We start from the raw sequence: 72,089 nt of genomic DNA on the forward strand, positions 1-72,089 counted from the left end.
AAAGGGGGGGTGCGGAGGGAATCTGGGTAGGGGGTAAGGGTGAGGAAGACCTTTATCAGTGACAGGGAAGGGATTCCCTGTCACTGTTAGTGCCTACCGCCACAAAAACCATGGCAGTAGCCGGGATCATTATTCCGCAGGTAGTACAGTGACGGCGCCTGGCTGGAGATTGATATCTCCAGCCAGGCGGCTGTTATCGCCGTGGTGGTCAGTGTGGTACATTTGCGGTTTGGTTTCAGCCAAACCGCCAATGTCATAATATGGTGGAAAGTACCACCAGCCTGTTTGCAGTACTTTCCACCATATTACCTCCGACCACCAGGGTCATAATTAGGGCCATAGTGTTTTGGGTCAAAACGTCGACAAGTTTTAATGTGGACCATTGATCATTGTTGTGCCTTTCAACATTGTCATTTCAGGTGTTACATTTAAGATCATGAGATCCGGTTCAACCACATTTGTATATGTTGGCAGTCAGTTTCCACTCTGCCCAAGCAGGGACCCTCACTCTAGTCAAGGCAAAGGAGACACACATTTAAGATAACTCCTGCTCACCCCCTTGGTAGCTTGGCACGAGCAGTCAGGCTTATCTCAAAGGAAATGTGTAAAGTATTTGTCCCAAAACACACAGTAATACAGTGAAAAAACTACAAAATGGACACCACACCAGTTTAGAAAAATAGGCAATATTAATCTAAATAAAACAAGACCAGATGACCAAAATCGAACATACACATATCAAGATGTGAATTTTCAAAAGAATAAGAGTCTTACTCTATAGCAAGCAATGCAAATGTGTTTTTACACAAAGTACCTGGTTTGTTTAAAAAATAAAGCCGCCTGGGCGAGTGTGCATCTGAAAAGTCAGTGATAGTTAAATTCCTCACTCGCAAGTGAGGTTGTGTGTCATTTCTTCTCCAGCCGGGTCAGCGATGTGTCATTTGTCTCTACCACAAGAGAGCACAGTGTCAATTTATGGACGGGCACCTCGGATCCGCGCAGGCTTGCATTGATTTCTCACACCCAGTGATGATGTGTGAGAAATCTGGCCGAACGGTGTTGAAAAACCATGCTGTGTAGGGCTTGTGTTCTTATCAGCAGCTGCAAGTGGGTGTTGCATCATTTCTCTAGCTGCGATGCATCAATATCCCTGTCATGATGCAGGTGGAGCATCGATATTACCCCCGACATGAGTGGTGCATCGTTTTTCAGCAGCGTTGCAGGTGATGCATCAAAAAGTTCCCCGCACAGTGTTCTGTGCGTGGATTTCAGTCCTTGTTCTGCCAACTTTACCTCTCAAGGGCCCAGGGACTGCATGGGGCACCACTTGGCAGGGCAGGAGCATCAGCATAGAGCCCAGGTGCTGGCAGAGGAAGTATTTAATGGCCCTGTGACTTCAAACCAGGAGAGAAGCTCAATCCAAGCCCTTGGATTCTTCACAAGCAGGAATATATCACAAAGTCCAGTCTTTGTCCTCTCTCAGGCAGAAGCAGTAACTGCAGGCCAACCCAGCAAATCACAGTCACAGGCAAAGGAGCAGTACTCCTCTTCCAGCTCTTCAGCTTTTCTCCTTGGCAGAGGTTCCTCTTGAATCCAGAAGTAATCTAAAATATTTGGGGCTTTAGGTCCATTACTTATACCCTTTTCTGCCTTTGGAGTAGGCAAATTTAAAAGGAAAGTCTATGTTGTTCACAAGATCTGCTTTGCCCAGGCCTGGCTTCAGACTCACACCAGGAGGTTGGTGGCTGCATTGTGTGAGGGCAGGCACAGCCCTTTCATCTGTAAGTTACCACTCCTCCCTCCACTCTTGCTCAGATGGCTCATCAGGATATCCAGGCTACACAGCTCACTTTGTGCCACTGTCGAGAGGGGATTCACAAATAGCCCAACTGTCAGTCTGACCCAGACAGGGAATACACAAGCAGGCAGAGTCACAGAATGGTTTAAGCAAGAAAATGCCCACTTTCTAATAGTTTCATTTTCAAACTGACATTTTAAAAACCAACCTTACCAACAAAAAAAAATGTTTAAATTGTAAGTTCAGAGACACCAAACTCCACATTTCCATTGGCTCCCACAGGGAAACTGCACTTAGTTATTTAAAGACAACCCCCATGTTAACCTAGGAGAGGGATAGGCCTTGCAACAGTGAAAACCGAATTTAGCAGTATTTCACATGTAAAACACATTAGTAGATGTTCCATCTTTAAGATACACTGCACCCTGCCTATGGGGCTACCTAGGGCCTATCTTACGGGTGCCTTACACGTATAAAAAGGGAAGGTTTGGGCCTGGCAAGTGGGTACACTTGCCAGGTCTAATTGGCAGGTGAAAACTGCACACCGAGACACTACAGTGGCAGGCCTGAGTGTCATGATTATCAGCCCAGCCTGTGGTGGTAACTGGAGAATCTGGGTTATTTAACTTATAAATGTTGGGATACAAAACAAGAGAGAGCAAGGATTCCAGAAATGACAGAGGCCCTCTGTTAGAAATGGGGTTTTTGGTTGGCAGTCAGGTTACCTCCTGTCCAAGCAAAAGCCCTCACTCTAGTCAGGGTAAGTCACACACTATCCAAGATTATCCTGTGCCCACCCTCTGGTAGCTTGGCACGAGCAGTCAGGCTTAACTTAGAAGGCAATGTGTAAAGTATTTGTGCAATAAATCTTACAATACCACCATATAGCACCACAAAAATACACCACACAGTGTTTAGAAAAATATATAATATTTATCAGGATAATTGTAGGTCAAAAAGAATAAAGTTGCAATGGAAAATTGTAGAAATATCACAGGGAAGTGATATAGAGTGTCTTAAGTCTTTAGAATGCAATACAGGGTCTTTCAAGCACAAAGTACCTGGTTTCTGGTGGAAAATCTCCTCAGAGGGCCACAGGAGAAGACATGCGTGGAAAAAGGGGTGTGTGCGTCGATTTCTCCTCAGCACACACAGACTTGCGTCGGTCTTTTCCACGCGGGGAAGTCGGGCGTCGTTTTCCGGCGCGCAGACAGTCTCTTTTTGTGGATCGCGGGGATTACCAGATGTCCCGGGTCTGTGCGTGGATTCTCCTGCTTGTTTTCCGGCTGCGCGTCGTTCTGCGGGGCTGCGCGTCGAAGTTTCGATCCCACGGTAGGCGTTGCGTCGATTTCTCCTTGGAAGTCGGGCGGCGTTGTCCTTGCGAGGCCGTGCGTCGAAAGTTTGGTCTCACGGCAGGCGTCGGGTCGATTTCTCCTTGGAAGTCGGGCGGCGTTGTCCTTGCGAGGCCGTGCGTCAAAGTTTCGCACTCACGGTGGGCGTCGCGTCGATTTCTCCTGGAAAGTCGAGCGGCTTTGTCCTTGCGAGGTTGTGCGTCGAAGTCTCGATCGCCCCGAGGGCGTCGCGTCGATCAGCGTCGGTGTGCGGAGTTTTTCTCGCCGCGAAACAAGCTGTGCGTCGAAAGTTTCGGCGCACGGTGCGTCCAAGTGAAAGGAAGAAGTCTTTTTGGTCCTGAGACTTCAAGGAACAGGAGGCAAGCTCTATCCAAGCCCTTGGAGAGCACTTTCACAGCCAGACAAGAGTTCAGCAAGGCAGCAGGGCAACAGCAAGACAGCAGTCCTTTGTAGAAAGCAGACAGGTGAGTCCTTTGAGCAGCCAGGCAGTTCTTCTTGGCAGGATGTAGTTTCTGGTTCCGGTTTCTTCTCCAGCAAGTGTCTGATGAGGTAGGGCAGAGGCCCTGTTTTATACCCAAATGTGCCTTTGAAGTGGGGGAGACTTCAAAGAGTGGCTAAGAAGTGCACCAGGTCCCCTTTCAGTTCAATCCTGTCTGCCAGGGTCCCAGTAGGGGGTGTGGCAGTCCTTTGTGTGAGGGCAGGCCCTCCACCCTCCCAGCCCAGGAAGACCCATTCAAAATGCAGATGTATGCAAGTGAGGCTGAGTACCCTGTGTTTGGGGTGTGTCTGAGTGAATGCACAAGGAGCTGTCAACTAAACCTAGCCAGACGTGGATTGTAAGGCACAGAAGGATTTAAGTGCAAAGAAATGCTCACTTTCTAAAAGTGGCATTTCTAGAATAGTAATATTAAATCCGACTTCACCAGTCAGTAGGATTTTGTATTACCATTCTGGCCATACTAAATATGACCTCCCTGCTCCTTTCAGATCAGCAGCTGCCACTTCAACAGTGTATGAGGGCAGCCCCAATGTTAGCCTATGAAGGGAGCAGGTCTCCCAGTAGTGCAAAAACGAATTTAGGAGTTTTACACTACCAGGACATATAATTACACAGGTACATGTCCTGTCTTTTACCTACACAGCACCCTGCTCTAGGGGATACCCAGGGCACACATTAAGGGTGACTTATATGCAGAAAAAGGGGAGTTCTAGGCTTGGCAAGTACTTTTAAATGCCAAGTCGAGGTGGCAGTGAAACTGCACACACAGGCCTAGCAATGGTAGGCCTGAGACAAGGAAAAGGGGCTACTTAAGTGGGTGGCACAATCTGTGCTGCAGGTCCACTAGTAGCATTTAATCTATATGCCCTAGGCACCTGGAGTGCACATGACTGGGGACTTATAAGTAGATTAAATAGTTCAATCAGGTATGATCCAAAGTTACCATGTTTACAGAGAGAGAGCATATACACTTTATCACTGGTTAGCAGTGGTAAAGTGCGCAGAGTCTAAAAACCAGCAAGAACAGTATCCAAAACGAGGAGGGAGGCAGGCAAAAAGTTAGGGGTGACTACCCTAAGGCTGTCAGGTCTAACATGTGTCCCCCCCAGCTGAAAGTGGGGAGAGCTACCCGACCTCCTGGGAGCTCTCATCGCTAAGGCGGAAGTACCTGGAGAGACCATCAGCATTGGCGTGGTCAACCCCTGGGCGATGTTCCACCGTAAAGTCCATCCCCTGTAGGGAAATGGACCACCTCAGAAGTTTTGGATTCTCACCCCTCATCTGCATGAGCCATCTGAGGGGCCTGTGGTCTGTCTGAACTAGGAAGTGAGTCCCAAACAGGTAGGGCCTCAGCTTCTTCAGTGCCCAGACCACAGCAAAAGCTTCTCTTTCAATAGCACTCCACCTCTGTTCCCGTGGTAATAGCCTTCTGCTAATAAAGACTACCGGTTGATCTTGGCCCTCCTCATTTAGCTGTGCTAGGACTGCCCCTATGCCATGCTCTGAAGCGTCTGTCTGCACGATAAATTCCTGGGAGTAGTCAGGGGCCTTGAGCACGGGGGCCGTGCACATGGATTCCTTTAGGGCGTCAAAGGCTTTCTGACAAGCCTCTGTCCAATTCACCAACCTAGGTTGCTTCTTGGACGTGAGTTCTGTCAAGGGGGACACAATGGTACCATAGCCCTTGACAAACCTGCGGTAGTATCCGGTGAGGCCTAAAAAGGCTCTCACCTCAGTCTGGGTTCGAGGTGGTTGCCAGGCCTTGATAGTTTCGATCTTGGCCTGGAGTGGCTGCACCTTGCCACCACCTACTAGGTGTCCCAAGTACACCACGGAACCCTGCCCAATCTGGCACTTACTAGCCTTGATGGTCAGGCCTGCCTGTTGCAGGGCCTGAAGCACCTCCTCGAGGTGGAGCAGGTGTTCCTCCCAGCTGGAACTGTAGACAGCTATGTCATCCAGGTAGGCTGCACAGAAGGCATCCTTGCCAGCCAGGACCCCGTTAACCAACCGTTGGAAGGTAGCGGGGGCATTTTTCAATCCAAACGGCATCACCCGGAACTGGTAATGGCCGTCAGGGGTGGAAAAGGCGGACCTTTCCTTAGCCCCCTCAGTCAGGGCGATCTGCCAGTACCCTGAAGTAAGATCAAACGTACTCAGGAACTTGGCAGCGCCTAGCCTGTCCACGAGCTCATCAGCTCGGGGGATGGGGTGAGCATCAGTCCGTGTGACGGAGTTGAGACCCCGGTAGTCCACGCAGAACCGGAGTTCTGGCTTCGCGCCTGGGGCAGTAGCCTTGGGGACCAACACCACTGGGCTGGCCCAGGGACTACTGGACTTCTCAATAACCCCTAGCGTCAACATCTTGGAGACCTCCTCCTTGATGCTGGCCTTCACCTTATCTGACAACCTGTAAATTTTGTTCTTCACAGGGAGACTGTCACCGGTGTCAATATCATGAACACAGAGGTGGGTCAGTCCCGGAGTAAGGGAGAAGAGGGGGGAGAACTGCTCCAACAGCTCATAGCAGTCTCCTTTCTGGTTTAGAGTCAGGGAGTCAGACAGAATGACCCCGCTTACGGACCCATCACCTTCTTGGGCAGAGAGGAGGTCAGGGAGAGGTTCACTCTCCTCTTCCATTCCTTCATCTGTGACCAGAAGCATGTTGATCTCCGACCTCTCAAAATGAGCTTTTAGTCGGTTCACGTGGAGCACCCTTAGGGGGTTCCTAGGGGTTTGGAGGTCCACTAGGTAAGTGGCCTCCCCTTTCCGCTCCTTTATTTCAAATGGGCCAGACCAGCGGTCCTGGAGAGCTCTGGGCTCTACTGGCTCCATTACCCACACTTTGTCTCCAGGTTGAAACTCTACCAGAGTGGCCTTCTGGTCATACCATTGTTTCATCACCTCTTGACTGGCCTCCAGGTTACTTTGGGCCTCTTTCCAGAAGCGGGTCATCTGATTGCGGAGGGCCAACATGTAGCTGACCACGTCCTGAGGGGGTGTCTTTGGAGCGTTCTCCAATCCCTCCTTGACAATGCTTAAGGGTCCCCTGACGGGGTACCCATAGAGAAGCTCAAAGGGACTGAACCCTACCCCCCTCTGGGGGACCTCTCTGTAAGCAAAGAGAAGGCATGGTAAGAGGACGTCCCATTTACGCCTCATGGCCTCAGGGAGGCCACCAATCATGCCTTTCAGGGTCTTGTTGAATCTCTCCACAAGCCCATTAGACTGGGGGTGATAGGGTGTGGTGAACTTGTAGGTTACACCACACGCATCCCACAGATGCTTCATGTACGCGGACATGAAGTTAGTGCCTCTGTCAGACACTATCTCCTTGGGGAATCCCACACGGGTAAATATCCCCATCAGGGTTCTGGCTACCACCGATGCAGTTACGGTCCTCAGAGGGATTGCCTCTGGGTACCGGGTGGCATGGTCCACCAAAACCAGGATAAACCTGTTGCCTAAGGCAGTTTTGGGGTCCAAGGGGCCAACAATGTCGACGCCCACCCTTTCAAAGGGGGTGCCAACGACAGGAAGTGGAATCAGGGGGGTTTTAACCCTCTTTCCTGCTTTACCACTAGCCTGGCAGGTAGGACAAGCCCTGCAGAATTTGTCTGAGTGTGTCCTCATTTTGGGCCAGTGAAAGTGGGTGACAAGCCTGTTGAAGGTCTTGTCTTGTCCCAAATGTCCTGCCAGGGGAATGTCGTGAGCCAGACCCAGTAGGAAGGCTCGGTAACATTGGGGGACCACCAGCACACGTGCTGCCCCAAAGACCGGAACCCTAAGCTCACTGTAGAGGAGATCATTCTCCCAATATAGGTGGTGAGTGCCAGAGACGTCACCTGCTGCCTGGTTTAAGGCTTGTTTCCTCAACCCTTCTAGAGTGGGACACTCTTTCTGCGCCTTGCAGAATTCCTCCCTGGTGGGTCCACCCTCAACTTGCCAGCCAGCAAGCTCCGGTAAGTCACCTAGGGTGGCAATGTCTTCCCCAGTTGGCTCGGGAGTCTCCTCCTCAGGAGCCCCGTCAGCCACTGTGGGAACTTCTGGGGCCGGTTTCCGGCTCCCCTCGTCCCTCCTCTTGGCAGCTCCCTGGGCCATCGTTCCAGGCTCCAGATGCCCTTGACTTCCCTCTCGGTCAGCCATGGACCGGGTGGTCATGCAGACCCACTCAGGTAACCCTAACATCTCCAGGTGAGATCTGAGCTCTACTTCTTTCCAAGCAGTATGCTCTAGATCATTGCCTAACAGACAATCTACAGGCATGGCAGGACTCACAGCTACTTTCAGAGTACCAGAGACCCCCCCCCACTCAAAGGGAACCCGAGCCACCGGTAGGTGACTCTCGCGATTGTCAGCGACTATGACCTGGTGGAATGTATTAGGGATTATCTGCTCTGTGGACACCAGCTGACTCTTGATAGTAGTCATACTGGCTCCTGTGTCACGCAGAGCCTCCACCTTCTGCCCATCAATGAGGACCCACTGCCGGTACTTGGAAGTATTTTTAGGCATGTGGACCTTGGACATCATTTCTCCTTCTCCCAGGGACACTAGGGAAATCTCTACCTGCTCCCCAAAGCTAGTGGGGTCCATCTCCCCCCCGAGTGCTACACTAGTCAACCCAGGTGCCTGTCCGGTAGTGGACGGTGCCCTCTTGGGGCACTGTGGATCTCCTTTGTAGTGACCATATTGGTAACACTCCATGCATTTGGGGCTAGATTTTCCTGACCTGTCAAATGTCCCTGGTTTCTTCCCAAATTTGGAAAAGGAAGGGTTGCCACCCCCTCCCTGGGAATTCTTTTGGGGGCCTTTAGAGAGTTCCTTATCTGTAAGTTTATCTCCCCCCTCTTTCTTCTGTTGGGAACCCTGACCACCTTTGTGGGAGTCCCCCCCAGGTACCTTTTTGGACACTCTGGTGCTAACCCAGAGGTCCGCCTCCTCAGCAAGCTTCCTGGGATCAGTCAGCTTACTATCCACTAGGTGCTGGCGCAAATCGGTATAAGTAACATTAAGCATATGCTCTCTCAGGATCAAGTCATATAAACCTTTATAATCTGCTACTTTGTTGCCCCGCACCCATCCATTCAGTGCCTTACTAGAGAAATCAAAGAAATCTACCCATGTTTGTGTGGTTTGTTTGGTGCTGTCCCTGAACCTCTGACGGTATCCCTCAGGGGTCAGCCCAAACTTGGCAAGTAAAGTGGCTTTCTGGAGTGGGTATGTGTTTTGATCCGGTGGATCCAATGTGAGAAGTGTGTCCCTCCCCAATGGCGGCACATAACCCCACATAGCTACCCCCCATTGCCCTTCAGGAACCTCATGAGCCCTTAGTGCAACTTCATAAGCAGCTAACCATTTATCTATGTCATCTCCCACCACAAAACTGGGCACCACATTTTTGGGTATACGAACCTTCTTTTCTCCAGCAGGTCCTGTCTGTATGCTGCCACCATTATTGCTGGATTCAGACTGTCTTGCCTTGATCTCCAGCTCCTTGAGACTCAGTTCATGAGCCAACAATAGTTTCTTTTCAGCCAACGCTCTTTCAGCTTCCACTTGTTTGGCTGTTCTTTCAGCTTCAATCTGTTTGGCTGCTCTTTCAGCCTCAGCTTGTTTGGCTTCTCTTTCTGCCCTCTTCTCCTCCTGTTGTGCCTCAATTTTCAGTTTTGCCATTTGCAATTGGAACTCCCTTTCTTCTCTCCTTTCCTCTGCGGTCAGGCTTTGCATGGAGACACTGCTCCCTGGTCTGGAAGGGTGCACAATTGCAGTGGTAACACCATCCATAGATAGTGGAAATCCTTCTGAGGGGCCATTTTCTGGCTCCTCTTCCTCATCATCCTCTAAATGGGCTTCTGCCCAGGCCCTCAGCGCCACTTGAAAGTCCTCCTTTCTGGAGGCCCCTTGGGTGGGTACCCTTAATGCCCTGCAGAATCCTCTTAGTTGTTTGACCGTGTATGTATCCAACTGGACTAGGTCAAAGTCCCCTGTCTGAGACCCAGTCAGAGACATGTTGAGTGAGGATTTAGTCTTTGAAAATTGTCAGGAAAAAACGGATTTTCAAAAAGAGATAAAAAACAAGTTGACCTTCAACTGTGGGTATGTAGTGAAATACTTAGCTACTGTATGTCACTGCACAAATACAAGTCCTATCCTCACCGCTGATCACCAATGTTAGAAATGGGGTTTTTGGTTGGCAGTCAGGTTACCTCCTGTCCAAGCAAAAGCCCTCACTCTAGTCAGGGTAAGTCACACACTATCCAAGATTATCCTGTGCCCACCCTCTGGTAGCTTGGCACGAGCAGTCAGGCTTAACTTAGAAGGCAATGTGTAAAGTATTTGTGCAATAAATCATACAATACCACCATATAGCACCACAAAAATACACCACACAGTGTTTAGAAAAATATATAATATTTATCAGGATAATTGTAGGTCAAAAAGAATAAAGTTGCAATGGAAAATTGTAGAAATATCACAGGGAAGTGATATAGAGTGTCTTAAGTCTTTAGAATGCAATACAGGGTCTTTCAAGCACAAAGTACCTGGTTTCTGGTGGAAAATCTCCTCAGAGGGCCACAGGAGAAGAGATGCGTGGAAAAAGGGGTGTGTGCGTCGATTTCTCCTCAGCACACACAGACTTGCGTCGGTCTTTTCCACGCGGGGAAGTCGGGCGTCGTTTTCCGGCGCGCAGACAGTCTCTTTTTGTGGATCGCGGGGATTACCAGATGTCCCGGGTCTGTGCGTGGATTCTCCTGCTTGTTTTCCGGCTGCGTGTCGTTCTGCGGGGCTGCGCGTCGAAGTTTCGATCCCACGGTAGGCGTCGCGTCGATTTCTCCTTGGAAGTCGGGCGGCGTTGTCCTTGCGAGGCCGTGCGTCGAAAGTTTGGTCTCACGGCAGGCGTTGCGTCGATTTCTCCTTGGAAGTCGGGCGGCGTTGTCCTTGCGAGGCCGTGCGTCAAAGTTTCGCACTCACGGTGGGCGTCGCGTCGATTTCTCCTGGAAAGTCGAGCGGCTTTGTCCTTGCGAGGTTGTGCGTCGAAGTCTCGATCGCCCCGAGGGCGTCGCATCGATCAGCGTCGGTGTGCGGCGTTTTTCTCGCCGCGAAACAAGCTGTGCGTCGAAAGTTTCGGCGCACGGAGCGTCCAAGTGAAAGGAAGAAGTCTTTTTGGTCCTGAGACTTCAAGGAACAGGAGGCAAGCTCTATCCAAGCCCTTGGAGAGCACTTTCACAGCCAGACAAGAGTTCAGCAAGGCAGCAGGGCAACAGCAAGACAGCAGTCCTTTGTAGAAAGCAGACAGGTGAGTCCTTTGAGCAGCCAGGCAGTTCTTCTTGGCAGGATGTAGTTTCTGGTTCCGGTTTCTTCTCCAGCAAGTGTCTGATGAGGTAGGGCAGAGGCCCTGTTTTATACCCAAATGTGCCTTTGAAGTGGGGGAGACTTCAAAGAGTGGCTAAGAAGTGCACCAGGTCCCCTTTCAGTTCAATCCTGTCTGCCAGGGTCCCAGTAGGGGGTGTGGCAGTCCTTTGTGTGAGGGCAGGCCCTCCACCCTCCCAGCCCAGGAAGACCCATTCAAAATGCAGATGTATGCAAGTGAGGCTGAGTACCCTGTGTTTGGGGTGTGTCTGAGTGAATGCACAAGGAGCTGTCAACTAAACCTAGCCAGACGTGGATTGTAAGGCACAGAAGGATTTAAGTGCAAAGAAATGCTCACTTTCTAAAAGTGGCATTTCTAGAATAGTAATATTAAATCCGACTTCACCAGTCAGTAGGATTTTGTATTACCATTCTGGCCATACTAAATATGACCTCCCTGCTCCTTTCAGATCAGCAGCTGCCACTTCAACAGTGTATGAGGGCAGCCCCAATGTTAGCCTATGAAGGGAGCAGGTCTCCCAGTAGTGCAAAAACGAATTTAGGAGTTTTACACTACCAGGACATATAATTACACAGGTACATGTCCTGTCTTTTACCTACACAGCACCCTGCTCTAGGGGATACCCAGGGCACACATTAAGGGTGACTTATATGCAGAAAAAGGGGAGTTCTAGGCTTGGCAAGTACTTTTAAATGCCAAGTCGAGGTGGCAGTGAAACTGCACACACAGGCCTAGCAATGGAAGGCCTGAGACAAGGAAAAGGGGCTACTTAAGTGGGTGGCACAATCTGTGCTGCAGGTCCACTAGTAGCATTTAATCTATATGCCCTAGGCACCTGGAGTGCACATGACTGGGGACTTATAAGTAGATTAAATAGTTCAATCAGGTATGATCCAAAGTTACCATGTTTACAGAGAGAGAGCATATACACTTTATCACTGGTTAGCAGTGGTAAAGTGCGCAGAGTCTAAAAACCAGCAAGAACAGTATCCAAAACGAGGAGGGAGGCAGGCAAAAAGTTAGGGGTGACTACCCTAAGGCTGTCAGGTCTAACACCCTCATTATGAATATGGCGGTAAACACTGTACCGCCAGCAGAGGCGGTAAAAACTGCCAACTGAGGAGAGGTCCGGACCGCCAAATAATGAAGCAACTGAAACACAGGCATCCTGAAAACCACCCACCGCCAGCAGAGGAGGGCCAACAACGACGGCAGAGCCCGCCCACAGGCCGACGGAAAGGCCCAACCCACCCATCAAATAATGAACCACTAGACTGCTGTCAGTTCCAGGGCGGGAACCACCGCCACGCAAAGCCAGGCGGAAACGAACCAAATATAAGGAAACACTCACCGGAGGCTAACACAACACGCCGAAGCAGACATGGATAGAGAGCTGCAGATCATGTCAGCCCTGCTCCTTGCTATATACCTCCACGACCCAGATCGCAGACGAAGACGACAACGGGAAGTACTGCAACCTACGAAACAAAGCAAGAAAGGGCACAGTTACATACCCACCCACTCCACCCACCGCGCAATACTCCCCCAATCCTTCACAGCAGCACAAGCCATACACGCCACAGCAAGAGGTACTTACCCGACACAAGGCAAATCCAACCTGACCATAGTACATACATGTGCCCCACACACACAAACAATGAAACGAGAGACCAGGGATCCAGAGTGTGCCGCCAAAACACAGGCCACACATAAACTTTTAATTCAGCTCTCTGAGCAAACGATTTGTAAGTAAGGCCAATGGCCAGTTCATAGTGTCATGAGTCCCATGGGCTACAATGGCCCCAACCTGACTCCCACAAGTGCTATGGTACTCCATAGGGGCAACAATGGGGCATCCAGGCACCTCAGGGAACAGGGGTAGAGAGTGGTGGGGGTGGGGATTTACGTCAGGGTGGGCATTGGATTTGCATTCGGAAGGTGGAGGGGGTTTGGGTTTGGGCTTGGAAGATGGGGGAGTGTGCTTGGACTGGGTGGAGCCAGATGGAATTGGCTCAACATGAGGCTTCTTCCTCTCTGGGGAAGGGGCATGGGAATGTGAAGGGTAGACAGGGGCGGGCTGTGAAGTGGAAGGAGTGGAAAGGGCAAGGAGGTGTGCACGTTTAGGGACAAGACGGGGTGGGCCAGTGGGTTGGAATTGGTCAGCATGGGAGAATGGTGTGATGGGTGGGTGTTTTGGCGCATTTGTGTGTTTTTGGAGGAGGTGGGGTGGACACAGTGGGAGAAGACAGGCTACCAGTGTGAATGTTTGTTGTTTGGGTGTCTGCAAATCGGGTGAGTGTGCTGCATGTGTCAACTAAAGTAGTTGTGAGTGCAGGTGTGGTGTCTGGGGTACATGTATGGATGTCTGGTATTGTGGTGACTGCAGGAATAGGCTCAGCAACAGTGAATGAAGGTGCAGTGCCTGGGGGTGTGCATGTCGAGGGGACAGATAGGGAGGCGGAAGAGGTGGGCATACTGGGGGAAGTGGATGTTGCTGTGTGTGCATGTGTATGTTGGCTGTGTGAATGCTTGTGGTGGGAGGTGTGGTGCTTGTGTTTAGAAGTGTGCTTCTTGTGTGTTGAGGTGTGTGCCTGCGTGTCAGAATGTGTGCTTTGGACGGGTGAAGGGAGTGGGGTGCTGGAAGGGGTAGAGAAGGTTGGAGGGGGGACGGAATGACCAGGGACACTGGCTGCCGTCAAAGAGAAGGCCAGAGCTTGAAAAGATCTCTGCAGGCCAGACACAGCACTGTGAATGCCATCCAGATAGGAGTTGGTCTGTTGCATCTCTGATGCTAGCCCCTGGATGGCTTTGACGATGGTTGTCTGCCCTACAGAGATGGTTCTCAGGAGGTCAATAGCCTCCTCCGTGAGGGCAGCAGGGCTGACTGGGGCAGGGGAGAGGTGTCTGGGGTGAAGGAGACTCCCACCCTTCTGGGTGAGCGGGCACAGGCAACTCGGTGGGGAGAAGATGACACAGTAGGTGTGGGCCCACTAGGGTCTGCCACCACCAGGGAGCCCCCATCTGAGGAGGTATCGGAGTCACTACCTTCAGTGGTAGTTGCCTCCCCCATGGCACTCCCCTCGCCCTCCAACCCACTGGTCCCCTTGGCGTCAGACGACTCTGCCTCCAAGGATCCGTAGGCTGCTGCATCCCCACTCGCCGGTGCCTCAGCTCCCTCACCAGATGATGCTGATGTACACAGACAACACAAGCAAACAGAGATGGGGAGACAAAACAGGAGAGACACTTGTAAATAGCTGAATGGAGTAAACATGGTGGTTCATACATACACCCACCCAGAAGACCCTCCTACAGGCAGCACCTTCCACTATACCCATGGCTATTCCCCTGACTAGTGCCCAGAACCCTGCTCTACAGCCATTCCCTAAACAACTTAAGGACCCGACATGTAGGAGACCTGACCAAAACACCCTGACTCCCCATAGGGGCCATCATGTAGATGGACATCAGTCAGAGTCCCTGCAACTAAGCAGCATAAACCCAAATGCACACACAGACACCCATCAAGGGTAAAATATATGGTATGTGTACTCATCCCCTTGTGACTGCTGTGCAGCCTTCAAGCGGCCATCCAGGTCTGGGTACGCCACCGCCAGGATGCGTAGCATGAGGGGGGTCAGTGCCCGACAGGCATCCCTTCCCCATTGGGAGGACTTCCCCAGCTGGGCCTCGCAGATTTTTCACACCCAGCGCCACAGGTCCTGCTACCTCTTCCTGCAGTGGGTGCTCTGCCTGTTGTAGACCTCCAGGGTCCACACCTCCTTGGCGATGGCATGCCAAAGTGCCCTCTTCTGTTTGGTGCTTACCTAAATGGGACACACAGAAATAACACAGAGGTCAGGTGTTTGGCAAACATATACAGCTGGCTATACGTCCACTATGGGAGGAACAGTACAAATGGACTAACAGCACATACACACGCAGCATGTCAGGAACCATGGCCCATCCAGGGTCAGAGGTGCACACATATATGCTGCCAGCACCAACACCATCCATTACACACAACCATGGCCCACAATCCCCCTACTCACCTGTACCTCTGGCCGTCCGTAGAGCTTGGCGTACAGGGGAAGGATCCCATCCACGAGCCTCTTGGGTGAAGGCCGTGGCCCTTTCCCCTGCAACACGAGCCACTTCCATGAACAGAGGCAGGACAAAGCAGTACACTCAATGGAGTACCTGTTTGCACAAGATCAGGGAGTCAAGTGAAGTTGGGGTGACGACTTTGCGTACGCACAACGGCAGGGTGCACTGTCACCGCTGGCAGAGATCATGATACGCTAGGATTCCCCGTTGACAGCCATGTTAATCAATGATTTTGTGCACTGCGGTACACACCGCCTTACGCTGTTACGTCAACCGCTAACGGTATGAGGTCACTTCCACAATGACAGTTCTGGATTACAGGGGGCAGACATTTTGGCAATAACTACTCATTTATAAAACTGCAATCTGCACAATGCAAGCCCTAATGTTCCCCAAACACAAATAGGCATGTGACTATTAACATTACTTCACCTGACAAGCCATGATCTATAATTGTGGTCAATTTTATGTTATGTCAAACACATTACGCATTTGTGTCGCTACAATCAAGTCAGCAGTGCTCAATGACTGACAATGTGTGCCCATGTATGTGTGTTCCTCACATGTGTTTCCAACTCCTCCTAGGTACCGACCCTTGTGGTGAGGAAGGGCCTCAACAGTGTACAGACCACTTGTGGATTGGCGGACCAGGGTGGAGCGTCACATCATTATCAATGACCGACTCACCCGTGCAACTATTCTTGAACTTTGTGCATTACTGGATCCTGCACTGACTCTGGCAAATTGGAATCAGCATGCCATCCCTACTGAAGTGCAGGTGCTCTCTGCACCCTATTTTCTGGCCACAAGCTCATTTCAAGTGACATTGGGTATGAGTGCTGGTTTTTCACAGCAAATGTTTAGCATAATACTGACAAGATTCCTGAATGCATTTGTACGACACCTGCAGTCCTATGTGAGGGTTCCCCAAAGTACTGACCTCCCTGCCATCAAGTCGGACTTCTATACCTTTGCCAACATACCCCATGTGATAGGTGCCATTGATGGCACCCACATACCTATAATCTCCCCAAGATGCAGTGAGCAGGTGTACAGAAACTGGAAAAACTTTCACTCCATGAACATTCAATAGGTGTGTACTGCAGACGAGTACATCACACATGTGAATGCCATGTTCCCTGGTTCAGTCCATGATTTATTTGTGCTGAGGAACAGTAGTGTGCCACTGTGAGAAAACAGGGCTGATTGCAGAGGCCCCCTAACTTTTTGCCCCCATTTTCCACTTTATGCTGGTGTTTTCCTGACTCTGATGGTGCCCTGGGTACTGCTAACCAGTCCCAGGGCCTGTGCTCTGTGTAAAATCAATATGCAAATTAGGCTAATTATAATTGGCTAAGTTAACCTACCTATAAGTCCCTAGTATATGGTAGGGCATGTAGGTTTAGGGACCACAGCATAGGTGGTGCACACCTAGCTCCACTGCTGAGGTGCCCAGTGTCATTTTAAAAGCAGGCCTGCCTTGCTGGCTGCTTTTAAATTAAAGTTATATGCAAATTCTACTTTGGAATTAAAAGTACTTCCAAAGTCTTAAACTACCTTATTTTTACATATAAGTCACCCCTAAGGTGTGCCCTATGTGCCCCTGGGGCTGGGTGCCATGTAACTATAAGCAGGGACTTTATAAAAATAGATTTATAAGCCCTGGTGAGGTAAAAACAGCCAAATTCGTTTTTCCCTCATTGAAGTAAATGGCCTTCATAGGCTAGAATGGGGAGACTTTATTTTAAATTTTAAAGTCTCCTTAAATGTTGCATACCAAGAATTTGGTATCAAATTAATTGTTGTAATAAATCCCACAACTTCCAGTTGTTGGATTTAATATAACTTGTTCAGGTAAAAAGTTTAGACTTTACCTAAAAAGTTGCCAATTTCAGCTCTGCATTGTTTTTGCTGCTGTGCTCTGATTGGCCAGCCTGCAGCAGCTTTTGCCAAGCTGCCTTGATGAGGTGTGAAGTGGCCTGGCTTCACACAAAGGAATGTGCTTGGGGGAGAGAATCTCCCCTCAGCAGATGGTGAGGCAGGAAGGGGGAGGGCTGCCAAACTGGTTTTCAAAGGCAGAGAAGGACATCTGGAGCACCCAGCAACACCCCCACATCCTGCAACCCCAGACAACTAGGTGCCCCCTTGATTAGATTAGGAGAGGGCAGGAGAGGGGTGTGTTTATGATTTTTAGCCACACCAGTGGGTGGGCTCAGCCAGATGTAACCTCCAAAAATCAGATTCAGCCATGTTGGATTTTTAGAGACTGTTGCCTTTTGGGATGGATTTTTGCCACACTTCCCAGGAAGTGGTCATCACAGGGGGACGACCCTGTACCTGATTGGAGGACCAGGACCCCCCTGCTTTTCACCCAGGAGCAAGAATAAAACTGGCAGACCTGCCCCCACACCTCAGATCCCTGCCAGATTTCAAGAAGAAAAGAACTAAAGGAGAAGAAGGACTGCCCTGCTGGACCCCTGGCCTGCACCTGGAACCTGCACTCAGAAGGACTGCACCAGCTGCACACTTGGGCTTCACCACAAGAAGGACTTTGCCTGGCTTCAACTGGTTCAAGGAGGGACTCCCTGTTTGCTACAGGTGAAAAATTGCTATCCAGAGTCCCTTGCACCAACTCCTGAAAAAAGAGACCAGTTGACCACTGCCCAGTGGCCAAAAAGGAGTTTGTGCCAGGTGCATTCTGGGAGTTGAAGTCCGCACCCCCCAAGGACCATCACAGAACTTCTGGACCCTTGGGGTGAGCTGTGGACCCCAAAAGAACCTTAAAAGAACATCTGGGTGAAGCCCCAGAAGTTTGGAAAAGATTTGAGAATTTTTGAAAAAAAGCTCCAGAGAGGGACCGACCCGCCGCGGAAATTCTAGCCGGCTTGCCTCAACCGCGACCCGGCCTGATTTGGTGGTTCGTCCCGGTAAAGAAAAATCTCCGAAAAAGAGACTAAGTCCGAAGGTAAAAAGTTGACCGGGACCTCCCAGCCATCGTATCCGAGAAGGGCTCCACGGACGTCGGATCAAGATCCAGGTTTACCCCGGTCGAAGGATTTTCATCTCGAAAAAACGACTAAGTCCGAAGGTAAAAGTCTCCACTGAGGAAACCCACATCGCGTATCCGGACAAGGGCTCCAGGAGGTCGGATTCAACTGGCAGGTTCGTCCCAGTGAAGAAAAACTTCAAAATAAAGACTAAGTCAGAAGGTAACTTTTTAACCGAGGCCTCCCGCGACTTGTAGCCGAGCAGGGCTCCATCGCGGTCGGCCTGAAACTTTGACTTTGCCCCGGCCCTGGTGCAACCAGATGACCCGATTGGCGCTTTTTGTTTCTAAGCGCTAGAAAAATAATAATTCTTTAAAAATTCATATCTCCGGTTCCCCTGAACCGATTTTAATCGTTTTTGTGTCATTTTAAAGATAAAAATATAAACTATTTTTATAAATTAGTTTTGGATTTTTAAACTGTTTCCTGTGTTTTATTTAATTACTGTTTTGTGATATTTGAATGCTTTACACTCTGTCTCCTAAGTTAAGCCTTGACGCTCGTTGCCAAGCTACCAAGGGTTGAGCTGGGATTAATTTACTGAGACCTAACTGTACCTAGGTGGAGGTTAGTGGCTTGTTGCTAGGTGTAGGTACCTACCTGCCCTTACCAATAACCCATTTTCCAACAGCCACACAAGATGGAACAACTACAAGACGACAGAGGGTGGATCATAGGTATGTGTTTCTGTCATTTATTGCCACCTAGCAGACAGCCAGGCTGTCTGCCTCAGAGGCTTGTCAATGAAAGTTCTGTTTTGCACCTTTTTCTAGTTGATTCTGGCTATCCCAACTTGCGTTGGCACCTGACACCAGTGAGGAATCATGGAACAGATGCAGAGAGGAATTATAATGAGGCCCATGGGCGTACTAGGAGGGTGATAGAGCGCACAATAGGTCTCCTGGAGGCTAGATTTTGTTGTCTACATATCTCTGGCAGTTCCCTGGCCTATGGGCCTGAAATGATGTGTAGAATAGTGGTGGCCTGCTGCATGCTGCACAACATGGCTGTGAGAAATGCTATCCCCCTCTTGGAGGTAGAGGGTGCTGTATATCCAGACCAGCTTCCTCAGAGAGGGGACGAGAGTGATGGTGATGATGAGGAAGGGGAAGGTGTAAATTCCAGGACCCAACTTAAACAACTCTACTTTCAGCAACTATGTGGGACTAAGGGTTGAGATTGGTGTCTGTGCATCATACTGTCAGTGTACCTTGTCATCTGGGGGGGGGGATGTACTAATTGCCACTGTGTTGCCACTGTGTTTTCTAAACATATTTAGGCACAACAACATGTAAGGCGAGTGGTTCATTTCATGCTACGCAGGTACAAATGAAGTAGTTATCAACCAGTTGCATCCATACTTCACTTTGTTCACACATTATGACAGGGGACATTGTTACAGGTGTGATATGTGTTTTATTTGGTGCAGGGATTAAATTGTGCAAATTACAGTGATGGCAGTTGGTCAATGGTGGTCATCCTAAATGGCAACATAGTGTCAGCATTGTTGTCAGTAATGGTAGGTCCATTGATGCTTACATGAGTTCTTAATTATTGTTAGCACTGTTTGGTGGTTGTTTGAGTAAGATAGTTGGTGGGGAGATTTGTGCAGAGTCACTTCTTTGAGGGGGCATTGTTCTTGGCAGGTGTTCCAAGCCCGTATCTTGGCCTGGGGGTCCGTATGGGTGCCTGTTGTTGGGCTGTAGGCGATGAGATGGAGGTCCCCTGTGTTTCCTCAGAGGGTAGTTCGTGTGAAGTTGCTGCTGATGCTCTTATTGTCTGGTCTGTCTACCGTGCTGTAGTGGGGGCTTCCTCTACTTTGTGGGCCTCAGGCTGGGTTTGGACAAGCTGCTGCAGCGCACATGCTATGCTGGCCATTGTGGCATTGTGCAGTTTCCACTGCTCCATGGCCTCTTGGTGGTGTGCTTGCTGCATCCTCTGACTCTGATCCAGGGTGGATACTATCTGGGCCAATCTGTCATTGGTATGGTGGTAGGCCCCCAGGACTTCAGAGATCACGTCCTGGGCTGCAGCATCCATCTTGTGGCCTCCCCCATGGGCCAGTGATGCCCTCCCACTGGGCCTAGCCCCCTGTGCCTGTGTCCCCTGCACAGGTCTGGCAGTGCCACTTGTACTGGGGCCATCGTCTTCCTGCCTGTTGGTAGGGGGTGACTGTGGCCTCTGTACCTGTGTTCCACCGGTCTGTGTCCTGGATACACAGGTGTGTGGACAGTTGCCTGGAGCTGATGTTATTGCCTGGGTGGTTGGGGTGTCAGTGGTATCCTGGGTGGGGCTGCTGGATGGTGACAATTCAGGACTGTGTGAGGGGACTGTGTCAGAGTCCATGGTTCCATCACCAGTGTCCTGTGAGGTGCCTCTGTCTCACTGGGGGACACTGCCACTCCTTGTCCTGTCTGTCAGGGTGGCATGAGTGGTGGTGCCTGTTGGGGGAAATTGACTTGTCTGTTACATTAGCATGGTCAGATAGGGTGCAGAGGCCTGGGCGGGTTTGTGCAGCTTATATACTTTGGGGCCATGCAGGATGCTTTAGTGGGGCTAGAATTGCTTTTAGCCTTGTATGTGGAGGTGCATTGTGGGTGTTATAGGCCATTTTGTTTCCTTGCAGGGGTGGGTGACTGTACACAGGGGGAGGGATGTGGGCCTGTTAGTGGGTTTGAGAGCATGCAGGGGTGGTGGACTCAGTGCCGTGGGTGTTGGTGGGGTGGGGTGTTGCATGCATTACAGGTGTGATGGATATCGGGTAAATGTAGATGACTTACCCGAGTCCATTGTTCCAATGAGTCCAGTGAGGCCCTCAGGGTGCAGGATGGCCAGTACCTTTTCCTCCCAGTCAGTGTAGTCGGGTGGTGTAGGTGGAGGTCCTCCCCCAGTCTTCTGGACTGCAATGTGGTGCCTGGATGCCATGGCCCTGACCTTCCCCCACAGGTCGTTCCATCTCTTGCGGATGTCGTCCCTGGTGTGTGGATGGTGTCCCATTGCATTGACCCTGCTGACAATGGTCTGCCACAGCTCCTTCTTCCTGGCGATGGGTGTATGCTGCACCTGAGCCCCGATTTGTTGTGGCTCGATCTTCAGGATCTTGTAGACCATGGTCCTTAGCTCCCTTTCTGTGAAGCGTGGGTGTTTGGGGGGTGCCATGGTGAGTGTGGTGAATGGTGTCTGGGGTGGAATCTCGGTGAGGGTGCTCGTCTGTGGTTGGGTGTAAGTCTCGTGGATTGTGGCATTTGATGTCTGCTTCTGGTGATCTCTGTCTTCGTTGGCCTATTTTCATTGCACAGGATTGTGTGGTGTGTCTGTGAGTGTTTTATGGTGTTGTGGATGTGTGTCAGGTGTGTGGGTTTCTAACTTATCCAATGTGTGCACTTCTTACTGTTGGGTCCACTTGCCGCCTGTGGCGGTCTGCACCGCCAATGGTCGTTCAGCTTCCACTGACCGCTAAGGTGATTTGTGCATCATTATTTGGAGTGTGGGATGTGGGTGTGCTTGGCGGCGGTGGGGTGGGAGGTCCAGCATTTCCACCGACAGGGACCTGGCGGAGACTGGTGGACTGGTGATTTTTGTCAGAATCAGATTTTTGGTTCATTATATGGCGAGTTTCTGTTCACCGCCAATGGTGGTCTTCAGTTCACCGCCGCCACGGCGGTCAGCGGTGTTTACCACCGTGTTTAGAATGACCGTCAGAGTCATTTTAAAAATATCCTTTATTTACATCCTGCAAAGCACACACATTGACCTACAAGTAATTGACTGTATTTCCTCTCTTGGGCAGAAGTGCCATGTGCTGACTTAACATGTGGTGATTGCCTAAGTAGGTGAGGCCCAGTTTTGAATACCAGCATAACTGCCTGACTTGTGCTCATGATTCAGGTTCTCTCCTGGCAGCTAATGATGACTGATAAGCTTGTGAATCAGTTAAGCCTCCTTTGGGATTTGTCAATGAAAGCTATGTGATTTATGTGAGAGGCATCAGAGAGTTAGAACTCTGTACTTACTTATAGACAGAGATTGTTTTGTGAAAAACAAAGAAACAATTTACTCAATTTATTTTGTGAATCAAGTTAATTTATAGAACAGATTGATTCTGAGATGTGATAACAGAGCTCTTTGAAAGGATGTTAAGTGGAAGTTAATTTACGGAAACTGAATATTTCTGAGATGTCATAAAAGTATTTTCTTTTTAAGAAGATCAAGTCAAAGTTAATTAATAGAAACAGGCTATTTCTGAGATGTGATACAAGAGCCTTTTTGAAATAATATCAAGCTGAAGTTAATTTATAGAAACAGAATATTTCTGAAATAGGGCATTTTTTAAAGAATGTCACGTCAAAGTTAATTTACAGACACAGACTATTTTTGAGGTGTGATAAAACAGCATTTTGAAAGACTTTAATCAGAGAATCACAGAACATTCATGTAATTTGGAGAAAGAGAACACAAGTAAATTTACAAGGTGTGGCCAAGCTTGAAAGCAACTGGTACTTTCATTTTTGGTGAATATTCTTTTGGTGATTTTTGTCTTCTGGTATTTTAATACAGACTAAGGTGGTCATTCTGACCTCGGCGGTCTTTTTTGTAGACCGCCGAGGGACCGCCGTACGGAAGACCGCCAGTGCTGGCGGTCTTCCGCACGGGCCATTACGACCGTTGGCAGCGCTCCGCCCGTTTCCGGACGAAGAGCCACCAACAGCCATACTGGCGGCAGGCGGGGAAGTGGAGGTAGCTCCACCTCCACCGCCACGCCAACAGAACACCGCCCAGCGAATCACGACTTGTGATTCGCTGTGGCGGTGTTCTGTTGGCGTGGCGGTGTCGGCGGAGCTGCCCCCATGGGTCCCGTTCCCTCCTGGAGGATCAACGGAACAGGTAAGGTGATCGTCCGTTAGGGAAAGAGGGTGGGGGGGCGTTGTGAGTTGTGTGCGTGCATGGGGGTGTGCATGTGTGTATGTTGAGAGTGCGTGCATGAATGCGGGGGGGTGTGTATGTGCATGAATGCGTGCATGTATGCGTGCGTGTATGTGTGGATGTGGAATCAGGGTGGGGAGGGGGGTCCTGCAACCTTTTGGGGGTGGCAGGGGTGGTGGGGGGGTAGGGGAGGGAGTTGGGGTAGGGGGTGGGGGAGACCCCTATCTGTGCCAGGGAAGGGATTCCCTGGCACTGAGAGTGCTTACCGCCATGGATTTCATGGCGGTCCCAAACCGCATGAAATCCATGGCGGTAAGCCGGGTTCAGGCGGGTCGGAATATCGCCGGCGGTATGTGACGACCGCCGGGCTGGAGACCCAGGTCTCCAGCCCGGCGGTCGTTACCACCGTGGCGGTCGGAACGGTGAAGCGGCGGCTGGCCATGGCGGTAACCGCCATGGTCAGAATGTCAGAAAAAAGACCGCCAGCCTGTTGGCGGTCTTACCGCCGCTTCACGGTCGGAATGACCGCCTAAGTGCTATTTTAAGGAATGCTGCATAATTTGTTTAAAGGTTAATACAATTTCCTAACTTTTAAGTTACATGAATATAAGACTGTATATTCTTGGGAAGATAAGAATAGAATCCAAATTCCCTCAACAATCTTAAATTACCCGATATTGGAAAGTAATCCAACAAACTACAGATCTGGTTCATTCATCATAAATACAACAGGTAAAAGTAGGGTCACACAATCATATCTGTTGAAAGTATATCAATCCATTTAACATATGACATCTGATATCATAGTCTTTATTATTGTCACAGGTCTCCCTCTCTGCAGTACCCTCCACAAAATTCCTTCCCATCATCCGGCCACTCCAAACTTCTGACAACTAATATAGTCACAGAGTTGGTGCTGCCAGAAGGTGGGCATTGGAGGGTACTGCTCCTGAGGAAAGTGCTCCTGACACTGAGCCATGTTTACAGGGCTACTCATGTGGGCGGCAAAACCAGTGCTGCAGGCCCACTAGTAACATTTGATTTACAGGCACCTGGGCACCTCTAGGGCACTTTACTAGTGCACTTTACTAGGAACTTACTGGTAAATCAAATGTGCCAATCATGGAAAAGCCAATTACACATACATTTTACACAGGGAGCATTTGCACTTTAGCACTGGTCAGCAGTGGTAAAGTGCACTGAGTACCAACAACAGCAAAAACAGAGTCCAGAACACAGTTAAAACATGGGAAGTAAAGGCAGAAAAAGACAGGGGAGACCACGTCAAGGATGCCAGGTCTAACACTATATACATGTACATAACACTGGTGCACTGGTGCACTTTATATTCACCTTATTCACATTCACAGTGCAGTCACTATACAGAAGCACCTATGTATAAGCAACTTTTTTCCTTGAAAAATTCTGTATTGAAAAAAAAAAAAAATTCTTAAGAATACCCATTTAAGAACTTCTTCATAAGAATGAATGATTTTGTTTAAGGTTGAATAAAGGTTATCAATGACTGAACAAAAAGATTACCTATGAGGAGGGTTTCTATTACATTACTTGATGCAGAAGGTAAGGGCTACACTTCCCCCGCAAGGACCTTTTGTTTGATGATAGTTCTCTTTACCCAGGTCCAGGGGTTATGCGGTTGCCCCTTTTGGGTTTTAGATTGGGGGGAGTGTGTGGCAGCTGTCATCCCAAACGAGTTGGTGGCTGAAGTACCCGGACACGACAGTGCAGCACTGGAGGAACAGACACAGGGTACGTATTAACAAGGGGTAATGTGGGCAAAAAGGTCATGTTGTGCAGTGCAGCTAACTATGTCCCAGTGCTCCACTCTGCTGTCTGCAGGGCAAAGGACAGAAACCTGGATCATGTCCCATTTAATGGGTCAGAAATGTCAGTCACACTGGCCAGTTACATGTTGCCTAGCTCACTCCATCATGTTTCTATATTACATATGGGAAGTGCAGCACCAGTCAAGATTCCCTTTTCTATAAGCATTCCTGTCACCGGGATACACTCACACACACTTCCACATACCTGCACGCATGCACTCACTCACTTCTACACACAAACACCCCCATTCACTCACGCAAATGCAACATACACACCCATTCACACTGACATACATACACAAAAACCACTGACACGCACGCATTGATGCCCTCTTCCCACTCCCCCTGCAGCACATACCCACATTCATGCCCCCTCACCCGCATGCATCCATTCACTCCCCCCTTCAGCACCCCACACACGCACTAACCCCATCCATCCACATTCACCAACAGACATACACCCACCTCCCCCGCATTCATGACTGTCACACATGCACTCACACACCCCTCTCCTGTCAGGCGATCACTTACCTCATCTGTTGAGGAGGTTGTCTGGGAGGGGACGGGTCCCGGCATTTCCACAGCCAACAGTGCCCTGCCATCAGGACACTGCCATGTCGTATTACGGGTGGTAATATGGGTTGCGGCAACCTTTTGGCGTGGCGGTGCCATCAGTGCCGGCGGTGGAACCGCCTCTTCCCTGCCGACCACCAGCAAGACTGCTGTCGGATTTCCACCTGATTTTGGGAGGTAATCTGACGGCAGTAGTAATGCGACAGTTTTAAGACCACCAGCACTGGCAGTCTTTCGGCTCCCCTGGCTCTGGTTCTCTTGTAAAAAGACAGCCAAAGTAATAATGAGGGCCTAAATGTCTGAGTGAATCAACTGCACCTGTAAAAGAAATACATGCTGTATTACTTGCCCTTCAGAGAGCTGATCCCACATTGTGTCAGATTCAGCCTTTTGTGTATAAGGCTACAATGGAGATTTACAACACTGCTGCTGAACCTCAGAGATTTGAAGAGGAAGTCAATAAAAAACTAAACAACTTTGGGGAAAGATAGCTGTTCGAAAGGACAAACTTCCTTTGGTCCATGCATAGGACATTAATACCCATAAAAGTGAAAAATATCATGCAAAAGAGAACTGTGCAGCAGACATGACTTCTAAGACAGCAGTGCAGACTTTTAATCTAGCTGCTATAACTTGATCTTGAACTAAGATTGATGATGACATTTTAGTGTCAAACAACTTGAAAGGAGAAAATCCTCTTGAGGGTTTCCCCCTCTAATTATTTTTACACTCCCACTAAAGATAATGTTCCCATGTTCTACCTGAGGTTGAGATAACTATATTCCTAATGATCTAACTAGATTAGTCCGAGCAAGCCCATGTAGGGATAGCTTCTGCTGGTATCAGTGCTATGGAATCAATGCTTTAGTAGCAATAGTTATAGCATACTGATCAAAGCTTACTCATATGTGCAGTATTGTAATATTTGTCAACAAATACCACATTGAATTGTTGTAAGTCCATAATTTCCTTCCCTCACTATCTTAACAAACTGTTTTGAGTAATCTTCCTCAATTATATTGGTCTATTACTTTTTGTCAGTCATTATAAGAACATACTGGTTGTGGTAGATTTAAGCTCTAGAATTGTTTTGGGTTTGGCCACAAAACATGGTCACTGCTTGATTGGTCATAAGACTGCTGTGACAATGCATTGGGAGTAGTTCGTAGCTTTCATTGAGACATTGACCCTGCATTGGTAACTAAGGCATAAATAGATGCTATGTCTGCTCTGAAAGTACAGCTGCTACATTTCCACCCATTCCATCCAGAATCTCATTGTTTCTCGCCAATGGCATGCTTAAACAAGCCTAGACCGCTTTTGTTTTTAATACAGGATTGATATGGCTACACATTGTGTATAGAGTTCAGAAACCACTAAATAATTTGCCTAAAGGAGTGTCTGGTGTCTGGTGGTCGCACTGCACACAAGCTACTTTGGTGCTACAAATGGTTTCTTACTTGCATTTGACTCCAGATATCTTTTACCATCATGTTTATATGTCTGCATTGTTCTGGAGTTCTGGCCATTCTGTTGCAGATTATGATTTGGATTATAATTTTGCTACTGGTACATGGGAACAACATTCCTGATAAAATAGTGCTGTTTCCTGCTGTTCAGGAATTGTAGTCACAGTATTCATCCCACCAATCACAACAGGATTGTGATGCTGTAAACATCACTGCAGAGCCTGTGGTGGATGATGTTGTATAGAACAAAATTTATTATCAAATTAGGGGTCCAACAGAAATGATTAAAATCCTCTATGTTTGGAAAATCTCTCTGGATGACGACATTAATTCCTGGCTCTATGGCAAGTTCATAGGACACAATGCTGTTAAACAAATAATTAATCATTTGAGTTAATTTGCCTCATTGGACAACGAGGAATCCAATGTGAATGCAGAAAATCATTAGGAGCTTTTTTCTTTTCATTATTATGAAAACCACTATAGTCATCATCCAGCAGAGACATTTATAATTAGGCACAGTGGGATCAATGTTTTACCCCACCATATTTAAATTATGATGACAGGTCGGGTCCATCTTCTTTTTATTTTTCCCAAGACCAGGAAAACATTTATAAGATCACAAATCACAGGGTTATTTATTCCACAATGTATTGATTTATTTACAGAACACGTTATGCAGATTGGAAAGAAATTATAAATACAAGTGTATGGGGTTTAGATTTCCGCACATTCAGGGCACTGATATCCTGTTTAAGGCAAGTATAATTCCTGGAGAAGTCATATTACTAAACAAGATGGAGCAGCAACATCATGCATGAGCTCTGTGTCTTTTGAAGATCTATAGACACCAGCAATTACGAAGATTAATCTGACACATTTTATAGGCTGGGAATCGTAAGAAACCATTACTGATAATGATTTAGCTGGAATGATACAGAATGGAACATAACATTTACTTATCCTTAGTTCAATGGAATATTCTTGTGGCCATTAGACTCTGCTACATGCATGCAGAGGTATCTGTCAAAACCTACTCGCACATTAGCTACTATACCAAATTCCAATATAACTTATATTTCCCTGACTGTGACCATGCAAAGTGTTGACAAATTATGCTAAGTATGACTGTCTCATATTAGTTTAAATGCTGTGAAAGAACAGTTGCCACAGCTTAGTGAAGACATGGATTTACCTGATTTTCTTTTGGAGGCACATTCCATAACAATAAACAATTTATATACACCCTGATATATGCTGTTGCAAAAAAAAAAGAACGCTTTTAATGAAGGAGAAGCAGTAGAGAGAATTATCGAAGCTGACATAGAAATAATGCAGAGGTTATTTCAAATTATAGATGATAGTTTTCAAACACGGTTACACACACATTTTCAACTGCTATTGCTTTCTTTCTATCGTCCTGATTTGAAATTTGAAGGAGGGGAATACTCAGTAACAAAAGTGACAGATATCCTGTCTGCCGTATTACGATCACTTTTCATCCTATGGGGTTCGCAATATGGTTGATGGGATATCTATCACATTTGTGACAGAGTATTCAACCCACCAACTTCTAAATCAGGCAGTTTATCTGATCTGATCTGACTCTTTTACAACAAAGACAGGCTCAGAAGTGGGCAATAGAAAGAAACTAAGGGTTTTCTTAAAAATGTAATTGAACCTGATAAAGGTTGTAACAGTATTAAATTGCGAGGTCTCACAGCCACTCCACATAATAATCCACTTTCCTACAAACATTAGTACTGTATCTCAGGAATGGGATCAGCAGAATTATGGTAGCCATGCCCCACCTGTTGAAACCACAGTGTCAATTTTCCTGGTTTAGTTTGGGTACTAGCCCTACTTCAATATTGATTTTTGTCTTAGATATGTGTGCACAGTACTAATTTCCATTGTCAACTCCTTTGCACACCCCCAGGCTTCAGAGCCTATTTTTAGATTAATAGAAGACCTTGGCCATCTTAGATTTGCCCATTACTTTGGGCCTGTTTGCAATAAGGCAACTAATAAAAAAGAACATAGACTAGGAGTTGGGTACATTTACAAAATACAAGAACAGAGGGCCTGTGCTGCATACAATAAAGGGTGTGGTACCAGGGAAAAATCATCTGTTAAAAAGTTTAACAAAAATCAATAAACCTACTAATTTTTCAATGCAAGAGTCAAAATCAATACCATACAGGAAGGCGTTTGACCGAGAGTGGGGTCTATGGGCCTGATTTAGATCTTGACAGAACCAGTCCCGCTGTTGATTTTCTGTTGGATTTCATGTCCGAAGCCTTGGCAATCTGCTCACTCTATCTAGATGTTGGCGGTTCCATAAATGAAAGTCCTTTGATGAACTGCACTCACTGTCAAGATTGTACACGAGCGCCAATGGCATCATAGGCAAAAGCTGCTGTCGGAGGGTAGACGGCCAGTTTGTCCACCCAGCCATTCACAATGTGCCTTCCCACCAACATGACTATGGTGAGCAAAGTTCCACACCTAAATTGGCGGTTTTGAAGGGATGTAAGACCGAAACTCAGCTTTCCACACTTTTCCACTTCCTTCAACAACATGGACCTGATCTTCCAAGTACTATCTCTGTGATGGCCAGAATCAATGGCAAGCTATACATTTATCTGTTACCTTCTGACCTGTCTGTTAACATTTGCACTGGAATCACATTTTTTAAAATCTCTCTTCCAAGTAATAGCTTACCAATGTGAAATGCAATTTAAGAAATGTAAAGAAATACACCTTTATAATTACATTGCATCCCTAAATTTGGTGGAAGCTGCATTCAAACAAATGGACACACACAAAAATGGATAACAGTCAAAAAATCTAAAATTCATGATACAAGTGTGTTTACATACATTTTTAAAATTGTCAAACTAAAAATATATGTATTACACATCATTGGGAGAAATCCAACATGATGTCGACATTGCACTAGACAATGTGTAAACTTTACCTTATTAATTACCTGTCAAATAAATATCAGTCCCAAATTTGAATCATCCAACATATTAATCCATGTAACATTTCACCTTGTCTAGTGTAAGACATGTATTGCATCCACTTTAATCCAAACTGTTAAGGTGTAATATATACGTGTTTATTCTAATCAGTAATCAAGGTGAAATAAACACACCTGTAGCAACTCTTCAAAAATAATTTCAAACTTATATTTGTTACTGCAAGTGTCCATTATCATGATGAATGGCTGCATCTAAATACAAATAGCCATCACATACTATTTAACCAGTGTATGCACTTAACAAAGTAAACAACAAAGAATATGTTCCTGCCATAATGGTATATGAAAACATATACTTCACATTTTAGTCAGTAACATTGCTAGAACTTAAACAATTGCCAAGGAAAATTATTTTCAGGACAAATCTAATGAAATCAAACTATTAGTTTACTAAACTAATGAGATACATTTCGCAAATTAAATATGTTAAAAAATAAAACTACATTTACAAAGAATGTCCAGCGTACTGCTGTGCCTTGGGCATAGATCAAGCACCTCATATATCACTTTTGGGACTGTGGGGTTTGGGCTTGGGAGGGGTGGTCCTGGTTTTGGGAGGGCTTGTTTCTGGTTTGTGAAGGGTAGTTTTGGCTTTGGGAAGGGTAGTTTTCTGTATGAGAGCGGTGGTTTGGAGTTTGGAAGGGGTTGCTTTGCATTTGGGAGGGGTGGTTTGGGATTTGGAAGGGGTCAATGAAAGTGCAAATAATACATTTTCATGGGAAAACCGGGTAGCTAGTCAGAAGAGATTTGGGATTATGAGGTAGAGAGGGTGGCAGTGGGTCATGTGCCTGTGTCGGTTGAAGTTGCAGTTGCTTATGGGTCTGGTGTATGCTGTGTACGTTTTGGGAGGGTGTTTCTTCCAGGTGTATGTTCAGGTGAGTGTGGGCATTTATGTTTTGTGGGTGTAGGTTCTAATGTAGGTAGGTATACTGTTGAGGTTTTGGGTTTGGTTGGGTGCTTGTGGATGTGGTAGTGCATGTCTGTGTGGTTGTGGATGTGGTGTCTGTGGATATGCTGCAGGTGGTTGTGCATGTAGGTGGGGGTATCTGTGGGTGTGCTCGTGGTCGTGCATGTGGGTGTGGTATATGTGGGTACGCAGGTGGTTGTGCATGTGGGTATAGTGGTGGGGGTATCTGTGGGTGTGCCGGTGGTGGTACATGTGGGTATGGTGGTAGTGGTGGTGGTGTGGTATCTATATGTGTGTGCTTGTGGTTTTCGGTGTGTTTGTGTTTATGTGTGTGTGTACTGCTTGTGTGTGTTGGAGTGAGTGAGTGCCAAAGAAGTGAGTGGGCATGCGACAGGGCTAGGGATGGGGAATTGGGATGGGGAAGGGGTGGAAGTTGGGACACAAGGTTGGGATGATTGGGAGACAATGGTCAGTGAGGAGGCTAGACCTTGAAATTACCTCTGTAGACCAGACAAAGCACTATGAATGTGTTCCAGGTGTGCTACCATTTGTTGCATATGGCAACTAAGCCCCTGGATGGCATTCATGAGTGCAGTCTGGCTTACAGAAATGTTCTGTAGGAGATCAATAGCCTCCTCGTTCAGTGCAGCCCAGGAGCCAGGGGCAGGGAGTTGGGTGCCAGCAGTGAAGGAGATGTCACCGATTTTAGGGGGCTGGGTGTGTCCAACTGGGGGGAAAAAGAGGGAGGGTAGAGATGGTTCTCTGGAAGGCAGAAAAGGATGCAGGTAGAACAGTTTCTGTAGGGTCCATCATCACTAGGGAGTGGTTGCTTGTGGAGGCCTCCAAAGATAATGATATGGAGCTGGAGGCCTCCAGTCCAGTCTCCTTACCCTCCATGCCACTAGGTCCCTCAGTGGCCAGCTGCTTCCCTGCCTATGTGGCCAATTTCTCCTCTTTCTGATGACATATACAATAGTTTTATTACATCTGTGCAAATAAAACCGATCATGAACTTTGATCACAAAACATTTCCAAGTTTTCATATTTCACCTGATTCAAGGCTCTCAAACGTTAATTCTTTTTTTATCATTATCTCATACATGTACTGAAAATTATCAGAAACCCTTTGGTCACAGTTTTGTAATTCCCCAGGATAGCTCCTATATCATGTATGACCTTGTCTATTATTCATTTTTATTTCTCTGCAGGAACTGTTTAACACCTCTGAATGGTTGAGCTTTGTTGTTTAGAATAGTGAACTTATGTCACCAAAAAGGATGTAAATCAAAAATACATTTGTACAGTGTGTTTACTAGGCCAAAAAAATTGTATTATTTTCATTCTCTAAAAGTAAAATATGATTCATTTGTGTCAACAAGTACTACAATGTTTACCAATATTTGTATACACTGAAAGCCTGTTTCCTTTGTTTGGACATTTCTCAATGGCAACAATTAAATCAAGTGCCTAAAGTATATTTCAGATTTAAAAAAAGATTATATGGATTCTGTACTGAAGTAGCTTATCAATGTATCACACCCTATGTAGATACCTAGGCTGTTGAAGAAATTAAGAAAAAAGGTTTTGTAGTGGATTGACAAATTACTTCTACAGCATAAGCAAATACATGGGCCTAGATGTATTTGTACACTTGTTTGTATATTTTCCTACTTCAGTATAGAGCAAAAACATTTCCACATTTGCCTTTTAAATATCTCTAATTATTTGCAGTCTGTTTGAACATTGTGTAATTGTTGCACACAATATGATGGCTTTAACTTTAGGCACAAAATTGGCACAGCACCACAGTAAATATTTCATACATTGATTCACATATATTTTTCATCAAAGCATCACATGCAATTCACAACATACAACAGATTACACCTTAATGCTTTTCAACATTTTCTGAAATGAGTCATTATCTGGGCCTACTATTGAGTTTTCCAAATAGAATACTCCAACATGTATGTGATGGGCACCTCCATATGCACAAGTTCCTTTAAGTATCCCATTTTTCTCCATCATTGCTTTATCATCTGGACATACCAAAGGACGTTATAAAATGGTTTACCGTGCAACTCTGACACCAATATGTACCCATTCCTATCTGTTTCACTGAAGAAAGTTTGCCTCCTAAATTCATGCTTGTTGGAACAGATTGGCCTAAATGCACATTTGTGAAGTAGTAAGGCTTCATGCCGATCTTCTACTGCCAAGATGAATTGACTTGAATCTTGCAGTGAAAACATTTTGATCACATGTCTTTTCTAAGAAATGTCACCATTGTATTCATGTTCATATTCATTTTAGACCAGATGCTCAATACTGTGTGGTCATAATACCTCACCAATGTGAAGTCAGAAAGGCACACTTTATTATAAGTGCATTGTATGTCATGTCACCTGTTTTAGGGCTAACAGTACCTACTCACAATTGTGATGGGGAATCACACCTTACAGAATCCTCAGTTGGGGCCTGTGTTGTACAACTGTCACTCATAACAGAGACAAAAACCAGGTACCTTCTTGTTTTTTAGCAGGCATGTGTCAGCTCATTTCAGTTCTTTGGTTGTGATAAGAAATCCAGTGGCATCCTTTAACAGCGATCAATTTACAACACACATCATCATACACCTTATGTAAAACTTACAGCTTCCAGATATCCTCTTGTGCCTTGGATGTGTGTCAACCTTTATGTTGATTGCATACATCGCTGCTGTAATAAAAAATAGTTAGGTGACTGTAAGAACTCAATAAACTAACTCACCCTTTGATGCTGCTATTGGGCTATCAACTGCCCATCAGGGTCCACAGAGGCCACCACTACAATGGGGGCCATTGGGAGGGGGCTCAGGGCGCAATGCAAATGCATTGCACATTGGGAGGACTGGACGAGCTAGTCTTCAGTTGACCTGCTGGTCCAGCAGCGTAGGTCCTCCCACCTCTTGCAACAATAAAGGCGGCGTGGCATGTAAACCCAGGGGGTCACACCTTCCTGGCAATTGCCTTCCAGATCTCCTGATTCTGATGGGTGTTGACCTGTATGGATATAAAAATAGAAAGAAATATGTTTTGTGAGGATTACTTTGTCTGTATTGCTGTGACACAATCTTGTAACATCTCTCACAGACACGTCCAAAAAGTTAGTACAGATTATTTACCAACATTTTTTTTTTTTTAGGAAATACTAATTTGCAGTGACCTATTGAGTACCCGCAACACTTTCACTGTCCTCATGTTACAAATTCTGGCCACAAACATAATCTAGGCCAGGGGTTTGGAAGGTTTCCTGTAGTGGGAGCTACTTCTTAGCAGTACAATTCATTGTGAGCTACTAAAGGCTAAACAACTTGCATATTATTAGCACTCACAGGCACATTTGCTTAATGTGTAATGTTTTGAGAGCAAGATACTATGGTTTGAGCCACATACAATGACTAAGGGCAGTATAGAAGGGCTGCCATGTGTGTCGGAGGTAGCATAGTTTTGGTGATGTATGAACAAGTGTTTATAGGAAAGGAACATACTTGTATGAGTAATTGAGAGCCTGTGGCATATGTACTTGCAGCATAGTATATTACCTTTCTCATTGGTGGCACCATGTACTAGGTAAAACCTACAGATACTAATTTTCCAGAAAATGGGGTACAAATAAAATGCACAAAAAAAATCTGACAAGATCATAATTTGAAAGATTTTTCCTGCACTTAACGTTTTCTCTCATTTTGACATTTGGTTGTGTTTTTTACTTATACTTATGTTACAGTGTCTACTGGCCACAGGAAGTAAGATGAATGCAGTTTGTAAATTGAAATACTGAATTGTGAGTAAATAGAAATGAAAAGTCACATTATTCTTTTAGATTACTTTTCATTTAAATTTATAGACATTTTAAACATTGTTAAACATCGTTATGTGCCCTGCCAAATTATTGAGTTGACTACATGTTAATCACACCACTTCACTCAGTAACTAAAAGGGACAAATTAGCCTTTGTTTCTTAAAAAAGAAAGTTACTTATAAACACATTTTCCATTCAAGCACGTACCTGTTTCTCCGGGTTCCCATACAGCTGGCTCTACGGGGACTGGACCTCTGCTTTGCCTGACACCCTGACCCCCAGAGATTGATAACAGCAGCAAAAGTGGAGGAGGTGTTGTTGGCTGAAGTGGTAGGAGGCACATTAGCTGTTTTCCTAATGCTGTGGTCACGTATCCAACAGACACAATCTGCAACGGAGACGGCACAGCTATTGGGTTTCGTGCATTGCCATCACATAAGATAGCCTATGGCTGTGTACATCATGAAATGTTACACCTACTACAGGGTCAGCTTCTGACGACTGAAGTTAGATTGCCAATGTCTTGGCGTCAAGTTCAGATGGTCACCATTTTATGATGTGAACCAGTGTATTTTTAAATGTGAAGGGTGTCACCACCACTCAAAATGGTGGCTAGTTTGTTCACCAATGAAAATTACGACAACACTGTTTTCCTAACAATTTAACACATTATAATGTAACGTGTTACTGTTTTTAAAAACAATAGTGACTGTGTATTTTTTTACTTCTTTTGACAGTATTATTGAAAACAAATATAAAAATATGTGTAAATAATACATTTCAAGTGTATTATTTACATATTATTTTGGAAAAATACCAGACGTACAAAGTTGCAACATCAATGAAAAATTAAATTGTAGATATGTGCCACAAAAACATATATAGCTTTACAATGACATGAGATATGTGTTGATTATCAATATATTATAGGACCGTTTAAAATGATAATTTGTTTGTATTATGAACCCAGGCAGGGGTAGATAACAACACCCTCAAGTCTTCAAACCTTTTTTAGACCTTGCCACCATGGAGGAAAGGGACGTAATAAAATTCCGATTTATGTCACTAGTTGGAGCCTGATATTCTGCCTCACAATAGGAAAATAACAGCAATAACACCAATAGTGAAAATCATGGCAGTACTTCATTTTGTGGCCACATGATCTTTCCAGTACACTGTGGAAGTATCTGTAGGTTTGCCACAACCAACTTTCAGTGGTGTGGTGCAAGAAGTCCTTTCTTCAATGTTGAGACACATCAACAGCTTCATCCAGTTCCCATGACATGAGGATTTTGCCAATATGAAGGGAGATTTGTATGCTTTGGGTGGCATACCACATGTTGTTGGAGCAATTGATGAGACACATATTGCTTTGGGCCACCATACTCTAGGGAATAGGTCTGTGGCAATCAGAAGAACTGCCATTCAATCAATGTGCAAGTTATCTGCTTACCTGATTTGTACCTATTAGTTGTGTGTATCTATTTCCCAGGGTCAACACATGATTCCTGTGTATTACAGAACAGCTCCATAACTGCAAATGTCACAATTTGGACATGAGAGGACCTGGCTCGTTGATAAGTACAATATGACATGAGGATCATTTGCTTTATGCATTGTGTTGGAATGTACAATGGGATGCAATGTTTTTGCTCAATATATTTTTTACTTTCATATAGGAGACTCAGCATATCCTAACTGACCATGGTTGTTAGCATCAGTGGGGAATTCAACAACGCCTGGGGAAGCATGCTTCAGTGAGGCTCATGGAAGAACACAGAGGCCAGTGTAGAGGGCTCTTAGGCTCCTGAAGTCCAGATTTCACTGTCTGGACATGACTGGTGGAGCCCTCCTCTACTCACCTGATAAGGTGTGACAAATCACTCTTGCCTTCTGCATGTTGGATAAATTAGCCCTGCAACAGAACATCAATCATTGCAGAGGATTGAGACCATGAAGAACCACAGGGTGAGGATGTTCAAATGGCAAATGATGAGGACAGTGGTGAAAAAAGGAAGGAATTGACACACATCAAGATGTTGTTGACAACTTCTTCACCTGAGTGAAAGTTTACCTTTACTTGTTGTAAAATCAAATGTCAGAACAATTTGTAACATAGTCAACTTATCAGTCTGTGATGATAATTTAGTAGTGATGGTTAGTTCAGGAAAGTCCAGGGCAAAGATGTTTGTTGATGAAAGTTTCCATACATTGACTTCTGTGTTTATTGACATTGATTATTGTTGCTTACGCAAAGTATATGTGTCCTCCTAACTTATCATTTAAGTCATTTTTCTCATATAAATCATTAATTTTCCTTTGTTATTCTGTTTTAGGATCCTTTACCATGTCATCTTCATTTGGACATTTCAAGATTGTGACATTTGCAGTAATATGTTGCTATTGGAAACATGGGTTGATCCTGGGACAGACACACACTTTAGGTGGTCAGATCTTGAACAGAGACAACATGCACAGTGATAGACTGTATTAGACCTGTTTTTTGTTGAATGTTGCCACCAAGGCAATATGCAGTGCTTAATTTCCTCTAACCACATGTATATGTCAAGCCATAGCATACTGATCTCCCTTCACATTGACTAAATCATCATTTTCTGTTAAGTGTATGAAGCTCTGGCAGGAGACGGGACGGGCAGCGGCGTCCGTTAGTAGAACACCGACAGGCCGAATCATGGATCATGATACGGTCTGCGGTGGTCTACTGCCATGGTGACCTTACCGGCATCCGCCACCATGACCGTAGCCGGAATTCCGCCATCCTTCTGTCAGAATTCCAGGTACGGTCATAATATGGCTGTCGGTTAGTAGCCACGGTGACGGTCTTTTGGTGGCCTTCGCAGTGGCGGTAGGGCGAATTTAACACCTATGTCGTAATGAGGGCCACAGTGTGTTATCTCACACTACAATCTAGTTGTGGAAATTCATTTGAATTATCTTTTTAAAGTGCAACTACATAGCGTAAGGAGAGTAGACACTGAAGGCCTGAATTCCAGCCACAACATTTGTTGAGATCAATTTTCTCCAAATCATACAAACAACTGATCCCTTCTTGGCTTGGCTCTTGACTTCTTGATGAACAAAAACATAATACCACTGCAGCTGATTGTTACAAAATGTAATAAAGTGTTCAACATATACTAACAGCTGTGCAGTGGCATGGACATATTGCAAAAACAGAAAACAGAAGGATATTGAAGGAGCCAAAAACACCAAATCTGTGTGCCCTAAGTGATTTATAAAGTGCCTCATAAAACATTTTAGAATTGCAAGTCATTAAAACATAGAAGCTTAGCATATAATAAAATTATCGGAATAAAATGACTAATTAACCCTTATGCATATTTTGGGAAACACACAATGTGCTTTGAGGTGCTTAGTTGCTTCACTAGGAATCATACCAATTTACAGTTTCTGTGGATCGTCAGGGTCCAAAGTTTTCATAAGAGCTGTCCAGCAAGATCGAACTCCTTGGTTGATAAAGGCTGATTTCAGTAATTGGAGACGTGGCTTCCCTTAGCTCCGGACAAATGGAGACCAAGCAGACAATGTTGTCTTTCCCAGCACCACACAGTCTGCACAATGTCACACCACCATGCCTCCACACAGATTGATCTTCCAGCGACAGCAGAGCACCTAATTGTAAAGCTAACAGCTGGTGTTTCAAGTGAACCAGATATGTCATGCTCAGATACACCGCAGGCTCCAAACTATTGTAGTTGTGCATGACCATGCAGGCACGTGACTGGGTTGCAAAATTGTGCTTATCATCCAACAGGAAGTGCAGTTTAGTTAGTCTGTTCAGTGTTTGACAAAAAAGAGCATATGGGTAGGTTGGAATTGCATAAATGTGAGGTATGTGTTTTCTGGAGGGGGCGTTTTAGATATTGGCTGTATGCTGAATTTGGGTCATTGTCCACAGAGTGCCATAGTGCAATACCAGTCCCCACCCTTGAATATCGGTTTAATAATGGATCTCCTGCAGCTATCTGGAATAGCACTACTAAGTTCTACCTCGGTGTATCAAACTGTGAGTGGCTTGGACCAATATTCTGGATTTGACTTGAAAATAGCCTGTGGAATACCATTAGGACCAGGTGCTCCATTTCTATGCCTTTTCCTGATCACTTGGATTATCTCCTCCGTTGTATGTCGAGGAGTGAGCAACAGAACCTGCGAGCTGCTTACTTGAAGTTGCAACTGGAGATTTACTCCGTCTAACCGATCTTGGCTGGTAAACATTTCCGTCAGATAGACTGCCCAGCTTTCTTCAGGGATAGCCGAATAACTAATAATTTTTACCTCCCAGTTAATGCCATTAACTGTGGCCCAAAAAGCCTTGATATTTGATTGTTTAGAAATGAAAAGTAGCCTTGCCCAAAAAATTGTCCTTCCTCTCTTTTTGGTCTTGCCATAGCTGTTGTTTGTACTTCATTCTTAAGCTTTTTATTCTCTCACACATGGAGGTTTAGACTTTTGATTTCCTGATCGTTCTAAGCTCTGTCCTCAGTATCGTTCTTAATGTTAAAGTTTAACCCGACAGGTTCATGGATTCCAGAGATTTTGAGTCGAGTGATAGTAATCTTGCTGAGACAGGGGTCCAGGTTTCCACTGCAGACGAGCATGAGGGGGTTGTGCATTGAAGTGCCGTTTTTGCCTTGGCAACTAACTTTGGCAAAGAACGGTGCATTCATATTAGACGCTTCAAATTGATTGATCCAAGATTTTCAGGGACAGCTGGTGCTAAAACATACATAGTTGCATTCAATGCCAGTTTTATATGTTGGCACGAATGGTCGCCTTGCAGCATAGTTTTAATTTTGAACTTCCTTAGCTGTTGCAGCAAGAGGAGGGTCGCAATGGTGTAATCAATTATAGAGCCAGAAATAGAAATGTAATGGGTGAACCTAGGCAGAATATCATCTATGGTTGTCCCATTAAGGACCTTATGCCCAGGTGTTCCAAAGCAGCAACCAGTTCCTAGCCAGTGCGATCAAGTTGCTTTCACGGATGGCTTTTTCTTTGGTTGAGCTGACCACAAGGCATTTTCTGCTGCCAACTGCTCATCGTTATCTGTGGTGCCCAGGATGCCCCAACTTGGGTGGGTGTACCTAATTTCTGATATCTTGTGAAGTAATTTCTTAAAAAGCAAGTCCTTTTGTAATTTGCAGGGATGGGCACAGATGCTAAAAAATACAAGTGGAGCAACTTGGTAGTTGTTTTCAAAGTTGAGCTTAATCACCTGCAGATCATCAGGCGAGGTTGCCAGTTGTTTTGATGTTACACTTTGTCGTATAGGTTCTCATTATGCTAATGAGGCTACTGGATTTGGGTGGAAAAATCATATGGATTGTGGGTAATAAGTATGATTCCACACCAGTCGGCCTAATCCGGGTTCTCCGGTTAACTAGCTGCGCCTCATCTCTGGCCGAGATGATTGAAGCAAACGGGCGCGTGACAAGAAAGACTCCTCAGGGGAAAAGTGGTCAATCAGATCTCATCCCTTTCTTTCAGTTACCAAAGTCTCATATGGGCAAAGACAAGAGAGGCAGAATGTAGTTCAAAAAGGATTTATTGAAGTAACTGCATTTTAGATGAAAAAAGCATGTATGGCAATAACTAGGATGATAAAACACCATAATAGCAAGCAGGTGTCTAAATGAGTGAAACACAAAAACAATCCTACCATACTGTCACTAGGAGTGATCTATATTTCTCCTGCCTAAGCTATGTTTGAACACACCATAATAAGCCTAATCCACCCTTCAGATCTCCCCATCAGAGATTATCATCCCTCATACCCGGAGGAAGAAGCCTGTAGTCTAGAGAGACACTGTCCCTATGTGGATCAGGGGTTCAGTCGCCGAAGCAAGTAGCTGTAGCAATCTGTAATCAGCATACAGTTGTGGCCATCTGGCTAGAATCTCCCTCTAATGTGTTTGGGACAAAGGGGTGTTTTTATAATCAAACCGCTGACAGTCCAAGAAATGGTCCCCACATATGAGTGTGTGTTTTTCTGTGAATGTTGAAGACACAGCATACCACGATTGTTGGCAACCCTATCTGACTGTAGCCTTGGAGAAAGCACAGAGTGAATTACTAAGAATGTAATGCTTTTCTAGGTGAAAGGACAATGAGTTGGAAAAAAGTAAAACATCACTGCAAATTTGGCTATTGCTAGAAAAATAAAGCAATGCTGAATAATATGTAACTGGGTTAAAGTGCACAGCAGCAGGCCTAGTTAGCTAAAATAATGTGTCTAAAATATGGCTAAAATAGCTATACAACAACATAATGCAGTTGAAACGTAAGTCGCAAAACCCACCTCACAGTCTACCTGATTGATTTGGTTTCTTGGCACTGATGTGGTGAAGCATGTAGCCCCCTAAGTGCATTGGGTCAATCAACCACATCTCTTGCAACTTGACCAGTTCCTAGCTGCCTTTATTTGCTAATGTGAAACCATCAATAATTATATCAGTGATATTCTAAAAAACAATTATTTACAACCATTGCCTGTTCCTTATTTCTTGCACAATCATTTAGAGGTCAGGTATTCCTTGGGGCATTTAGAGTTGATGCTATCCACCGCTAATCCTTAGGGGGATCATCCACAGCTTGATCATGCAGGCAATGGCACATTGCTACCGAGCCACCAGCTTGACGTAAGACAAAAAACACAGGAGGAGCTGGCAGATCACAGTTAGTCTTCAGTCTAGGTTCTTTCCTTACTTACTTCCTTACCTGAGAGACTATCACTATTGGGGCTTGAGAGTCAGATGGGATCAATGCCCTTGCAAAGTGTATGTTTCTATCCTCAACATGGCTGACAGTAGGGGGAACTGATATCGCTGTTTGACTAGTTTGAAAAGGGCTATGAAAAGGGCAATGCCCCAGGATTCAAACTGTGGTTTAGCAGCTAAAATCAAAAAGGGTATCTTCTGAGATCTCCAAGTAGTAAGTGTTTGTTCCAGGCCTGAAGGGATGCTTCTTGAGAGTAATTTCACTGATATTGGGTTAGAGAATTGAATGTGCTAAAGCAATGGTGTCTCAGCAAACAATCTCAAGACATTTCTTCTATTTACTGTGTTCTGTTGGCCTTGGGATGACTATTGTGGGGTCAGAATAATCTGCCGAGTTTCACAATTCATACCTTCCACTGAGCAGTCCAAATTGTTTTTTTGGTGCAGTCAAGCTTACATTCCTTGTGATGGGTGATCAATTTGACATTAATCTTATTGTTGGACATCAGCTTAACTTCCCGCTGCCCTCCAGAGGGACCAGAGACAGGGTGACCACCTAACACACTTTTCACCGGCAGGACCGTTATTGCACATAGCTGAATGTCATCTATGGTGGCTTGAGAATTTTGGAAAGACTGCCCTTGGAGAAGGAGTATGGGCCTCATTATGACTTCGGCGGTCTACAACATAGACCGGCGAAGTCCCACAAGCCACTAGACTGCCAGGGATGGTGATCTTCAGACAATTTATCCTGCTGGTGGCTCTCTGCCAGAATTTGGGTGGAGAGCCACCAACAGCCATACTGTTGGTCGGCAGTGCAGTGGAGGCTGCTCCGCTTGCACCTCCACATCATCATAACACCGTCACGCCTATCATGAGTTTGTAATAGGCATGGCGGTGTTGTGGTGATGGGGCGCTGGTGGCAGAGAAGGCCCCAAGGATCCCGTCCCCTCATGGACGACCACTAAGAAAAGATAAGTCCCCGTCCGATAGGGGAGGGGAGTTGATGAGTGGTGTATGCGTACATGGGGGTGTACGTTTGTGTGATTGGAGGGTGGTGGTGTTGGTGTGGATGTATGTGTGTGATTGTGAGTGTCTGTGTGAGTGCGTGAATGCGTGATCGCATGTGTGTGTGTGTGGTGCTTGCACACTTGGATGGGGAGGGTGTGGGAGGGTCCGTACGGGGGTTGGGAGTCTCTACGGGCTTAGGGGGGACCATGGCTGTTTGGGAGGCCCTGGGGAGAGTTGCATACTGGCGCAGGAATGTCAGTTCATGTTGCCAGTATCCTTTCCACCAGGGATTTCCTGGCAGGGTTGATGCCAGGAAATCCCTGGCGGAAAGGAGACTCCAGATACCGTCCGCAGTCTATGGTGGACCGCCCTGGCAGTACAGGCGGTGAACTGGCTGCTTTGCAGCCAGTCAATAGCTGTGGTCATAATCTGGAGGTTCAGCACTGCCACGCCATCGGCGGGATTACCGCAACCACCAACGTGACAGAGCTGGACCGCCAATGTCATAATGAGGGCATAAGTGTTGAAGGGGATTTGTTCAATTTGACCCCTGGTTTGACAACCTGGTCAGGTTGATATGTGAACTTCAGATAAGGCCACAGTGAATTATCTTGCCTCGCAAGAGTTGTTTGCAGTGTGCCAGGGAGTCCTCAACTCTCAACTCTTCCAAGATGCTGGTTAGAATAGCTGGCAAAGTGCTCAGTTTATCAATGATTGGACCACATTTGCAAGCATCTTGCTGGGGCTGGTGGGTAGGAACCTGATCAGTTGATGACCAATGAGTAAACTTAGTCAGTTTGGTGTTGATACCTGCAAAGTGCATCGTCATGACACTTATAAGATCGATCTGGAGATCCAGCTTATCTGATTGCATATTCAATGCTGAGATTGAGGCTTGCAGAGCACTTAATAAAGAAGTGTATAACAGTAAAATGTCCTCAGATTGGGCCTTATCAAGGCATCCGCTCATTTGTATACTTAAGGGAAGTTCACTATTGCAACTATCTGAGTGAGCCCTTGGGGTGCACCCATTCTTCCCGTCGACTACGTAATCAGCATCAGAATGTGCATCACTCTAACCACTTGAGATTTTTATTATTGAAGCAACCGCCACATTTGATGTTAATTCAATGATGGGATGTGCTTCCTGCGGCCGCCAGGGTGGTTGAGTTAAAATCTGGTTCTGCGAAGGTGGACATGTCACGTTGGTATTAGTCATACCTAAGGTTTTGAACTCCAGGGCTTGCACTAAATCCTCATCATTCATTATAGAAACTGAATGAAGCCATGACTCCTCCATATTACTGTAAGTGATAACTGCACCATTACACGCAGGGATTCTGTGTTTTGTACCCAATAAAACTGAGCTTTGAAACAACCTTGGCGTTGAATGTTGGTGGATTGCTTTAGGTGACATGGCCCTAGCTTTCGTCGTCTGATCTTTTATGCCTTTGGACAGTTGTAATTCCTGAGAAATATTGGTGTGAACCATTGCCTTAATTGTAACAGGTTTGGCATGCTACTGAGCATTCTGATTATTCGATTCTTGGAACAAGTGTGATTCCCGAGAGTTGGTGGTATGAACCACAGCCTTTCTCATAACAGTGTTGGCCTGCTCTTGGGCATTTCGGGATGAACTTTTTCCTAGATACCCCCGAATTACATGTGAATCAGTACATTGATCAGGAGTTAGGTCAGAATGAACTATACAAGAGGCCAGCTTTAATGGAGTGAGAGGAATTGGAAGGCCCTCGATGCCTTCAGTTTTTAAGTCTATATTAGCATATGGATCTTTTAGCAAACAAAACTTGCCACTGAAACCTGAGTTCTTGAAAATCGCTTATAGAGGTCATAATAATGTTGTGGTTTGATCAACGTCAAGCTTGACCCATGGGCATCTGTTACAGTAGCCTTAGATTTCTTTTGCACCTTCTTTTGGTTCCTGGATGTTTGCTTCATTTGCAGCCTAACTCTGCCAAACCTCATATTCGTGTTCAGCCACTGGTCCTTGGTGTGTTTCAGCAGAGGAGGGAGGCATGTGTGCTAGACTCACTCAGTCAGCTTCCCTTCCTTTTCTTCCTTCCCTCTGTGAAAGCGGCAATACAGGGGTAGATCAGTAGTCAGTGGTAGCACGGCTTCAGCTCTGCGTTGGCTTTAATTTGTAGCTTCTGGCTTCAGACCATGGGTGTTGACTGTTTATTCCAAACTACAGAACCTTGCTGCTTGGCCACCTGATCAACTGCAGGCTGTAGTGTTTTAAGAAAGAAGTGGAGCGCCTTCATCACTCACAATCTGCACCCAGACTTAACCAGGCCGCTTCCGTGAGCTCAGTCTCTGCAGCTGTTTGCTACCACAGCTATGCTCACTGCCTGGCCATCAAGAAGAGTCCACGCTGCTCAACTAAAACAAAGAAAGAGTCCAATTCCAGAGCCCACCTCCTGGCTTTTGTATTGCTGTATTACTGGTGTGCTGTTGTATTGCTGCTATGCTGCTGCTAGGTTGCTATATTAGTACTGCTGTATGGCCGCTGCTGTATGCCTACTGTGTTGCGGGCTCAGTCCACTGGTAATAGTAGTGGACGCTGTATTATCAGCAGGGGAGAGTACTCAGGGCACAGGCGAGGGATGGCGTGCTAAAGAGACTGGGATAGCACCAGCAGATGTCACGAAATGTCCCTGCTCTGCGTCAGCACACCGGTGATGGTGGCCCACCTTGACTTCACCTCTGCGCCTCACGCACCTTTGGGATAAAAACACCCCCTACCACATTCCTCACCTGCGGCTCCACTCAGCAGGCACGGCAGGCACAGCTCAGCAGGCTGGGAGGGCTCTGTGGCCCAGCGGCTCCTCTCCTCTCTGGCAGCTCCTGTCCGTGCAACACGCAACCCCAACACAGCTTCTGCTTCCAGATCACTTCTCTTTCTGCTCTGGTTACCTGTCAACTATTCTGGCCACATTTGCTTTTTCTAACATATGGTTGTACTTTGTACTTGGAATCCAAACAATTGTGTCTCTCTCTAATAAATTAATTCACAATGACTGGCAATTCTCACTCTGTAAAAAGTGGATTCCTCGTCCCTACCATAGAGAGTAACAAAAAAAAAATCTAGTGCCCAAACATTTGCAAAAAAAACAAAAAAGTGAAAGGAAAGGAAAATAAACAAAGGGAGAAAATAACTGAAAATAATCTGACTCCTGAGTGGCAGAATAGACATCAAAATGGTGTACTACAGTGAAATGGCAAATGATCATGGTCTGTAATGGAGTGTGTTTTTTAGTGTGGTTTGCAGGTGTTCACAATTGGCCAATGTACATCATGTTTGCTGCTAGCGTCTATCTATTAGCCACAGTCATAGCACAATGCTGAACAGATCCTGTGACATACTCCCACCATGAGGGAATTGCCGCTTGCAACAGTGATGGAGTACTATACACCAGCATTGGAGTCTGTCGCGTCAGCTGTGGGATACTGTTCATGTGATGGAGTACACTCAGCTGACGTGGATGGAGGTTGAACCGTCATAGATCTAAATATGGCAGTTGGAACTCCATCAGCTTGACAGCCCACAAAGATCTAAATCAGGCCCTATGTAATCTAAATCTGCACAATACTGGGGATGCTATAAATCTGAATCATGAGATATAATATGTCGTACACTTGGGCAATGGAGCAAATCAATGTTGGCAACATTTATGAAATTTGGTGTACCATTTATACAATATGGCATAACACAACCAAAGTATAAGAAACACAACAAATTATGCTATGAAACCTGGTTGTGGTGAGAGATATGAAAGGTATATTTGTAACAAACTGATGTCGGCCTCTCTGTAGAAGGATTCATATTATCACAGAATTCTAGAGGAACAGGCAACAGGAAACTTAATGTTGCCAAAACTAACACAAGAGCACTGGTGACATTTCCTTATGCTCCATTACACAGGTATAGTGTAGACTACATACTGGACATTTAGCCGAGGAGGCAGAAAGAATTCCACTTTGGTAGATATTTTGTGCAAAGCTGAGGACTCCTGTTGGATAAAAGGGTAAGTGAGGTACCTATGTGACAGAGGTTGTGCACAGGGTGGGGTTGAGTGGTTAGGGTTCTGGCTGTAGGACCTAGCCACAGTCCAGACCCTGTGGTGAACCCCTGCCGCACACAGCAGAAGGCTGTATGCGGCATGGGTTGGATTAATGATTAGTAATGAAAATTACTTTACGTTAAAAAAAATCATAGAAGTTCACTTAACAAATCATTGGTTTCAGGGACCTGATAGCTAGGAAATAGAATTTACAAAAAAAATAGAAATTCACTTATACAAAGAAAGGTTACAGGCACATTATATTTAGGTTATGAATTTACTCACACAAAAGCATAGAAATTCAGCAGTGAGTTATTTTAAGTAACTATAACTTGTGCCCTAAGTTAATGGCCAGTTTCCTCATCAATAAATGTATTGCAAATGTTACCGTGATAATTTCAATGATGCCATAGAAGATGTCAGGATTCATGTAATATATGGAGTAATTAGCAGTGCATGGCATTCTTTAATAATGAATGTAATGTTATGTTCTTTTTATCCCTTTTGAGTTGGTGCTGTCTGTGCCATTACGGACCATTGTTATATTGCCAACAACACCCATTATAATAGAGGCAAATGTACTGCCCATTTTTAAATTCATCTCATTTATGTCACATGAATCATCATTCATAAACGTATAGCACTTCCTTCAAAATAAATCACAACCAAGAGCACAAATTTTCCATTATTTACCAGTGTCCTCTTTTATGCAACAATACAATGCCCATCTTCATTATTTGAAGTTTTCATGGTATTGTACCTGATCCACTGTGGGCTGTGATGGTCATTCAGTGATGCATTTATTGTATCCGGTTATATTCACTTAGTTACTCTTGTGATATAGTATATATAATTCTAATGTTCCAAAGTTTATTCACAATCTTTAAAAACATACAACATAACAAAAGGGACATGTACAATTTCCATATGTTAAAACACAACCAAATGTACACTAGAGTTAATTGTACCATAGAAGAGCAATACATTTTTCTATACATACATGGAGTATCCTCAGTATCCTCAGTACATTGATCCATAAGAGTCTTCAATATAAATTCAGCTTGATCATACAGTGGTGTCTTACGCATAGTCTCATGTGTCTCATCATGATTACTTCTTCAGGGCTAATTATGAATTCATGTCATAGATTAAATATATGCCAAAAACAGAAACAGAAAAGTCCTTGTCCTTGAATCAGGAGTAATCAAAGGGTTCATAACTGATTTAATGAGCCATTCACAGTTTCACTGTGCTGGCCATGTGTACTTACATACACATGGCCCCATTTTTGAGAATCAGTTGCTAGTGGCAGGATCAATCAGGTGATCTAATATTTAATGATTTTTCTACTATTTAATGATTTTTCTACAGTAGAAAAATCTCTGTTTTCTGCACCAATTACCAACTCATTCCTTAACATTTTGCCTCATTATTTTCATATTTGCTTTAGTAGCCATGTCCAAATCTGACCTTAATGACCACGCCGAGCCACAGAGCCTAATTAACAAAACTGCACTATTACAAATACTTCTCTTTGTGCTTACATTGTCATATAAAATCTTTTCTTGTGAGTGCCCAAACCACCACATACCTTTGTGCATTGATTAAGCAGCACCCCAGTGAATAACAATTAATTGAAAACAACAGTATATCAGATTATATTGTAGCTATTAATGTATACTGCCAACCTAAGCACACTTCCTCACCATATATCAACTTCTCACCACATATCAAGTATTTAATAGAGGAAGGGAGATATCTTGCAGCTGTAAAGTGATGGATGTCAGGGATATGTACAACTGTACGACATCATTGCGAGACACCGTTTACAGTAACTAAATGGGTGTGTCCAATAATAGACTTTGAAATCAGTAATCTCCACTCTTCCTCTTTCAACCAAGAGAAGGTCTCGAGCCATGAGTCATCTGCAGTTTAAGAACATCTTGTTCACACCCAAACACTTACAGTAATTGGGTACTATCCACTCTCTCCTCCTTACAGAGACAACTGTTCTCCAATAACCCCTGATAATGCAGTGGAAGTGTTCCATTGATTTAAGTTATAGTGTAATTTTAAGTCGCAATGGTCTGTTTTTTAAATTAGGGGTGTGGTACATCTAGACATTGTGGTATATGAAGATTAGCTGTAGTTTTACTGTATGATGTGCCCAGTCATTGGACACTTTGATAAGGTAATTCAGGCCATTGATATTGTGAATATGCTGAGAAGTGTGCAAGCCCCTGTATCTGTGTGTCTTTCTACACCTCAAACCTTTAAAAAAATGAATATATGAAAGAGGGTAATATAAAAGAATTATCAGATTCTCTCTACTCTGTAGCAGACTTGCAGTGACTGTGGGTGCACTTGTGTTTTGAACATATTACAAAATGCTTTGTCCTCAACTCTGAGGCCCCTGGAAATTTACCATATATCACTATGCTGCCAGCTGCTCTTTACTAGCCTATCAAAACCATACTATAACATGTGGGAATTGTTACATTTAGATGTGCACTTAATGAGCAGTTCTTAAACCAGAGTGTGTCTAATGTCCCAAATTAATCAAGATACTGATACTGACATCAGACGTTGAAAGGAACATGAAAAACACAACGTATGGAGAACAAGTTTGGGATAAAACTCTGCATCTCAAAAAACTTTGGGCCTCATTACGAGTACGGCAGTCCGATTGCCACATTATGACCCTTGCGGGTGGACCCGCCTGAAGACTGCCTTCCCCGCCAGGAACATTGTTCCTGACGTGGAGACTGCATTCGGGGACGTACTCAGCCAGGGTAGCATTGAATTCAGCACCGCCTGACCGATTACATTCACACTTTCTGCCAGCCTTTTCTATGGTGTGGACCCTACCATAAAAAAGCTAGTGCCAGGGGCCATAGTGGTGCCCCTGCATTGCCTAGGCCCAGTGCAGGGGCCCCACTGCCTAGCACTGTTGAAATGTGCACTGTTTGCTTTGCAGATCGTGGGCATTCCGAGGGTGCTGGTTGGCCCCCTCTGAGCTATGGTATAGGACTCGTTAAGGAGTCCTATATCGTAGTACTGTTCCTACCAGACCGACCGGCGGGAATGCGTATTACAATGTTCCCGCTGGTCAGCCCAGCAGGAACATTGCAATACGCTCAGGGGTGCCGTCACTGCCAAACTGCCATTTCTGACTCTTTGTGTCAGTAATGGAGATAATTAATTTCTGAAGATGGTACTACTACCAACTCACTAAACCCATTCTGGCTAGGGCAAAAGTTTGGAGAGAATCTCTGATGAACCCCTGTCAGCTATAGCACAATTAGCAGCCAATCACAAAGACGTAGTACCAACAATTATGCAATAAAGAACACAGCAAAAATTCCCAAACCAATATAGAATTGCACAAAAATTTTAGAAACAAAAAGACACTGACTTGATCAAAATAGATTAATAGAAACCAGAGATATGAAGTTTTAAACTTTTCAGGCAAAGAGTACCTAGAAAAAGTCAACCACTACGTAGCATTGGACTGGGACATAGACGCATCTTCAGGTAAACTGTGATGGAGTGGAGGTTGACTATACCAAGTTGTTCAATTCAATGGTTTTACCTTCAGACTTAGTCTGAAATAGCTTGCAAGCTTCTTGTGGTCAGTCCTGCAGCTCCTAGTTCGTTAGGGCAGGCTTCTCAGCACCAGCTCTCTATCCAACCAGGTCCTCTGCAGTGTCTAGTCCTCTTTAGTGGGCTGGGTCCTGTTGGAGTCAGGAGTCCTCCTGCTTTATGTGTCCTTGAGCAGGTATACGAGAAGCCATCCAACTGACCCTTGGAGAACAGTTTGATTCCTTAACTGCCAGCAGGATTAAAGAGTCCTTGAGTGAGTCCTCTTCTTTCAGCAGGATCAAGGAGTCAGAAGTCAGGATTCTTCTTCTTGCAGGTGCTTCCTGTTCTGAAGGACTCTTGCAGGGTCAATGAATGATCTAAGAAGGTGGTGATGAGTTGTCAGTTTAATCCTGTGTTTTAAATAGTTATTGGAGAACGTCTACCACACAATTCCAATAGTTTTACCACAGTCCCTTACATTCTTTTCCAGCACATCTTCTTTAGCAAACTGCAACATTACCCAGGGGCTCCTGTTTCGAGGCAGAGAGAGACTGCTGCCACTGAGCAGACCTGTCTTCAGCTTCTTGACCACCCATGTACCTGACCGAGTCAAAACTAGTTTTCTGAAGCTGGAGCATGATTGTTTCAGGGGAGACCTATGGATGAAGAGGAGAAGCCCTTGTTGACATCTTGAAACAAATAAGGTAGGGCTAAAGCAGCCCTTTGTTCTGCCCATTGTCCCGGTCCATTCTTAGATAGCTAATGTATTTTAAGTGATCAGCATTTAAAACCCATTGGGCTTATCTCAGTCCAGAGGTAGTCTATTGTCCTCTGAGACAGAGTTGTTAGCTTTCCAATCTAAGAATATGTATTCTAGGTTAATACATGTGATAAGTGACAGACTTGGTTTTCCCTCCTAATGTGACTGGAAGCAGGCTGTTTGACAGGGTCTTGGAGGTAAATAAAAGAAACCATCTTTGACATCTCAAAGTCAAAAGAAGTAGTGCTAAAGTTGTCCTTTGTTCTGCTAACTGCTCCTCTCCACTCCCAAATAGCTAAGCCCTGATACGTGGTCAGCAGTTAACAAATATTGGTCTTTTGTGGACTCATAGGTGGGCCATTGTTCTCTCAGCCAGTGTTGTTGTATCTTCCAACCAAAGATGTATATTCCAGATCTATAGGTGTGATGGGTGACAGAACTGTTTGAAACAAGTTCTGCCTCAGACAGCCCAAAGTACATTTTCACAAAGTTACTTTTCTGCTTACCTTTTCCAAACTTGGAACAAAAATAGAGTGCTGCAGGTGAATTACCTACCCGCGGCGTACTATTAGGACCCCCCACGGAGTCCCAGGTTTAGCAGGAAAAAGCAAAAACAAGAAGGGGAGCATGGACAGAAGAGGCATCTTCCCAAGAGGTCACTAAGAAAGTAACCCTTCCAATGAACCAAAAATTGAAGACAGTTTTGAAAAATAGTGAATCACAAATCTTTTGTACCTCATACTCAGGCTTATTTTCCACCAACAGTGGAGAAGGACGAGCTTGTTGTCTATGAAAAGGATCAGGAACATATGGTTTCAACTGTGAAACATGAAAAACTGGATGTATCTTCCATGTCCGAGGCAATTGCAGACAGAAGGACTCCGGATTCCCAAAATGTACGATCTTAAAAGGACCATAATATTGAGGTTTAAATTTGATTGTGGACAAATGAAGAGGCAAAACTTTGGATGAAAGCCAGACCTTATCCTGAACCTGTTTCAAGGGAGAAAGGCATCCTCTTACATCAGTAGCTTTCTTCATGAATTGTTTTACAGACGGCAAATTAGAAATTATCTTTTTATCAATACTACAAATAAGTTACAGTTGGAACAGAGGAAGACTTGATTTTCATTGTAGGAAAGGCCCTGGGATGACACCCATATGTACAAAAAAGGGGTTGCCTTTAATGCACTATGCACCATGTTGTTGAATGAAACTCTGCCAAAGATAGATATTGGGACCAGTCACTTTGAGTTGCATTGCAAAAACATAGAAGATATTGCTCAAGACCCTGATTCAGATGTTATGTCTGTCCATTAGTTCGAGGATGGAAGCCAGAGGATAATCCTACCTCAATATGCAATAGTTTACAGAACTGTTTCTAAAAACGTGAAACATACTGTAGGCCTCGGTCAGAAATAATAACTTGAGGGAGACCATAAAGATGAAAAATCTCCTGTAAAAGTATGGTTCAACTCTTGAGCAGTGGGTAGTTTCTTTAATGCTGTAAAATGAGTCATCTTTGAAAAAGAATCTACAGTGACCATGCTCACAGTATTCCCTACTAATTATGGTAGGGAAAAAAAAATGTGTAGATATAGAATGCCATGGGAATGGTGGAACAATCAAAGGATGTAATTATCCCACAGGTTTAGTACGAGGTACCTTAGCTTGTACACTCACTGGGCAAGAAGAAACGTAGGTCTTGACGTCTTTTACAACTGTAGGCCTTCGAAAAGATCAAAGGATTAGTTCTTGACTTGCCTTGACTCCAGGATGACCCGCAACAGGTGAATCGTGACACATCTGTAATACTTGTATTTGCACCTTTTTGGAAGGAAGGCGCACTTAGATAACACTCGATCCATAAAGGATTGAACCACTCTAATGATCTGATGTGGTTCTATAATATGCTGTGCAGGAATGGTCACACCCTCTGGATATAGACGGGATAAGGCAGCTGCTAAGATATTTTGGGATCCAGGGATGTAAGTAATGAAAATATCATATTGACTAAAGAAAAAGGCCCATCTTGCCTGTCGACTGCTCCGACATTATAAATTTTGATGGCACAGTAGATTCCGATGATCAGTCCTGACCTCAAAAGGTTCCTTGGTTCCCATTAGGAATTGTCTCCATTCCGTACAGGCCACCTTTAAAACAAGTAATTTACGCTCCAATACAGAGTAGTTTCATTCAGAATCCATCAAAATATGAGATAGATGGAAAGCTGGAAGTTCTAATCCATCTTCATCATGCCTTTATAGGAGTACTGCCCCTATTGCTCTGTCAGAGGCATCAGTTTCAACTATGAATTTTTTCATGACATCGGGATGCCATAAAATTGGAGCCTGTGCAAAAGTTTGTTTCAGATCCTGAAAAGCCGCCTCAGCAGATTCAGTCCAACAGAATCCATTCCGGAGATTTTCTTTCTTTAAAGTGTCTGTAAGAAAACTTGTGTGCTGAGCAAAATCTTCAATGAATTGAGGGTAAAAATTGGCTATGAAGCTCAAGCTCCTTAAGTCTCTTTTATAGTAGAATGAGATGGCCAGTTCAGAATGGCTTGGACTTTTCTAGGATACCTGGCGATACCAGTACTGTTAATACGGTAACCCCGATACTCTACTTCAGTCTTATCAAATTCACATTTTTCTGGTTTACAAAATAGCTGATTCTTTCGGAGTCTTTCAAGGACTTGGATAACATGTGACTCATTTTGTTCTGGTTGAATAGAATACACTAAGATGTCATCTAAATATATGATAACTATTTGATTTAGGAGATCTGAAAATAAAGAATCCGTGAATCTTTGAAATATAGAAGGAGCGTTTGTTAGGCCAAAATGCATCACTCGATATTCAAAATGGCCTAAAGGAGTCTTAAAAGTGCTCTTCCACTCATATCCTTCCTTTATTTGGAGGAGGTGATAAGCACCCCGCAAATCCAACTTGGTTAATCGCTGTGCTCCTTTAACTGCATCCAATGTTTCCTTTATAAGGGGTAAAGGATATTTGTCCTTTATGGTTATCTTATTGAGACCATGAAAGTCTATGTAGGGATGCAAATCTTTCGTCTTTTTAGGTACCAAAAAAAGGAGACCCAGCAGGAGAAGAAGACTGTGTAATCAAACTGCTCTTTAAATTCTCATCCAGAAATTCTCTATGTGTTTATTTTTCAGGTTGAGAAAGAGAATACATTCATCTAAAAGGAACAACCACTCAAGGTTCCAGTGGAATGGCACAATCATATTCTCGATGTGGTGGCAGAAGAGGACTTACAGGCTTTTGAAAGACAGATCATCTAAGTACTCTGCATATTGTTTGGGTGCCCCTTGAATGGAATTAATAGACCAACCTGCCTCTTTGCTTTCAAATGACACAGCTCTGGGAGACCAGTACGTATCTGAAGAATAACAGTTATGTTCACAATACTGAGAAGATAAGGAAATGGTTCTGGTTACCCAGTTAATGTAAGGATTGTGTTGGGTCAGTCATGGTATACCTAATATAATTGCATGATTAGGAGAAGCAATCAAATCAAAGAGAAGATATTCCTAGTGTTTCCCAAACTTCAAACACAAACACAGAGTAGTTTCTGTCACAGGTCCAGATGAAAGAAGAGTACCATCTCCTGTATGGCCCTTTTCAGGTGTTTCCTTGACTATACCACATATCTTCTTTTCCTTGGCCCATTCCTTATCAAGATAGATACTACTAGCACCACAATCCAGTAAAGTAGGGACTCTTTATTATCTTCCATTCGTTAGTTGTAACAACATGGGCAATAGTAAAAAGGGATGATGTATTCATCTTAGAAGAACAAATAGAAGGGCCCTCTAACTGTCCATTCCTCTTCCTTACAGAGGACGGGAGTTGGCATTTCCCATAGTCTTTGAGGGACGTGTAGGACAAGCATGAATCAAATGTCTACAATAAAAGCACAGTCCTTTCTTTTGTCTATGGTCACATTCTGTTTCAAATAGCGGGCCAAGAGTCATGCCTAATTGCATCCGTTCTTCTTCAGAGACCATAGGTACAGCAGCTTGATTATCCTCTTGACGTTGGTTCACTATACATGAAGATCCCAAATGAGATTGAATTCAACTCTTCTGTTTCTCAGAATGATGTTCCTGAAGGCGGTGTTCTATTGATAATGCCATAAGTTCTTTCATGTTGTATGTTTTCGTAGAATGTACCAGTTCATTCTTTATTTCTTCATGTAACCCTCTACGAAAATGGGTAACAAGGGTGCTTTCTACCCAAGTGGTCTCTGCAGCCAAATGAAGAAATCCGGTTATGTATTGCAAGACATCCTGATTACCCTCTTGGATGTCACATAAAGCCTCTTCTGCTGCAGACTCCAGTCCAGGATGCTGGAACATTTGTTTCAAGGCCTCAACAAATTCAGTATAATTAGACAATCTGGAATCATTTGTGGCCACCAAAAGAGTCACCCATGCTAAGGCCGGACCTGACAAGACATTTATCAAGTAACCAACCTTCGTCTTCTCCTAAAGAAATTATAATGGGTGAAATGCAAAGAACACTGTCAAAGAATCAAGACTTTCTTTCAACTTATTGGCATTCCCAGTAAAATGTGGCATAGCAGCAGAGACGGATGGAACATGCGTTGTTTTGGAGGCCAAGGCGTGTCGTAATGCAGAGTTTTCCGAACATAATTGGTGCAGTTCTTGAGCCTATTGTTGTCCAGTAAATGCTAATGATTGAGCTATCTCCACCATCTCACCTGGAAGATCCTCCATCATCTTTCATCCACAACAGGTTTTTGGGTGTTACAATCTGTCACTATTCGCCTTTCTCGTACTGCTTCTGTCAGACGTAGGTGGAGTAAGGCTTCGGATTTTGTACATCCTGGTCTGGCTAAAATTGGGCGACCCCTTCCGGTAGCCATGGTGCTGCTGGCAAGATTGACACCCAAGCCCTCCAGAAGCAGCTCCAGAAGAAAAACCACTTAGGGAAAAAACTCCAGAATAGAGCTCCATAAGATCAAAAAAGGCACAGTAGAACTCAGGACTCCAAGAACTAGGATACTGTCTTGTGCAGTGGTATGCAGATATTTTACCATCTTCCATCACTTTTTTTCCAGTGCTTGCTTTGTGTTTAGGCAACGTGGTGCCAATTAAATGGAGTTTCAAAACCTGTGTTCCATGCTCCAATATGAATCCAAGTGCTGTGGAATCAATGTTTGTGGATCCACATAACAAGTATTCTCAATTTTCTGTAACATAAAAGGCCCACCAGCGGCAGCAATTCAGATCAGTGAGGACAGTCCTTTCCTGCAAAAACCATGCACATCATTCACAAGTACATCCCAATGCAAATGTGAAAATCTCACCCAGTCTGCATAGAATTAGGCCTCTTAGGACTCATGGTACCATTTACCACTTGTAGGTTATCTGCAGAAGGATTCCATATCATGAAATATTTGCCCTGCGTCGCTGGCTCAAATCTTGATAGTACTCAAGCGCCTCTTTTGTGGTCACTACCTTGATCCTAACCATCTCCACAGTTTCAGAGGACCAGCATGTCTTTGATGTTTCTGAAGCATTTGAAAGTAAAAAGTGGGCATAGCATATTTAGTTTTCCACTACTCACGATGTTCCATTGTTTATTAATAGTTTTCTTGACTGTAAAAAAACTGGGACTAAATATGGAGATGTAAGTTAGTATGGTCAACTCTTTTGGCATATTGGGTTCAAGTAATGCCTCTTGATTGTTGTTTTTCACTCCTTTACATGCTGTATGAAACATCTGTAGTGGATAATTCCTCTGTTGTAATTTTTCCTCATCTACTTGGTGTTTGTAATCAGCTTATTCACTACTGATCTTCAAGTAATGGCCATATGGTAGTCTATTTCTCTGTGCCTTGGGATGGTGGCTATCAGAAAGCAATAGGTTGTTGCAATCAGTTGGTTTGTTGACAATTTTGCTCTTACCACTATCAACTGTAATTGTCAAACCCCCCCCAAAAAAGTTATTTGTGTGATATGGTTTGGGGACATTTTAAAAAAGGATCTGGAGAATTTACCCAATTAATGAAATTCTCTGATAATCTCTTGTCCCTCATCCAGACAAGATAGAATCAATGAACCTGCGCCATAGGTTAATCACGCTAATATAGGGGTTATTATAGCGAGAATTATATTTTTATCAAATTAGGGAATGTTCATCATGCCAAGCTTGGGCCATAAGTGCTACCCTTAGATGTCTCTTGAACCTACAGATACAGTGTCCTCAAATTGACAAAAGTTATTTTTTAGTTCTATGTCACATATTAAATAAAGAAGTATATAGGAGTAGGAGAGACCCTGTAACTTTCCCTTAATACATCCTCGATCACAGTTAAGGTGCCATCTTGTAGGAAGTTGGTAGAAAACAGTTATTTTTTAGTTCTGTGGTTGCGCATTCAAGAATGAAATCTATAGGAGTAGGGGAGATCCAGTCATCTGCCCTTAAAGCGTCCTCAACCAAAGTCAAGGTGACAACTTGTAAGATGTTAATATATACAACCTTAACATCCAAAGTGATCAGTAAATCTGTGTTCCCCCTTAAATTAATATCAGCTATCATATTAAGAACATCCTTAGTGTCTTTCAAAAAGGTAGGTTATTTTCCCACCAGAGGTCTTAGAAAATAGTAGCAGAATTCTGATAGTTGTTCCAATCATGATGCAATTCCTATTTTAACAGAACATCTTGGTGGCGGGACTGTTCCTATGTGTACATTTGACTGAGTTTAAAAATAGGGAATTCTGTGATGGGCATTGGGAGGGATCCTGTGTGGTTCTGTAAGTATTTGGGTGCTGTGGTGGAACTTCTCAAGGCCTTTAATGAGGTACGTCATAGCTTGTAGAATGTCCAATGAAGTGCCCACCAGATTTTGGGACACTCCTTAGAGCATTGCCTCCAGTTAGGGAGGCAAGGACCAGAGTTTCACAATAGTCTGTCAGTGATCCAGAGTGTCATTGGGGGCCTTACACAGTATTGAAGTAGAATGCTGGAAATTATCATCTTTTATGTGGTATCCCTCAAGATTTGTGTCTTTTGCTAAGCCTGGTTTTGCTGGCCATTGGAATCTGCAACCATTACTCCTGATAACCATTGGTAATGTGCTTGTACTCTTCTCTCAAAACATGTTAGAACTGACATAACCCTAACTGGCATATTTAATTTACTTGAAAGCCCCTAGTAAATTGTACTCCATGTACTAGTGGGTTAGAGCACTCAATGCGCCACCCAGTAAAGTAGCACTGTAAAATATGTCTACAGGTGAACCATTTCAGTCTAGGTGTGCAGTTTTGAAACTGCCCTTTTGGCCTGGCAAAACAATCTTTTTGCATGCCTAAACTCACTTTAATACTTCTAAGTCACCTCTAAGGTTGGCTGTAGATGCCCATAGGGCACAGTTGTATTTATAAAGCAAGGTAAGTATATTTAATATTTTGCATATCCTGCCAGTAAAAACCTCCAAAGTCATCTTTCACTGTGGCAAGGCTGGCTGTCCCATAGGCTAACCCTGGTTTGCACTATTACATTTAATATAAATTCAATTTGGGAGTAGCTAGATACATGGTTTAAGGGCTCATTTTAATAATAATTTAAAGTCCAAAGTAATTCTAAAGTCAGGTTTTCTATTACTATTTTGGAAATTACACTTATCCAAAGCTGGCATTTGCCTGTCTAAGACCCAAAGGCTTTGTCTGGCTGTCACCTGACACCTGGGGGCTCCCATGTGGTGAGATGTGTATTGCTCCCAGATAGGGGACAAAGGGCTGTGGGTGTGTGATGGGGAACACCTCCCTTAACAGGATGGCCTGTGTGGCTATGCCCAGCCCCTTCCTGAGCTTTAAAGGATGTCTACCTTGTCACTCGCAGTAGAAGCTCACACGTATGCCGGCCTCCCTTTTGTCTCACTAGTCAGGCTGACATCAAACCTAGTGGAAGTAGAGGAACTGACCAGAACTAGTTAAGGGGATGGACAATGCATTGCTGTCCACTACTGGCTGGTACTGAGTATAAAAGTGGCATCCCCAGAAGCTCTCATCAGAACGCTACTGGACCCGTGATGAATCAGGAGAAGGATTGTCCTGACATCTGAAGAACCTGACAGAAGACTGGACCTCCTTGCCTTTTAACTCAAGGCCCTGGAAATGACTCCCAAAATTATTTAGTTGGCCTCATTGTTAATATTTTTGAGCTACAGGGACACAACAAGCATCCAGAGACCCTTTCCCTATATCTGCCCACCTGACCAGTACCAATACTGGGCCTGCCCTGGGCCTTGCTGCTGGTCTCTGTTGGAATGAGTCCTTAACCCTAAATGGTGCTTCCCCAGGTCTAGGACATTTGGCTGGTGTTAGAGTTTACTCCTCCTGTGCCAAGACTGCAAGATCTTGGATTTCAAAACTGTTTGCAAACTTTCTGCCCAGAGAACTGAATCACTATCAAAGCCTCAACCGTTGACATCAAATGGTTGGTCGGCCTCAGCTTGCTTCTTTGTCCCACTGAAGGAAATCTAACTTCAAAGCAGTTTCTATGTTGGAACATGGAAGGTTTCACTGGGACTGACACTGAGCAGCATCTAATTAATGTCTAGGTCTTCCTGCTTGGAGTTTTTCCCACCTTGTGGATGACTGCATCGGACCCCGCTCTTAATCAAACCACTGTCATCAAACCTTGCCTTGGATCATTAGCCCTGCTAATGAATCATCATTGACCACTTTTCCTCATAAAGGCTTCCAAGTTAAAAGGTGAACTTGCCACAAGGATAAACCTGTATCCAATCCTCACTCTATTGTGGTCAGCTGTACCTTTTGAATATTTGACTTGGTATAGCACAAGCTAAGGACTGCAGTTTGCACTATGCTGTGCTATTTGTTTTCCTATTTTTTTTTAATTCACAACTCTGATCCGACTGGATGTTTGTTGTTTCTCTATATTTTAAATTGGCTTGGTATTTCTCTTGCATTGTTTTTCATTTTTTTTTTTTTTTTTGAGTAGTGCATAATTGCTTTACACATTGCCTCTACGTTAAACCTAACCTGACTGGTTTGTGCCAAGCTACCAGAGGGTTAAGCACAGCTTTGTTTATTGACTTTAATAGTTCTTAGATTGTGGTTATTGTTTAAAGTGGGTTCTCAGCGTCTTCAACTAATACTCCAGTTTCTTACAGTGATGCTTTTATAATCAGATCTTGGGTATTTCCTTTGCAGTGGTTGGCTTAAGCGATGTATTGCTTGCTGCCATCAGTTCCGAGGACTGCATAGAAGGATTTTTTTACAGTCCGACAGCTTGAGTCATTTGGAAGGGTGAAATATCTGAGTGTTCTGCATGTTGTTTTCCCAATGTGGTAAAATTAAAAGAAAGATTGGCATTGTAACAAAGGTCTCATGCACGTATGGAAGAACAAAAATCTTAAACCATTCGGTGCAGGTATTCCTGAGGGTGGGACGGCGTGCTGTGCACTCTCCCTCAGTGCATGTCCCCCGTGGCCCTGCCCCTTTCAAAGAAAAGGATCATAAACATAGTTTGTTATCCTTTTCCTTGAAAGATTTTGCAGCTGCCGCTGCTGGTGCGGATGACACTCCTCCACCCTTATGGAGGAGACGCCCCTGAATGTGTGGACGATTACAATTACACAATTTGGACCTTTAGGAATTGCAGTAGCATATGTATACCTACGTAATCAACATGATACAATAAACGTAGATAGTAACTTCATGTTTATAGCATCACTTTTATTATAAAACAATTCTTATATTGAAATAGATTGAAGATTGAATTTAACATCAATAGATTGCACTGCCTATATGCAAAAAGACTCATACTACAGATAAAATGTATTACTCCTCACGTGGTAGTCTGCTTAATTGAATTTAATTCATAGTATGCAGCCATATTCTAATTGTTCCTCTCCACTGGCAAAAGTGAGGCAAAACGGCAGGTGGTATGTACTGTTAAATGGAATCACTTTCTCTTGGAAATTGCAGCTTCAGAATTTATTGACAGGAAAGATTGACATAATGAGACAAACCCCAGGGAGAATACTGAGCCCTGGTGGGCTATAATGGCAAAGAGAATAATTCCAGTTTAACAAGAGATTATTTACAGGAAGACACTTTTGATTTTATTTTCTTTCATTGATTTCCAGCTCCATCTTTTTCTTCTGACATGCTTTAAGGAAGAACATTGAATATCAAGGGAGTTCCATGTAAGACTGTTGAACGTACCAATGGAAAATGTGATGTGAAAAGACTGTGCCTCTTGACGTCACGTTTTTAAAGCCCACTAAAATAAAGGACTGAATTGATTTCTCAGGCAACAAATATTTTGTCATTATGGAAACTAGAATAGTGAAATACTATTACAGGTATATCAGAAGAATGTCCGTTTTTTTTTATTTATTGCGTTACCTATGTACATGTCTTTACAGAAGTTGGTTGTTATCTACATGGGGTTTAAGACTTTAGTCATGGATGATCTCAACAAAAAACATTGAATTCAAAAATATGGTTAAGCAGTTCAGGCTGCAGTCCTGTTCAAAATCCCTATTCCATTGGAAACACACTTTTTGTGACACCCCTCTTTTTCTCAGCCCCCGCTTGATGGATCACCCCAAAACTTTCCTTGAACAAGAAGACCCTTGGAAAGACTTTTTTTATTTTATTTAGTGAAGATTCGTCAAACGGTGCCAAAGATATAGCCAAACCAAAAAACACTTTTTTCAATGGACACTAGGTCCTAACTATAACTATCAAATGTAAAAAATATATTACCTACTGACGGTCCCCAGTAGGTAGTTATAGTTAGGATACAGTTTCCTAGTTTCCATAGGAAAAGCATTTTTTGTTTTGCCAATAACTTTGGTTCTGTTTGATGAATCTTCACAAACTTTTCTAAACTAGTTTGACATTCACTTCAGCTGATCTTTTAAAAGGTGCGGGTGAATCGCCAAGTGAAGGCTGAGAAAAAGGGGGCATTCCAAAACCCTTTTTCCTCATAAAAGTTTCACAGGGAATTTTAGACAAGACTTCAGCCCGAACTGTTGGATGAAATTAAACCAAATTTGGCAGGAAGGTAGGTTTTTGTGTTCTAAGGTGTTTTGCCCTGTTAAAAAGCCTTCTGCTGGGATTTCATGGATCATGTTTGAGAGAAAACTGTTTTTTATGATTTTCCCATGGAGGGTATGGAAGGTGCTCCAGAAGCAAAAATGAGAGCATATCTTCTGTAAATTCACACTATTTTTCTCAGCTATACGAAAATGTTCTGACATTCTCAGTAATACATGTACCTCGAACAGGAGCAGTTGATTCCCTTGTGTTCTACACAGCCTCCCTGAGTGTTCTAAAGAACAACCAGAGCACTAACATTCTTACTTATAGCAAAAGTGTGGCACACCTGAAGTCATCTTGATTGAATCAAACTGTTAAAACTTAAAACATTGAATTTAGAAAGGAATAAAACAAGGGGGTTCATTTTGTCATAGAAATGATGGTTCGAGCTGTAGAAAGAAAAATTAGGACACGTTTTAAGTGAATTTGCACATATTTTCGTCTTCTGTTTCATTAAAGCATTCTGACTTGCAGACTGAAACAATCACTTTCCGCAGCAGCAGCAGACTGTCAGTTAACTCCCTGGTGCTCAGCAGTTTACTACATTGTTCTAATGAGCAACAAGGGTGTTAACATTCTAAATTTATTCCAAAAGTGTGGAAAATCTGAACATCAGCTTGATGGAATCGAAATAGAAAACTGAAAGCATTTTCTACTGAGAATGCTGCAGTAAATGAGAAAACTAGGGAGCTTCATAACTAATCAGGCTACCAAGATGGACACCAGAGGCATAAATATCATCCAAATGTAGCTCAAGTACAGTTCAATGACAGACTTGTGCAAACCCCTTTTTTTGTTAATTGTTTTGCAGTTTTATGTAGTCCAGATGACCCAAAGGTACTGGAATACTTCACATGAGCAGCAGTTACATTACACAAGGACACAATAATTTTGGCTTAGGCATGGAGAGATTATGTGATTTGCCTAGAATCACATGATGTCGAGCTGATGCCGAAAGTCAAACCTGGCTCCCTAGTTGCAAAGTCTGTAGCTCTGGCTGTAACACCACATTCTCTCCCCTAAGTAGAACATATAATGAATTGATCTACTGGATAACAAAATTACATACATCATTTGGCTGAATTAAACATACAGACTGCCACAGAGGTGGGAGTCAGGCCAAGTAAATACTAGACAAGAAATTAATATATCACTCAGTCATGTGGAGATAGTGAAGTATTGTCTGATATCATGACAATGCCATCCTGAGGATTGATACCTTTGCATGGGAAGCACGTCCTGGCAGACTGAACTAAATACCCCTGCCGGAGTTCACTCCAGCATCCTCATGATCCATGACTAAGGATAATGATTTACTGCTGTGAAAGACTAGTGAAAATCTGTTTTCAGGGCAGCAACAAGAGGAAGAATCCTAAAAAGTCATTAGTGTAAGATAAGTCATTAAGGTAGAAGTGGTTCTCCATGAGGGAAAAAAATTCTGCGGGGAAAAAAGAAACAATTGTCATGAAAAACATTTTTGCATTCATAATTCTAAGGTATATGAACACGGTATTGGTTTATTTATATTAAAATATAGAAATATTGCAAAAACATAGTGATGCAGAAATATCATGAAGAAATGTCATTGACTAACATATAAATTTTTTCAGGTAAGTAATATCATGAACAAGATTATTGTTGATGATATCATTTTCAATAATCTAGTTGTAAATAATATAGGGCCACATGTACAAAGATCCGGTTTTGCGATTCACAAACTGCGAGTCTTAGCGACTCACAATTTGCAAGTCACAACAGATTACAACAGTGTACTTTACCTTGTTTGCGATTCCCAAAGGGGTCGCAAATTACCTACCTCATAAATTTTCATGAGGTAGGTCGCAGTTTGTGACCCCATTGGGAATGGCCACCCTCATAGGGATGGTGGCCTGCTGGAGACAGCTTTTAAAAAAAACAGTTTTTCTTTTTTTTTAATGCAGACCGTTTTCCTTAAAGGAAAATGAGTTGCATTTCAAAATTAAAAAGGATAAGTTTTATTTTCATTTTTTCAGAGCAGGCAGTGGTCCGTGGGACCAATGTCAAAAAGGGGAAGGGGACCGCATTCACGGTCACAAAACATGCCTACATGATTACTGAATCGCAAAATAGGCTCTGTACATACCAAAGTGGTTTTTTCCTGTTGCAAATGGGTCCGATTCTATGAATCGGGCCATTTGCGACAGGAAAAATGGTATGTACATGTGCCCCATCGTTTTTGATAATTTTAATGTTTTTTAGGTTATATCATAAATTTTGTGTGATATTATCATTTAAAACATTGCTATGAGTTATTTTAATATAGTTCATAATTTTAAGTGATTTGAAACCTTTAATGTAATTGTTATTAGTAATTTATAGTGTTGTAGTGGGTTGTTGGGTGCATTGGGGTTTGGGTGGTAAGTTAAAAAGTAACAATTAATTATTGAATAATTAATAATGTTTAAGTAAGTATGTGATTGATATTGATTTTATATATTATGTAACACTAAGTTAGATAATTACATTGTAGGTGCGGGTTGATGTATTTGTAGGGCTATAAGCAGTACTTATTTTGTAAAAACATAGGCCCTCATTATGAACATGGCAGTTTGTTCCGCTCCGCCAGTGGTGGCGGTAGAAACCGCCAACAGAGGAGTGGGCCGGACCGCCAAATAATGAATGAAAAGAAACACACGCATTCCGCGCACCACCCACCGCCAGGAAAGGAGTCCCTCTGACGACGGCAGAGTCCACCCACAGGCCGTCGGAAAGGCCCAACCCACCCATCAAATTATGAACCGCCATTCCGCCGCCAGTTCCCGGGCGGTAACCTCTGCCACACAAAGCCAGGTGGAAATTAAACAAATAGAAGGAAAGACTCACCGGAGTTCCACAAAACGTGCAGTGGCAGCCATGGACAGAGAGCTGCTGATCATGCCAGCCTTGCTCCTTGCCATATACCTACACGACCGAGACCGCCGACGAAGACGACGACAACGACGGTAAGTACTGCAACCTACGACACAAGGGAGGAAAGGGCACAGTTACATACCCACCCACTCCACAACGCCCCCCAACCCTGCCCAGCAGCACAAGTCATACACCCACACCAAGAGGTACGTACCCGACCGAAGGCCACTGCAACTTGACCATAGTACATACAATAGCCCCACACCCATAAAAAATTAAAACAAACACCAGGGTGGAACTGTGTGCAGCCAAAACACAGATCACACAGAAACTTTAATTAGTATCTCACTGAGCTAAACAGTGCCAACAGGGCCAATGGCCAGTCCATAAAATTCACATTGTCCTTGGCTAAAACTGGACCACCTGAAGCCCACAAGTGCTGGGTACTCCACAGAACGGGGCACCATATGGGGATCCAGGCACCTCATGGAAGGGGGGCAAGAGGGGTGGGGGTGAGGATTTTCGATTTGACTTGCATGAGGAGGTTGGAGGGGGTGGGCTTCTCCTTTGAATGGGGTGGGGGCTGTTTGGCTCGGTGGAGCTGGATGGGCTAGGCTCTGAGCTCCCCTTCTTCTTCACCAGGGAAGGGGCACAGGAATGGGAAGGCTGGACCGGGGTGGGCTGTGATGTGGAAGGAGTGGAAAGGGCAAGGAGGTGGGCACATTTGGGGACAAGATGGGGTGGGCCAGTGGGTTGGAACAGGTCTGCACGGGAGAGGAAAAGTTTCTTGGGAGCAATTGGGGTGGGCATGGATGATGGTGTGGGAGTGGAGGCAGAGGGAGTTGATGTATGGGGTGTAGGTGTGCGTGTAGTGGGTGTAGGTGACTGCTCAGTATGCTGTGGTGTGGTGGATGTCTGATGGGTGGGTGTCTTGGTGCGTTTGTGTGTTTTGGGAGGTGGGGGTAGACACAGTGGGAGAAGACAGACAGCTAGTGTGGATGTATGTTGGGTGGGTGTCTGCAAGTCTGGTGAGTGTGTCAACTTCAGTAGAGGTGGTGAGTGCAGGTGTGGTGTATGGGGTGCATGTATGGCTGTCTGCTATCGTAGTTAGTGCAGGAAGAGGAGCAGTAACAGTGAGTGAAGGTGCAGTGCATGAGGGTGTGGATGTAGAGGGGACAGACAGGGAGGCAGAAGAGGTGGGCACACGGGGGGAAGTGGACGTTGTTGTGTGTGCAGGTGTCTGTTGGCTGTGTGAATGCTTGTGGTTGGAGGTGTAGTGCTTGTGTTTTGAAGTGTGCTTCTTGTGTGTTGATATGCCTGTAAGCGGGTCTGATTGTCTGCTTTGGACGGGTGAAGGGATGCGGGTGCGGAAAGGGGTGGAGGAGGTTGGAAGGGGGGGATGGAATGGCCAGGGAAACTGGCTGCCGTCCAAGAGGAGGCCAGAGCCTGAAAAGATCTCTGTAGGGCAGACACGGCGCCATGAATGCTATCCAGATAGACATTGGTTTGCTGCACCTCTGATGCCAGACCCTAGATGGCATTGACGATGGTTGTCTGCCCTACAGAGATGGTTCTCAGGAGGTCAATAGCCCCCTCTGTGAGGGCAGCAGGGCTGACTGGGCAGAGGAGGAGGTGCCTGTGGCAAAGGAGACGCCCACCTTTCTGGGTGGGCGGGCACAGGCAACTTGGTGGGGAGCAGAAGGGAGGGCAATGATGCTATGGGGGTGGCTGAAGATCTCATGGTAGTGGTGTGTCCACTAGGGTCCGCCACCGCCAGAGGACCCCCATCAGAGGAGGTCTCAGAGTCACTACCTCCTGTGGTAGTAGCCTCCCCAGTGGAAGTCCCCTAACCCTCCCACCCACTGGTCCCCTGGGCGTCCGTTGTCTCTGCCTCAGAGGATTCGTGGGCCGCTGCCTCCCCACTTGCCGATGCCTCAGCTACCTTGCCTGATGTTGATGCTGTACCAAACCAATACAAGAGAACAGGGATGGTGAGACAAAACAGGAGAGACACTTGTAAATAGCTGAATGCTGATACACAATGGCCAGACACACCCAACAGGCAGCACTGTGCACTATGCCCATGGCCATGCCCCTGACTACTGATCAGAATACTGACCTACACCCATCCCCTGAAATAGTATTGGAGCTGAAGTAGGTGAAACCTGACAGGGACACCCCTACACCCTTTGGGGAACATACAGTAGATGGACACCAGTCAAATTCCCTGCTCTAAGCAGCATGAGCCCTATCGCACACACACTCATCCTTCCACGTTGGGAGGACCCCAGCTGGGCCTCAGTGATCTTTCGCGCCCAGTGCCACAGGTCTTCCCAGGGCCCGTACCTCCTTGGCGATGGCATGCCAATGTGCCCTCTTCTGGTGGGTGCTGACCTAGAAGGGTGACACAGAAATGGAACACAGAGGTCAGGTACTTGCATGATGGGAACAGCTGGCAGATTGTCAAACATAGGACTGACAGTACTCTCAGACATGCAGGACAGTGGAACGCAGCATTCCATGCACCATGGCCCATTCTGGCTTACAGGAGCACACATATGTGCAATCCACTCCATCCATTCCTAACACAGGGCCCCCCAAACCTGGACTCACCTGTACCTCTGGCCGTCCGTAGAGTCTGTCATACAGGGGCAGGACCCCTTCCACTAGTTTCTCCAGTTCTTACTTGGTGAAGGCCGGGGCCCTTCCCCCTACACCACGTGGAACATCCATAGTCAGAGGCAGGCGACAGCAGTACACAGAGTGGAGTACCTGGCCGCACAAGATCAGGGAGTCAAGTGATCAAACGATGATGAACGCACGTACGTTCCACGGCGGTATGCACCGTCACCGCGGACGGTGATCATGATACGCCAGGATTCCCCATTGACATCCATGTTAGCCATTGAGGGTGCGAACAGCGGTCAACACCGCTGTACGCTGTGACGACAATCGCTAGCGGTATTAGGTCACTTCCACAACGAAGGGGCTAACTACAGTGTGCAGACATTTTTCTATCACCTACGCATCTTGAAATTCATACTACTCACAATGCAGGGCCTACTAGCCACATGAAGCACTGAGGCCTCTATCCATTGCGTATAGTAGCACACATGATTTACTCTGTTCCCTCCTAGTGATGTACATGTACATCTGTCAGGTTGCAGTTATTGTACAGACACTACTATGAACAATGCAATATATGCATTTATCAAATATGCCAATGTATATGTGCACATCACTCCTTTTTGTAACCCCTCATAGGTACTGACCCTTGTGGCGAGGAAGGGCACCATCGGTGTACAGACCACTTGTATGGGGACCATGATGGAGCGTCTGATCATTATCACTTACAGACTCACACGTGCAACTATTCAGGACCTATGTGCATTACTGGATCCTACAGTGACTCCCGGAAATCGCAATCAGCGTGCCATTCCAACTGAGGTGCAGGTGCTCTCTGCACTCCATTTCCTGGCCACAGGCTCATTTCAAGTGACAGTAGGCATGGGTGCTGGTTTCTCACAGCCAATGTTCAGCCAGGTACTGACAAGATTTCTGAATGCATTTGTACAACATCTGCAATCCTATGTGCGATTCCCCCAAAGTGCTGACCTCCCTGCCATCAAGTATGACTTCTGTGCCTTTGCAAACATTTCCATGTCATAGGTGCCATCAATGGCACCCACATAGCTATTATCCCCCCAAGAGTGAGTGAACAGGTGTACAGAAACAGGAAGAACTTTCACTCCATGAACATCCAATTGGTATGTACTGCAGACCAGTACATTTCCCATGTGAATGCCATGTTTCCATGTTCAGTCCATGATTCATTTGTTTTGAGGAACAGTAGTGTGCCACAGAAGATGATCATAGGTAAGGCTGCCTGTCACTAACTGACATATTGCAGAAAACCTGTCTGTCTGACAAAGGGACATTACAATGACGACTCTGTATTGACCCTTTTTCTAGGTGATTCTGGCTCTCCAAACTTGCGTTGGCTCCTGACACCAGTGAGGAATCCCAGGACGGATACAGAGAGGAAATACAATGAGGCCCATGGACGTACTAGGAGGGTGATAGAGCATACTATAGGTCTCCTGAAGGCTAGATTCCGGTGTCTACAAATCTCTGGGGGTTCCCTGGCCTATGGGCCTGATAAGGTGTGTAAAAAGTGGTGGCCTGCTGCATGCTGCACAATGTGGCTGTGAGACATTCTATCCCCCTTTTGGAGGTGGAGGGTGCTATAGGTCCTGATCAGTTACCTCAGAGAGGTGAGAAGAGTGATGGTGAGGATGAGGAAGGGGAAGATGTCAATTCCAGGAACCAACTGATACAACTCTACTTCCAATAACTGTCTGGGAGTTAAGCCTGTAATTGTGGTTAGTGACTGATACTGTCGGTGTGCCATGTCATATAGGAGGGATTGGTCATGATAGGCGAAACATGGACCTCATTGTACTGACAGACAATATATGCATTCCCTCCTTGCCTAATTTGAAACACACATTACCACCACCAAACACAATTTGACAATAAAGTTGTTCTCTGCCAGTTGCATCCATACTCCACTTTGTTCAACACTGAAGATAGGGGACATTGTTACAGATGAGAAATGTGTTTTATTGGTCGAATACAGTGAATTGTGGTATATACAGTGATGGAAGTTGTAAGGGTTGGGTGTCCTCAAAACCGACTTGGGGGCAGCCCTGTTGGATGTTCATAGGTGGGTCCTATTTGTAGTATAGTACTTCAATTTGCACTCAGCTAAGTGTTGTTGGTGAATGGGTGGGATGGTTGCTTTGCAGTAGTAGCAGTGCCAATTGTTGGAGTGGGGCTTGTTCTTAGCTGGGTTTCCAGTGCCATATCTTGGCCTGAGACTACGTTTGGGTGCCTTCTGTGGTGCTTCTTGGGGTGGCATGGTTGGCCCTTGTGATTCCTGGGAGTGTATTTCCTGTGCTGTTTCTGCTGCTTAGGTCATCTGCTGCTGGTTGTCCAGGGCTGTTGTGGGGGCCTCTTGTTCGGTGTGGGTGTCTGACTGTTTGTTGACCAACTGCAGTAGTGCTCCAGCAATGGTGGCCATTGTGGCATTGTGCTCTTTCCACTGCTCCATGGCCCATTGGTGTTGTTGCTGCTGCAGCCTCTGACTTTGCTCCAGGGTGGATACAATCTGTGCCAACCTGTCTTGGGTATGTTGGTAGGCCCCCAATATCTCTGCAATAATGTCCTGGGCTGCTGCATCCATCCGGTGCCCTACGCCCTGACCCACTGGGGCACTTGAACTTGCCCTAGCCCCCTGTGCCTGTGTCCCTTGCACAGGCCTTGACGTGCCACTTGTACTGGGGCCCTCGCCTTCCTGCATGTTGGGAGTGGGAGACTGTGCCCTGGGTACACTGGTGTGGGTATGCCTCCCCTGGCCTGCTGGTCTTTACTGGGTGTTAGGGGTGACAGTGGTTTCCTGGGTGGGACTGCTGCATGGTGAGCATCCAGGGCTGTGTGAGGGGCCTACCTGCTCATCAGTGTCCAGGGGTCCTTTGCCAAATTCTTGTGATGTGCCCCTGTCTCCCTGGAGTGGTGTGGCACTCCTTGTCCCCTCCATTAGGGTTGCATGGGTGTTGGTGCCTGTTAGGGGACATAGACATGTCTGCTACCTATGCCTGAGGGTTTGAGATGTACAGAACCGTGCAATTTTGTGCTGGTGGGATTTTCAGTGGCCTCCACTGTCCGTTGAAGTGATTTGTGCATCATTATTTGGAGGGCGGGATGTGGGTGTGCTTGGCGGTGGCGGAGTGGGGTGGGCCGGGATTCCCGCCGACAGGGTCCTGGCGGGGAGTGGTGGCCTGGGATTTTTTGGCTGGGTTGTGTTTTTCAATCATTATATGGCGGGATTCCATTCGCCACCACCGGCAGGATTCTATTCAGCGGCGACACAGCGGTCGGCGGTCTTTCCCGCCATGTTCATAATGACCACCTTAGTGCTAGGGCCCTTGTCAGGAGACCAATGCAGCTGACACCACCCATTGCCTCTGCCAGAACTACTAATGAAAATTTAGAATTTGTATACATTAAAAATAACTACTACCTGCACACACAAGCTATTCTTATAGCTTTGGGTGTCAGGTATTAGTCATTTATATTGTATATAGAATTACTAAACAACCATTGGTGTGTTCTTCACAGAATTAGACATGCAGCACCAACAAGGAGACAATTAGGTGCCACTGCCATGCACCAAAAAACACTGGGTCAAATCAAGCACTGGGTATAGGGTGGGAAGTTAATTAGGTAATAATTAATTTACAATTACATTTTAATGTGTTATTTATTATTTAATTGATTATTTATTATGTACATTATGTTTAAAATATTTTAGTTACATTTTAGGTGTGGGTTGCTGGGCTTGTAGAGCTATGGGTTAGGAAGTTAACTTTATAATAATTAATTTATTATTCATTTATTAATAATTGTTTTATTGATTAATAATTGTGTAAATCATTAAATAATCATTTATTCAGCTACATTTTTGGTGCAGGTTGCTGGGTTTGGAGGGGTATCGGGTAGGAAGTTAACTGGACCTAAGATAGCTGTAACTCGAGCCCTCACCATGCACAGTTCTCTCATCAATAATTTTACTAAAACTGTTGCAGTGATATCAGCAATGATGTCATAGAAGATGTCACAAGTGATGTAATATCTGTGGTAATTAGCAGAGCATGGCAAGGGAGGAGTTATAGTTAACTTAGGGAAAAAGTTATAGTAACTTGAAATAACCCTAACAGCTGAATGTCCATGGTTCTGTGTATCTAGAATCTGAACCTAACTATAACATCACTGTAACCTTTGGTTTTTATTGAACTTCTAAGTTTAAAAAAAAATAAAAATCTATTTCCCAACTATAATCTCTCTGCGACAGTTGGATTTTTCAGTGAATTTCTAAGGTTTTTTTAACATTAAGTTAGATGACTATTGTCATGTACATTGGTGGGGTCGATGCAGGGTCTGGCCTGGATTTGTTCTGCCCCCACCCAAGCTTGCAGATCCTGCCCTCCCCTCCTCTTTTCTATACATTGTCCAAGTTCATTCCCCTG

Source organism: Pleurodeles waltl, chromosome 2_1 (genome assembly GCF_031143425.1).
Source record: "Pleurodeles waltl isolate 20211129_DDA chromosome 2_1, aPleWal1.hap1.20221129, whole genome shotgun sequence".
Classification (NCBI taxonomy): Eukaryota; Metazoa; Chordata; class Amphibia; order Caudata; family Salamandridae; genus Pleurodeles; species Pleurodeles waltl.